The 60,948-nt window shown below is 45.8% G+C and overlaps 2 protein-coding genes across 5 annotated transcripts in view; both read right to left on the bottom strand.

Annotated features, from left to right (window-relative positions):
- Nucleotides 1–728: 728 nt before the first annotated feature.
- On the bottom strand, nucleotides 729–32,770 carry MMEL1 (membrane metalloendopeptidase like 1). The gene is made up of 23 exons (XM_035119077.2): nucleotides 32,297–32,770; nucleotides 31,961–32,124; nucleotides 26,538–26,597; nucleotides 25,066–25,227; nucleotides 23,769–23,849; nucleotides 22,283–22,378; nucleotides 20,768–20,886; nucleotides 19,474–19,539; nucleotides 18,615–18,749; nucleotides 18,085–18,174; nucleotides 16,254–16,390; nucleotides 14,932–15,025; nucleotides 12,193–12,321; nucleotides 11,066–11,164; nucleotides 9,945–10,028; nucleotides 9,304–9,407; nucleotides 7,916–7,974; nucleotides 7,168–7,287; nucleotides 6,307–6,440; nucleotides 5,721–5,786; nucleotides 4,388–4,483; nucleotides 3,813–3,889; nucleotides 729–1,657 (listed from the first exon to the last, which is right to left on the bottom strand). The coding sequence occupies exons 1-23, from the start codon at nucleotides 32,344–32,346 to the stop codon at nucleotides 1,558–1,560; spliced, it is 2,322 nt and encodes a 773-aa protein (XP_034974968.2). The 5' UTR covers nucleotides 32,347–32,770; the 3' UTR covers nucleotides 729–1,557.
- Nucleotides 32,771–51,301: 18,531 nt separating this feature from the next.
- TTC34 (tetratricopeptide repeat domain 34) overlaps nucleotides 51,302–60,948 on the bottom strand; it is a 22,264-nt gene continuing 12,617 nt past the window's right edge. For 3 of the 4 annotated variants that reach the window (XM_060276174.1, XM_060276175.1, XM_035120295.2), the window contains 3 exons: nucleotides 60,472–60,742; nucleotides 59,325–59,539; nucleotides 51,302–52,703 (listed from right to left, as the gene is read on the bottom strand). In XM_060276174.1, the coding sequence (XP_060132157.1) occupies nucleotides 52,182–52,703; nucleotides 59,325–59,539; nucleotides 60,472–60,742 (1,008 nt within the window). In that variant the 3' untranslated portion in view covers nucleotides 51,302–52,181. Of the gene's footprint in view, nucleotides 52,704–55,494; nucleotides 56,128–59,324; nucleotides 59,540–60,471; nucleotides 60,743–60,948 lie in introns of those variants that run through there. The other variant, XM_060276176.1, reaches the window with a different exon arrangement.

The raw sequence follows: 60,948 nt of genomic DNA, 5'->3' as shown, positions 1-60,948 counted from the left end.
CTGTATTCCAATAAGCCAGTGGAAAGCATTTAAAAGAAAAGATGTGCCAGGGAACCAGTGGATTTTAGCATCACTTTACAGCAAAAGCTGACAGGCTGAAGAGACAGTTCACCATATGAAAGCAAAGACATGTTGCTACCTTTCACAAGAGGTCATCACAATGCAAGCTGCGGGGAATTTCATGGCAGCGTACCGAGCCGTTCGATCTACTGTTGGGTAGAGGGTATGGAAGTTCCCTAGCACCTCCCCTTCTGCTGTACAGTCTCTCCCGCTGTTTTTGATGGACTTGCATGGGTAGCATATTCTAACCCCCACCACGCCTCCTGGCTGAAAAAAAAGGCATGTAGAATTGCCAGGCAGGCTTGTGCAAGCACCTCTGGGCTATCCCAGTTCCCCTATCGGCAAACTCCGTTGCTGAGTGCCAGCAGGATTGAAGCTCAAAATGGGGCCACTGAGAAGGAGGCCTTGGCATGCTTGAAACGCATGGTTTGCAGAAATTGTGTGTGTGTGTGTGTGTGTGTGTGTGTGTTAAGGGGAACCTAAGGGAGGCACCCTCCCTCACACACGCTACAAAAAAATCCAGCCCAATGAGGGCTGAGCAGGCTTGGGGATCATGGAGAGAGGGGGGGGGGGGAGAGAGAGAGGAAAATAGCAACTGATAAGGGGGGGGGGAATGGAGTATTTGGAAGAGGACATGACTGGCTAGCACCATGAAGTTAATGAGCACAGTGGTAGAGCATCTGCTTTATAGGCAGATGGTGTCAGGTTTAACAGCCTATCAACAGTGGAACTGACTGCTGCAGAAAATCACAGCATCGTAGAGTTGGAGTGGGCCCTGAGGGTCATCCAGTCCAACCCCCTACAATGCTACGATTATTTTTTACTGGAGGTACTGAAGCAGGGAATCTGTCAGGGATACTGGAATCGCACCCTGCACAGCAGATTCTGTGTTGAGTAAAGAGGTTGGACTTGATGGTCTCAAGGATACATCCCCATAATTCTATGACATATGCATACTTGTCTGATTGAGAGCAAGGCTGCGTGCAAAAAGCAGCATTAATTGGGAATGAAATGAGATTGTGCAGCTAGAAGGGGCTGGTGGATCGATCCCATCCTTAGACAAAGATGAACACAATAGCAGAATGGGGTGAGGGAGCATCAATGATACTTTGCCAAACTTCCAAAAGGCATAAGACATATTAAAAGTAATACTCCTTGCTGAAAAATAGAACTGTCTTTTGTTCTTAAGTAGCTAATCTTTTGAACCCTGATGTATCTTAATAACAGTCAATGTCTTGAGAAAGTCTTTTTCCCCTTTCTTTCCTGAAGCAACACAGGTGGCATGTCAAAACACTAGTGCTTAGTCCACTTTGAATCGCCACACTCACAACTGTAGCTTGACCCACCATTGCTGAGATAGTTGCACCGTAAACCGTGGCTGTGATTGAACTGGAACAGGCAAGGGGAAGAGACAAAATAGACCACCAGGCACGTCATTGGCGAAACCCGAACAAATTCGGACAACGGAGGTCTGACTGTAGAGGCCAAGTCCTTTGGCTACCAGATCCTGCATTTCTCAACGGGGTGCATGACTGTGCCCTTTTTGCAGTGAAAGACTTCAGAGAAGGCTTCAAAGTTTTGCAAGGAGCCCATCACCCTAGGAGGGAAGAACAGAAGAGGGAAAGAAGCTGAGGGTTGGAAAGGAATGTGTGGGATTAGGTGAGAACCACAGGAGGGCCTTTTCTTTTACAAAATGCATAGAACCTGGAATGGTCGAAAGTGATCTTTCCTTATGGCAGCTTCACCACTAATGGACCTGCCACTTATGGCTTTAAGTGCACACAACATTAATTTTAGAAGAACTCGCCACGTAATTAAAGAGTGATTGGGGGCGATTGTCATGTACGCCAGAGTACACATGAGAAGGATCGCAATAGTGACAGAATTCATCCCCCTGCCCCCTTGGGGAAGGTAATAATGTTCCCCTTGGCAAACATTATCAGGATGAAACAAAAATAAAATAAAAAAATCCTTCCAGTAGCACCTTAGAGACCAACTAAGTTTGTCATAGGTATGAGCTTTTGTGTGCATGCACACTTCTTCAGATCTGAAGTGTGCATGCACACGAAAGCTCATACCTATGACAAACTTAGTTGGTCTCTAAGGGACCCAGGTGGCGCTGTGGTTAAACCACTGAGCCTAGGGCTTGCTGATCAGAAGGTCGGCGGTTCAAATCCCCACGATGGGGTGAGCTCCCGTTGCTTGGTCCCAGCTCCTGCCAACCTAGCAGTTCGAAAGCACATCAAAATGCAAGTAGATAAATAGGAACCGCTACAGTGGGAAGGTAAACGGCGTTTCCGTATGCTGCTCTGGTTTGCCAGAAGCGGCTTAGTCATGCTGGCCACATGACCTGGAAGCTATACGCCGGCTCCCTCGGCCAATAATGCGAGATGAGCGCGCAACCCCAGAGTCGGTCACGACTGGACCTAATGGTCCTTTACCTTTAAGGTGCTACTGGAAGGATTTTTTTTATTTTTTGTTTTGACTACATCAGACCAACACGGCTACCTACCTGTAACTATTATCAGGATGCTAATTGCTGCCTGGGGAGGGAGGATTTTCACTAAAACTGCTCCTAGGGGAGGAAGCCTTAAGCTCCCCTTCTCCATACACTGTGTGCCTGAGCACAATCACCCCTCACAAAGTGTCTGGTCATCCACATCAGACATTGAAGGCATTCTTTTCTCACTTCCTACGGTCACGGCTTCCCACAAATAATCCTGTGGGCTGCAGTTTGCTAAGGATCCTGAGAGTTGCTTGGAGATCCCTATTCCCTACCCAGAATTCCCCGGGAAGAGGGATGGATTGCTAAACTACAGTGGTGCCTTGCAAGACGAATTTAATTCGTTCCGTGAGTCAATTCATTTTGTGAAAAATTCGTCTTGCGAATCGCGGTTTCCCATATGAATGCATTGAAATTTCTTTTTTTGCCCATAAAAAGTAAAGGGACCCCTGACCATTAGGTCCAGTCGTGACCGACTCTGGGGTTGCGCGCTCATCTCGCATTATTGGCCGAGGGAGCCGGCGTATAGCTTCCAGGTCATGTGGCCAGCATGACTAAGCCGCTTCTGGCAAACCAGAGCAGCACACGGAAACGCCGTTTACCTTCCCGCTGTAGCGGTTCCCATTTATCTACTTGCATTTTGACGTGCTTTCGAACTGCTAGGTTGGCAGGAGCTGGGACCGAGCAACGGGAGCTCACCCCGTCACAGGGATTCGAACCGCCGACCTTCTGATCGGCAAGCCCTAGGCTCTGTGCTTTAGCCCACAGCGCCACCTGGGTCCCGTCTTTTTTGCCCATAGGAACGCATTAATTAAATTTCAATGCATTCCTATGGGAAACTGCGATTTGCAAGATGAATTTTTCACAAAATGAATTCGTCTTGCGTGTCACCATCAGATCGCAAGATGCATTCGTCTTGTGAAAAATTAGTCTTGCAGGGCATTCGTCTTGCGAGGTACCACTGTACTGTACTCAGAATTGTCACTCTGTGATTGCAATCTGACAAAGTAAACCAGAGTTTTGGCAACCATTCTTGCTTTTTTGGCTGAGTGTGCTCAGCTCCAGAGGAGTGACACTGGTGCAGCTGGCTGAGCTGCTATGGAATGCTTATGAACATTCCAACTGTTCATTTCCCTCGCTGGCAAAGCAGGGAAGGAGAGAGCTGTTGGTGAGAACGGGCGCAGAGAAATGGAAAGTTGGCGGTGTGTGAGCGAGCAGAAGGTGGGAGAAGGCTTCACGGGGGCTTTACCTGTATTTCAGTGGACTGTGGACATCAGTCTTAATAGACTGGCTGGCGTATTCTGGCCTGTAGGAACCGCACCATACCTGGGAGATGGACAATGAATTTGATTGTAACTGAGTCTAGAAAGCCTCGGAATACTCAGATAAAACCATTCAAAATCAGCATTGACCCATAGCTTGAGACAGCTGAACATTGGATATTACAACCCATGGTGTGGGTGCAACTACAGCTCTGGGACTGCAAAGCAGCAGGATAATTGATGCAAATAGGCATGAAGTGAGCACAGTGGCTTCAAATGCCACAATTTTTTTGGGAAGGCATATTTGCTGTGGATTTCGCTCCCACCCCTCGCAGCATATTTAGAGGGATTCCTTGCAGGAAGAAGGGGACAGGCACACCAACCTCAGGGTATTAAATCTCATTCACTTTTTGAGCTTCTGACCGATACCTCTCCCACATTAAGGGAGCCGCTGTGGTTCAGAAGGAGAAAGCATACAAGCCAGACAAATGCGTAACATTACATTAAATAAGCCCTCTCCCTGCTCCCAAATAAATATTCTCCTTTCCCGTGACAAAAACACCTGTGCAAAGTTGAGGAAGAAGAGCTGGTTGTGGGTTAGATCAAGCCCAGGCAATCTTGGCTCCTGTCCTTCTTTTCCCACCCATTTCAAATAGGCCTGTAATAAATAACAACAACAATAACAACAACAACACCCAAATGAGTAGCTTGAAAAACACAATATCCTCCACCATTCCACTTGTTACATCTACGGTATATCCCACTATTACTCCAATGAGTTTATGGTGAGGCACATGGGCCTCTACCCCACTCCTATTTTTATCCTCACAAGAACCTACCCTGCGAGGTAGGTTAGGCTGGATACTGCGACTGGCCCAAGGTCACTCAGAGAGCTTCATGGCCAAGTGGGGATTTGAACCCTGGTCATGTGGGTCCTGGGCCTGATACTCTTACCACTACACCACCTCCGGGTAATAGTAAAAACGAACTCTTATCAGACCCCTGTGATTCTCACAAAACAGATGGCCGCCTCAAGATGCCCTAATTGTTAAATACGAAATCCACCTGCTGTAGGGCTGGCAGAGGAGTTTCTACTAACAATTCTGAAGATCTCAGAAGCCCACTCCATGGTAACTCAGAGCGGGGCTTTCAGTTCTGTCAAATAGCATCCCTGTTAAGATACCACTATCTGCACTTTCCAGAAACAAGTGAGGACATTTTTGTCCCGACAAGTTTTCCCGGCGAGATAAATGGACTTTTGCTATGAGTGGCTATTGTGTATTGTTTTAGTTTTGCTTGACATGAATTAGCTTCCTCCCACCCCCCACCCTTTTGTTTAAATGCTTTTTTGGCTGTTTTTATTGGATGTCATCTTGAGACGATGGTGTAGGTAGAACAACTCCCATCATCCCTAGCTGGCAGGACCACTGGCTAGGGATGATGGGAACTGTAGTCCAAAAACAGCTTGGAGACGCAAGTCTGGGAAATCTTGGTGTAGAAGGCGATTAATAAAATACTACTAATACTACTACTAGGGTTCTACTCTGAGCAAACTCAGTATGTTGGGTGGAAGCCAATGCCACACTCTGACAAAGTTTAATCTGGGCAAGCATTTCAGCCTGTCAGGCAGAACAATCTGCTCTATTCCTCCCTGTGTGCTGTTCTGGGCATTTTCCTGCCCCCCAAGTGGATTTGGGGAGGTGTGTGAAGGGGGAAGAGATGGAGGGAAAGCCCCGTTGCACATGCAGAAATCATTGTGCTGATGGGACATCTTTGGAGAATCTCACCCACTATGCTTATCAACATCTATAATAATATACAACCCAGAAGCAGAAAATTCAGCCCCCAGTTTCCAGCAGTGAATAAGTAACACACACAAGTAAATTTCAAATCACCTTGTAGGCCTGACGGACGCCTCCATTATCGGCAATGTTTTCTCCAAGTGTGTTGATTCCACTGACCTATGACAACAAATGCCCCTCAGTTCCACATATGGTTGTATTATAGCTCAAAATAATTTTGAACTTTTGAAATCATTGCACCACATGACAGCCATTTTGTGATGGGTGACCATGGCACTTCCTCAGAATTCCAGGTGTGCCCACTGGCCCCCAAAGGCAAGCCTCGACTTAGTGGATTTCCCTGTGGAAATGGAGGTACTCCATCAATCTGGTCTTAATGAACAATGAGCTAGGAAGCAGAGCCTTTGGTGGGTGCCCACTGGAACTGGTAGGGCAGAAAGCAGGGAGCCCACCAGCAGGTGGCGCCAGAATCAGAGAGAGGCAGGGCCAGCTAATCCTAGTTTTGCCCCCATCTTCCTCCTCTGCTGAGTTCTGCAAGGGCGACACTGAGACTGAGAAGAAGGAAGGCGACAGGCATGGGCACCCCCTAGACTCATCGTAAGTAAGAAGGCATGAAGGTGGGGGCTGATTGAGAGCATACTGAGGTTGGTGGGGCAATGCCTCTGTGGCCCCAACTCACATTTTGTCCCCCGGCCAGCTCCCAGGTGTAGTTGCCATACTGGTAGATCATGCAGCGCGACTGCTCCTTGAAGTGTGCGGCAGAGAAGTTGCTCCACCAGTCAAACATGTTGCCCTCTTTGTCGAAATTCCTGCCTGGGGAGGAGGAGAAAGAAATGAGCGACCCGGTAGGGACTCGCATTGCAACATAGGGGCCCTAGGCCAGAGGTGGTAGGCAGGGCCACCTCCTTTTTATTTATGTGGAAATATTTGTAGACCACTTACAAAAAATAGTTCCAAGTTCTAAAATTATATATGAAACACAGCTAAAATCCAAAGCATATAAATCAAAACACATATCAAAATCTGCCAAACTTGAGAAAGAGAACTAAGCTATTTGACTGGATAGGCTTGCTATGACACTCCTCTCTCTGACACCCCTATGATTTCCTCTCTCTCTCTCTCTCTCTCTCTCTCTCTCTCTCTCTCTCTCTCTCTCTCTCTCTCTCCAACCCACCATGCTGTTGTTTTCCTCTCTCTTTCTAACACTCACATGTTTCTTCCTCACTCTTTCTAACTCCCAGGGCTTTTTTTTGCAGCTAGAGCTCAGCTCTGGCCCTTCTCAGGTGGGTGCCATTGCCGTTCTAAGAGAACAAGGGTTCGTTGCGAGCTCTGGCCCCTCTTTTTCTAGCAAAATAGCACTGCTAACACCCCTTCTCTCTCTTTCTCCAAACATCCCTACGACTTTCTCCCTCTCTTTCATTGACACCCATTTCTCTCTCTACTTCTGAATCTCCCATTCCCCCCCCCGCCCTTTCTTCCCAACCCAGTGAGCTACCAGGGAAGGGGCAGATCCAGCTGCTCTGCCGCCGACTTGCCTTACCATTGTCATCAAACCCATGCGTGATTTCATGTCCGATTACCATCCCGATACCTCCAAAGTTGAGGGCTTGTGGCTGGTGCTTGCTGAAAAAGGGAGGCTGCAGGATCCCGGCTGGGAATACTACAGAAAATAGATGAAAAAAGGAAATGTGATGGCAATGGAAGATCATTCAGTGTGATAGATTTTGGGGGGTGACTGAGGAACTGCATGGATTTCCTGGATGCTATGCCTCTCTGCTGTGGAAGCTACATTGGCTGCTGGCATGCTACTGGGTGCAGTTCAAGGTGGTTCTTCCAGCATTTAAAGCCTTGAGCAACTTGGCTACCTAAGGGTCTTCCTAGCCCCACATATCCCTGCCCAGCAAGTGTGTTCCATTGCCAAGAGTATCACATGCTCTACAGGTGTGCACCGGGGGGGGGGGAGAGTGAATCTTACTTTCAGCTTCCTATTGTCCTACTTGAAAGTTCAGTTTTCCACATTTCCACACAAGTTTGTGGGTCCCCCCCCCCGAAAAAAGTTCATGAAAATCCAGCACCATTTCAGTGTGATTTTCTTCTTTGCATGCCATTTTGCCTAATATCAACTTTTCTGTAAAGCTATTGCAATGCATTTTCTCTCTCTTTTGATTGGTCACTAAAACACACATTTTTCACTGCTAACTTACCTTGGAGTAAGCCCCACTGGCTTACTTTGAGTAGGCATGTTCAGGGTTGCCACCTAAATCTGTTGGGAGTATTTTGGGACTTACCAATTTGGTTGCGGTTAGGGGAGTAGAAGGCATTGACCACAGCAGCACCAATTAACCATCTGAAAGAGATCAGCAATGAAAGCCGTTGTCAGGATCAGTGCTAACTCGTGTAGCATGACGCAAGAAAACACCCACACAAACAGAGGAGGGGGCCCAGCACAACAATGGGACAGTTGCTAACATAAAGCAGTCGAAATATGTTATTGGAAGGTTGAGCTTCTAAAGCTCTGTGCTGACCCTCATTAGGTAAATGTCATAGAAGCATTTGTAGGAGAGAGTTAGAGGGCAGGGAATACAGTACTTTAATATTTCTTCTCTGCAAGCTTCCCCCATCATTTCATTTTCATCAAGATTCTGAAACAATGTTTGGATTTTAGGCAAAAAGTTTGCCTACCACCCTCTGATTCCCCTCCATGTTAAGCAAATCATGTCCCACCCATAGCAATGGTGCAGTTAGGTTCATAGGAAACTCTCATACTGAGTTAGACTATTTGGTCTATCTAACTCAGCATTGTCTACACTGACTGGCAACAGCTCTCCAGAGTTTTAGACAGGAAGTCTTTCCCATCCCTACGTGGGGATGGTAAGAATGGAACCTTGGACCTTCTGATCACAAAGTTGATGCTCCATGGCAGGCACCCCCAAACTGCAGCCCTCCAGATGTTTTGGCCTACAACTCCCATGATTCCTAGCTAAGAGGACCAGTGGTCAGGGATGATGGGAATTGTAGTCCAAAACATCGGGAGGGCCGAAGTTTGGGGATGTCTGCTCTATGGCCTAGTTTCAGATTTTGTACTTCATGACCTTTCACACACCCTCTCATTTGATGGAAATGTGAATTGCTTCACTCGTTTTGGGGTTCTCTCTTCATTCTGCTAAGGGAGGCCCTGGACATCTGCCCCAAAGTCCTATGCTGATGGAACCACTGGTTTGTAGGGAATAATCAGCAGGCACTGGAGGTTTAAGAGCTGTGGAGCTGCTGAATTTCCCCTACAGAGGCCTTCTGCTCCCTGAATATTCATTATCTTGGCAAAATGAATAAATGTGGCCCTCCAGGCCTTTCTGTCTGGCCCCTTGGACTCTCCCTTTACTATCCCTGATCTTCACCCTCTCTTGAATGTTTTTTGTCTGGCCGGAATGTGACCTGGGTCTCTGAAAATGCTTCTTGCTTGGCTGAATGTAGGGCAGAGAGGGTGTGCAGAACCCAGCCAACTCTACGAAGGTAGAATTTACATTTGTTATTCTGCTCATTTTTGCTTCTCTCGCCATTCACCCATTAGCATGCAGCTCCTGGATAGTTGCCCAGAAGGGTATGTGCCCCCCACCCAGGCTGAAAGTCCTTCCCCTGTCCTGTTGCAAGACATCATGCAATCCATAGAAATACGCACAGGTCTTGGTCAACCTTCTCCCGGAGCTTCCTCAGGCTTTTCTGAGCTCCATGTTGGAGGTTTTGCAGGATGTTTTGAAAGTACTCATGCTCGCTGAAGGTCAGCTGTAATAAATAATAATAATAATAGTAATAATAATAATAATAATAATAATAATAATAATAATAATAATACAAGCATTTGACCTGAAGGCCCTTTTGTTGACCTGAAGGCCCATTACCAAGTAGACATCAATGCCCAGTTACATAGAAAAACCAAAGGGAGTATGATTGTGTAAAAATAATTCTCTTATAAAGCACGTGTACCAGTAATTATAGACAACAGGTTGTATCCAATGAAGAAGGGATAGCTCAGTCAGTGGCACATGAGACTTTTAATCTCAGTGTTGTGGGTTCAAGTCCCATGTTGGGCAAAAGATTGCTGCATTGCAGGGGGTTGGACTAGATGACCCTCGTGATCATTTCCAAGTCTACAATTCAATGATTCTAAGTTCTACTCAGGGAGGACCCAACAAAATTAATAAACCCAAGTTAGTCATATCCTTTAAAGTCATTGTAGTCTACTGTGAGTAGGACTAGCAATTGGCTACAACCCCAAAACTGTCCTTAATGGAAATGTCCAGGTATCGCCTTCACACTTACATTTGTGTATTCCCGATCTAGCTTTTCATTCTGACCTTCGAGAATGTAGTCCGGGTAACCTATCTGCTCTCTAATTGCAGTCACCTAGAAGAAGACAGCAGAAACCCCTCACTTCTTGCCTTTCTCCAGGACCATGAAGTATCACATCCATTTATTATTTATTTTACAGTGTCTGTATACAATTTCCCAACCTTTCTCATTTTTTTAAAAAACACCACAATATTTATTTTACACTACTGATTGTCATGGGCGAGGCAGGTTACAACACTTCAGAAGATCCAAAGCGTAGCAATATTTATTTCTCAGTGAAGCTGCAAACTGGGGGTAGGGGATAACCTCAGGACTGGGGATCCAAATCTGGCCCTCCAGGCCTCTCCATCTGGCCCTTGGACATCACCCTAGGCCATTCCCCCTGTTCAGGACAGGCTTAGCACTGGTCCTGTTCCACATCCTTCTCAAGTGCTTTTGCCTGTCTTTGAACTGAGATAATCCTCTGGAACAAACATGTATAGAAACCTCTGGTCCCTGCATAGCTGAAATACAACTTACTGTATACCCACTTTCCCCTCTTTTTCAGCCAGAGGGGCACATGGCCTTGTGGGGAACCCTTTGGAGACAACATGTCACTGGTGGGCAGGGCCAGAGGCAAAGTGAGCAGAGCAACATGTACAATTCCCCCCCCCTTTGTGCTGTAGGCTAGTTTCTAAGTGGACTCACACCACTCTATCCTCTGTAAAAGCATCATCAGAGTTCGAGGACGTATCCCAGCAAGGCAAAAGCACTCAAGGAGGATGCAATAAGCGATGGTGAGGGGTGTGGCCTGGGAAAGGCGTGTGTGGTTGGGGAGGGGATGCTATCTGTGGAGAGTTTGGGGGGGCCAGATAGAGGTGTATGGAGGGCCAAATTCATCCCCCTGGCCTGGGCTTGCTCACCCCTATTCTGCATCTTGTACAATTCCCCCCCCCCCATTGCTTCATATTTGAGAGAGACAGAGAAATGGTCTTCATAAGATATATGAGCGTCTGATATATTTGTTACCGGTATCTTTTTAAATATATATAAAAACAATCATGTGAAATTTCATTAATGAAAACTATTCTTAGACACACATTTCTTCTGACCTTCTCCCGAGCTTTCCCTTTTGATGCTTCATCCATCCACTGCAATTCATCCAGTGTCTCGATAAACACTTCACGAATTTTCTCAATGAGGTCTCGGACCTGAAGCAAAAATAGATGGAGGTATAATTCTTATGCCGTTTCCAATAACAGAATGTAGAGCTCCAAGTGAGGATCTATCAGGCGTGGGCCAAGGCCCCATCTCCCTGGGGCTCTGGGTGCCTGAGCGCCCACAAAATTACCCATATAGGGGCTGTGCATCTACAAAATGTGGGGGCAGGTGTGCGGGCATCACACCCCGTGCAAAGAGCACAGGTTTCTGGCAGGAGGGGAAGAGAGAGCATGGATTTGGGGAGGTGGAAGAGAACACAGAGTTGGGGGAGAGTGGATGGGAAGGGTGCAATCGCTGCTGTGCCGCTGGAGCTTGCGCCACACCCTATGACATCACGACACTACAGTGTGTGTCATGATGTCACGGCATGTTGTCATGATATCGCGGTGTGGGTGGGGCATGCTGGGCACCTACAGTGTGGGGCCCAAGTCAGTGCCGTTAGTGTGGGCTAAGCTGGGCATATGAAGGTTGTTTCGTTGCTAGCAGAAATGTATCTGTGTCAGTTCCCATCCTATATTGCTGCATGATCGAAAGACAGAACCATGGGCTTGTTCAAACATCACTGAAATTCACACTTTCATATGGCTCTGATGAGGTCAGTCATTTTCACTTCCATTTTCACATTAACCACATTGCCTCCAAACTCTAAACTGAGGTTAAAGCTAGCAATAGTTTCTTGGGAAAAACAACAACTTTATAAACTGTGGTTTGAGGCGGGCTTCCTTCACCAAACAAGTCAGGATCAAGCTTTAGGTTTTGGGGTTTGGATGCCATGAGAAACTGCAGTGAAACCTTCCAAGCTTGAGGCCTATGTGAGGGTCCAAGACTCATCTTCCCTCATTATTGTAATGCTAAACTACAGTTAACATTACACTGGAACCAGCTCTTTGGATAGGGCTGTGCACATAGGTGGATAGGGCTGTGCACATAGGTGGAGGCATGATTCACAGTGCCTGGGACGATGAGGGGGGTAGGAACATGGGGAGGAAAATAAGAAAATCAAGAAACAACAACATACCATACTTTTGCTCTTGCCAGCAAAAGTCTCTCTAACATACAGAGCTCCTACTGCATTCTCCATGTTGGTGTTGACATAGCTCACACATTCCCGCCACCGAGCTTCCTCTAGCATCATGCCATAAAGTGCCTAGGAGAAAAGAAGTCCCAACACTTCTCTTGTCATCCAGACCACATCATGCCTGCTCCCAACATCCCTTCAGCTGGCTTCCGAACCCCTTCTCTGCCCAGCACGATCTCCTTGTTCTTTGCTCTAAGGTTGTCCACAGTCTGGACCAGGGGTAGTCAACCTTTTTATACCTACCACCCACTAATGCATCTTTCTTGATGGTAAAATTTCCTTACCGCCCACCAGTGCTTGATGGAAGGAGGATTCAGCTTGTGCAGTAGAACCCCCTACAGCCCACCTAGAATCCTGAAACGCCCACTATATTGGGTGGTAGGAACCACATTGACAACCCCTGGTCTACACTATCTTAGAATCATAGAATCATAGAGTTGGAAGAGACCACAAGGGCCATCCAGTCCAACCCCCTGCCAAGCAGGAAACACCATCAAAGCATTCCTGACAGATGGCTGTCAAGCCTCTGCTTAAAGACCTCCAAAGAAGGAGACTCCACCACACTCCTTGGCAGCAAATTCCACTGCCGAACAGCTCTCACTGTCAGGAAGTTCTTCCTAATGTTTAGGTGGAATTTTCTTTCTTGTAGTTTGAATCCGTTGCTCCGTGTCCGCTTCTCTGGAGCAGCAGAAAACAACCTTTCTCCCTCCTTTATATGACATCCTTTTATATATTTGAACATGGTTATCATATCACCCCTTAACCTTCTCTTCTCCAGGCTAAACATACCCAGCTCCCTAAGCCGTTCCTCATAAGGCATCGTTTCCAGGCCTTTGACCATTTTGGTTGCCCTCTTCTGGACACGTTCCAGCTTATCAGTATCCTTCTTGAACTGTGGTGCCCAGAACTGGACACAATACTCCAGGTGAGGTCTGACCAGAGCAGAATACAGTGGTACTATTACTTCCCTTGATCTAGATGCTATACTCCTATTGATGCAGCCCAGAATTGCATTGGCTTTTTTAGCTGCTGCATCACACTGCTGACTCATGTCAAGTTTGTGGTCAACCAAAACTCCTAGATCCTTTTCACATGTACTGCTCTCAAGCCAGGTGTCTCCCATCCTGTATTTGTGCCTTTCATTTTTTTTGCCCAAGTGTAGTACTTTACATTTCTCCTTGTTAAAATTCATCTTGTTTGCTTTGGCCCAGTTGTCTAATCTGTTAAGGTCATTCTGAAGTGTGATCCTGTCCTCTGGGGTGTTAGCCACCCCTCCCAATTTGGTGTCATCTGCAAACTTGCTCAGGATTCCCTCAAGCCCATCATCCAAGTCATTGATAAAGATGTTGAACAAGACTGGGCCCAAGACAGAACCCTGTGGCACCCCACTAGTCACTACTCTCCAGGATGAGGAGGAGCCATTGATGAGCACCCTTTGGGTTCGGTCAGTAATCCAGCTACAAATCTACAAATCTTAATGCCCTCCTGCAGCGTAGTGGTGATGGGGAGAATTAGATCTGGCTGGGGAGCCAGAGTGTTGATCTCTCCCACCTGCTATGGGCCAAGTTTGACAGGTCACCTACCCATCAACCACCTGCCATTGCAATGATGTCAGATGACCCATTTCCCCCCCCCCCGCCTGCATAGTTTGAAAGCAAACCATCCTGAAAGCAAACCATCATCAGCATATCCTTGGAACTTGTGGAGTGCTTGGATTAGGGCTGTGCAATACCCGACTATCAGCTGATTGCCAAGTACTGGGCATATCTCAAATCAATGCTATTAGGTAAATAAATGTACACAAGTGAAATAAATACAAGCCACAAAAGGAAATATGTAAGACAGAAAGATACAGAACCAAGAGACTGTAGCTCAGTAGCAGAGCATGTGCCTTGCAAGCAGATGGTTCCCAGTTCAATCCCTGGCATTTGATTTCTGTTTTGTAAATCTGATCTGTTGAGGGCCAATAATTCTATTCATTTTAATCCAACGCAATAGATAGTGCTCTAAAGAGTGGAGTTTACTTATAGTCAGTGTTTCTTTTTTTGGGGGGGGGGAGGAAGAGATGCAGGGTTATGAATACCCCTAAACATTTTGGGAATATTTGTACTTTTGTCCATTTACTGTTTTTATTTTTCCTGATTTGAACTATAAAAATGGTGATTTTCTTGAGTCAAAATGAGAGTACCCCTAAACATTTTTTAAAAGAAAACCCCCCACTGCTTATAGTGGACAGGAGCCTAATAGGGAGATAGTTACATGGCTGCTAGGATAGCCGTGTGTGTGTAAATAAAATTAGGATAATTACAAAAGTTAACCATGATTTTGTTAAAATTCCACTTTGGTCTAAGAGTGAAAAGGTTAGCAGGTGGTGATGCTCACCAATCTGCATATTTTTTTTAGTAGCAGAAATCCCATCAGAGCCTGGGGTCTTACCAGTGCAATAACAAGGAAGTAAATCAATAAAATAATAAAATAGGGCAATAAAACAGTAAAACGGTGAGAGCAGCTGCCTCTCCTTGCCTCAGAGGTTGGCGGCCATCTTGATAATCCAATTGCAACATACATCTAGAAATTCCCCCCTCCCAAAGAAAGTAAAAAGTACCTATAACACTAATAAATGGCTCCGCCCAAAATGATACCAGTAAAACCTGTGAGTAAAAAGTGGGAAAGTGTTACCTTTCGGTAGTTTGCCCTGGCCTCCTTGAAACGCCGGCTCAAACCGCTGACTCTGTCAAGTACCAGGCGCCACACCAGATAGTTCTGGATTGTGCTGGGGGTGTATGCATACATGGGGGTGGGGGTGGGGACAGGAAGAGCAGAAGTTAGGAATTGTTAAATGGGTTGCTTGCTACATCATTTAATTACTAAAACCCTCTTGAAATTTAAAACCCTCAGGGCGATTTTGAACTGATAAACATTTAGGAAGGAAGGGGTTAAATTGTCTCTTTCCTCCCCACTGCTCCCATTACTACATCATTCAATAAAAGACACTCTGAAGCATATGGAATACATAACCTCTGCTATAACTTGCAATGCAGTTCTCAGCAAGTTTACTCAGCCATTAAGTCTTGCTATGTTTAATGGAAATGTGCGCATAGCGCTGCAGCCATCATAAGTCCAGTGTCATCATTTAAAGATTGACATTGAGGTCACTTTCAACCCATACATTGAAAGCACTATGATGCCAATTTAGGCAGTCATGGCTTCCCTCAAAGAATATGGGTCTCCCAACAACTCTCATCACACTTGAACTACAGCTCCCAGAATTCTTTGGGGGAAGCCATGACTGTGAAGCGCTGTGATACTGCTTTAAATGTATAGTGCAGATGGATCTCTCTCTCTCTCATACTCAGTGTCTCTTTCTATTCAGTTTCTCTCCCTCTTTCTGTGTTTCTCTTTTACTCATTCATGCTCTGTCGGTTTTAGCTTCACTCAGTTTCTCTTTTTTCAGCTTTAAGTTCACGTCTTCACATTTCAACATCAGTTTGCAACAACAACAACAAGTTTTTTTGCCTAATATACTGTACACATATTTTATGTAAAGCCATTTAACTTAATAAACACAATGCATTTTTGCCTGCTTGTTCCACCAATAACCACGTTTTTTTGTGTGAGGCGATTTCTCTAAAATAATGCACTTTTGTATGTTAGTTTCACTAATACGTGCATTTATAGGCACACTCTACTCTATCATATGCATTTTTGTTCACATTACCTGGCTGGAAAACTGGAATGAAAAATTCAGAAAAGTGTGAATTTTGAAATATGCCTGTGCCTTGATCTGTGTGTTGCTTGGGGAAATGCGGATTAAGTAAATTCACCTCTAAATGTGGACTGAATTGTATTTCTCCCCAATCCCCCTTTTCTCTGTTTGTTTATCTGTTTTTCTTTCTGCTTGTCTTTTACTGTTTCATTTTCTCTCTCTTTATGTTTTTATGTTTGCTCCCTTCTTCCCCCTCCCCTCCCCCACCTCAGTCCAAGAAATCTGGCATCCCTACCTGGCTGAATAACTGGCAATGACAGCTTTTAGCTCCCGGAGATACGGCTTCCCGTGCACGACCACCTCCTCACTGGAATTGATCTCAATGTTAACCGAAGACATTACATTTTGGATGAAGAGTGTCCAATTGAACCCCTAGATATGAGAGAGAGAGAGAGAGAGAGAGAGAGAGAGAGAGAGAGAAGGGGAGGGGGGAAATGAAAACAAGTCTTTAAAAAAGATATTGGGAAATTCCATTTTCATCCCTCCGTGGTCCTGTTGAAATTGTTTTTCCTTGAAATTGACATAACAAATGGATTTATTTGCTCAATGAATTTAATTTCTGATATATGCACAGTATAAAAGAAGGGGGATTGATCAGGAAGTGCAAAAGCTGGTGGACACACTAGTTCAGAAGATCCACAAATCACAAAGACTGGATTCCTTAAGCATCCCAATATAATAATAATAATAATAATAATAATAATAATAATAATATAATAATAATAATAATAATAATTATTATTATTATTATTATTATTATTATTATTATTTATACCCCGCCCATCTGGCTGGGTTTCCCCAGCCACTCTGGGTGGCTTCCAACACAATATTAAAATACAATAATCTATTAAACATTAAAAGCTTCCCTAAACAGGGCTGCCTTCAGAGGTCTTCTAAAAGTCTGGTAGCTGTTTTTCTCTTTGACACCTGGTGGATAATGCATTCCTCAGCACGTTCCATTCAAAGGTATTTATCATAGTGCAGAAAAGGATTCATAGGGAGAGAGTCCATAGAATGTAGTGCTCTAAGGAACCCTAGTCCAGTGCTCTTCAACCTTGCCCAGATGTTGTTGGAGCACAGCTCACATCTTCCTTGAGCCCTCCACGCTCCTTGCACAACCTGTAATGTAGGATGCAATTGAAGCATCCCTGACAAGTGGCCACTCAGCCCCTGGCTTGAGCATCTCCATGCCATTTCCTGAAGCAATCTGTTCCATCGCTGATCAGCTCTAACCATTCTGAAGTTACTTACTGTCTAGCTGAAATCTGCTTCCCTGTAATGTCCACCCATTGGTGCTAGTCCTGCCCTCTGGGTCCAATCGAGGCACAGGTAAAATGAAGCTTACCAGTAGTAGCTGGTGGGCCAAACGGGGCTGTGTTGCTCTCCTGACTTCCTAATGCTGCACATCACTGTTGCTTACTGGGGGGAAGGGAGCAAGGCAGCAAAGAGCTCAGCAAGGTGCAGGCGAAGTGTTGGAAGGATCAGATCTGCTCCACCATTGCACCCACAGCAAGCTCCCCAATGCCTTGCCCCCCTCTTCTCAGTAAGTGGTAATGATATGTGGCATTCGAAAGCCAGGAGAGAGACACAGCCCCACCTGTCCTGCCAGCCACTGCGGGGTAAGCCTCATATTGCCTGTGTCTCACTTGGACAGAGGGCAGGACTAGCTTCTGAGGCTTCCTTCAGAACATAGTCATGGGCTCCTCTACTGCTAACTAGGGGTGGGGGAGGTTTCAATTCATTTGGCATGTAAAGATGAACAGACCTAATTAGTACCGGTACTTTCCTAAACAAATCGCAGACAGAAGCACAATCACCCTTTGAAATTTGCACTTCTCTGAATTTTGCAGAGCAGATCTCCAAGCCAGTATGGTGCACAAAAAAATTGCAAACTGGCGTAGAAATGTGGAGAACCGAACTTAAGTGCGTGAAACCCAAAAACTGACAGAAACCAACATTGTCAGATTCACCCATCCCAACTGCTATTACTAAACAACATTTTATGTTTGGGAATCTGAGAATGTCATTCCAATAGCACATTAGGGAACAGGTCTTCAAACACCTACATTTAGTTCAAACTTGTCCTGGAGTTCAGCAACAGTCATTTTGTTGTATAGCAAAGTCACATCATGCCTTTCCTCTGCCGGCACTGTCGCCTAGAAAGCAAAGATCGGAGTTGCCCTCTTGTTGTGCCAAAACGGAAATTTCAAGGACAATTTGGAAGTTACTCCTTGGATGAGACACCCAGGAAGTTCTCTGTCCACTGGCTCAAGGGCTCTTTGTGAGTTGTCACATTGCGCAGTGGAGGAATCCAGTGGAACAGTAATGCTGACAGAAACTCATTGCTCCGGCTATTGCACAACAAAGTCACCAGCAATGTGCTTATGCATTCTCATGCACCACAATGTTCCACTGGCACAAAGCATTTCAGCACTGGAACAAGTACAACACTATGTGAGTTTAAATTAGTGCTACATTTGATACAACCCAATGGGTCTACATATGAGCATACTAACATTGGCTATAACCCTATATATACTGCTGTCCTCACTCCCCTTTGGATTTACTCTTCAGCTTTCCAAAATGCTGTACTCACGTTTGCTACATCTGTTTCAAATTCCATAACCTTTCTCATTTCTTCCTGGACAAAGTTGTCATCTTTGGATACATTCATATCTTCTCTAATCATCTTGGCAATGAGGACCATGTACTGGAAGTAAGCTTCCCTCACCTAAACAGAGGAGGACAAAAAGAAGATGTTAGAAAATTGCATTTAAGCACAGTCCAGAGGCAATAAATTCAACAGGCAAAGTTGTTAAGAGTCAGAAACACTGAAGGTAGAGACTACCACTGGATAGTTCAGTGGCTTCCAATTTGTTTGATAGTCTACATTTGAAGTATAAATCTCTAAACCAGAGACGGGGAGCCTATGGTCCTTCAGTTGATGTTGGACTACAACTCCCACCATGCCTGACCATCAACAGTGCTGGCTGCAACTGATGGGAGTCGATGGCCAACAATATCTGAAAGAACATAGGTCGCCCAAACATGTTCTAAATTATCTGTGACTGTTGTCTCTGAAGGACCACCTTCGAGCTGAGCTTGGCTGTTGATACAGAGATGCAAGAAAAGCTTAATAGGCTCAGACCAGAAAATGAGCTTTGGGGTCTTGTAACTAAGAAGAAGAGATGACCTCCCGTGAGCACTCAAACTCTTCTCTGTCTCAGATTGAGACAGTAAAAGTTAGTAAGAAGTAAAGATAGTGAAAGTTCTGGGGTGTGTAGAGATTGTCATAATCCCCATCAGTGTTTTAGGAGATCTCCCTCAGACCAGCACATAAACCATGAATGGAGCAGAGAATAGAATAGCAGCTATTTTAGTAGATTGAAGGAATCCTTCAATATTGTGATGTTTAATAGATGAAAGGGAAGTTTGGAAACTGTTAAAATACTTACTCTTTGGTAGTTGCCGTCACTAAAGTAGTAATCTCTTGAGGGCATTCCCAACCCAGGCTGGTCAATCTGAAAGAAAAGAATTTCTCTTATTATGTAGGAAAGGATTCAACAGAAGATCTCAGTATCAAAAACCCGTTGCTTAGAAGACGACCAAATGATTTGCATATGGAAGGCCCCAGATTCAATTCCTGATATTTCTAATTCAAAGAATGTCCAGCTCTGGGACATTTCTTATTAAGATGCAGAGGAGCTGTTACCAATTGGAAGATACAAGACCGAACTAATGGACCAATCGTGTGACTCAGCATACAATAGCTTTAGGGAACCAAGTGAAGGTTCAATCCACAGCAACCTTAGGATCTCAAGTGGCACATCACATATAGCAGAGATAGGCAATATGGCACCCTCCAGATATTGTTGGACTACAACTCCCATCAGCCCCAGACAAGCATGGTCAAATGTCTGAGATGATGGGAGCTTTAGTTCAACAACATCAGGAAGGCACCATGATCTGTCTTCCACTTGCACAAAAAGATTATCTGTCTTTTGCCTAGAGCTGATGGTTGACTTGTCCTTCAATACTGAGCAGAAACAGCTTGCAATACAGTGGGTTATATCTAAGTTAGCCAGGTCAATTAATTTCAATGGGTATACTTGGGAGTATAAGGAGCATTGGGTACAACCCAGTCCTTTCTGTTTGGAGAAATAGCAAACTTAAAGCACAGCATACCAGCTTCCTTCTGACTGTCCCAGTTCTTTATTTGGAGATGCTGTTTATTTCAAGTACTCCATGCAATTTCCACCTGCCTAGAAGGACTGTGCCACATGCTATACTTGTATATCTGTGTTTCAATGAAATTGAAATAGTTTAGAAATTATTTATTGTAATTGTTATGAGTGGATTTCTGTTTAATTTTTATATGCTGATATTTAATATTATTCTGCACTATTCTAATGATTGCTGAATGTTACTTTATTTAATGTAGGTTGCTTATTTTAAAGTTATGTTTTATTATCACATTCTTTTATTGCATTAGATTGTTATAAGGTGTACGTTCTTTGTTTCTTCAGCTTGTAAACCACCTTGGGTATTGTAAGATAGAAAGACAGTATACAAATTAAAAATGATGATGATGATGATGAAATCTTAAACAGATGGAAGAAGAACAGTAGAAGACAATATCCATAAAATATTGGGTATGGGGGAGTGAAATGTACAAATGCATATAATGGGCAAAGAAGAGCAGCCCGCCAACCTAAAGTACCACAATTCCCTGATTCGATGCTTTCTTACATAAATTATATTTCTGCTTGAATCCCGGTCGTCATGCCAAACAAACATGTCAATGAGGACCCGTGCGTTATATTGGAAATTCAGTAAGGCAAGCTTGTCTTCAATTTTCCAGTTTGGCTCTGTGGCAAAAGGATTAAAAAGAAGAAAATGAATTTTTTTAAAATAATAATAATAATGATGATGATGATGATGTTATGTATCACAATTATGTATGTATCACAATTATCTCTAAGCCATAACTTATGCCTAAACCCAATTGAAATCAAATGTACAAGTTGCCACCAACGTAAATTCCTATAGCCTTTCCAAGGTCACAGGAAATAAATGAGTAACATATGTTTGCTGTGTAGTATAATACTTTGAGTTCTTCCACCCAATGAGGAAGATGGATATGTTGATTAGGACCCCTGAATTCTTTCAGGTGTTAATCCAAGCTAATGCCAGTGTTGGAGGCAGCAGGGTGGGTGAGGTGCTGCCTCGGGGGCTTCCGCCACCTGAGGTGGCTGCTTTACCCTACCTCATGGGCCCCAACTAACCTGGCATGGAAGCTTCAATGCCCTAGACCCAATGTTGGATGGCAGCTTCAGCTGCATAGGCTCCATAGACCTATCACCAGTCAACAGACACATTGGGAATTCGGGTCCACCGCTCTGCCACCAAAAGCCAGCTGGCATTGGAGTCAATGCCCAGGGAGATCTTGTGGAAATCTCATGAGATCTCAGGGAGCATGAAAGATCCCATGAGATCTTGGCGAGATCTCACTGAAAACTGCTGGTGCTGCTGCTTCTCTTCCAGGAGCAGAGGTGGTATGGTGCCAATGGAGGTGGGTGACGTGGCAGTGGTGCAGGTGATGGTGGGGTTGCAGTGGGTGGCACAGCAGTGTGGGGCAGCACTTCCCTATTTCATCTCAAGTGGAGAAATGGGGCATGCTGCCCATACCTGCCAAGTCCCGGACTGCAGAATCCGGGACCGGCAGCCGCGTGACACTGGAAGTTGCGTAGACGCAACTTCCGATGTCGCTTTGCCCATCTACGTCTACGCATGCATAGAAGTGACTTTCGAAGCTGGCGCCGGCCATTTTTGGTGCCCATAGATGGGCAAATCAGAAAAAAATGGCCGCCGGCAGGAGAATATAAGGGAGAATAAAGGGAGACGAAGTGATACGGGGCACTGCCGGGAAAAGGTAAGAAAAAACAGGGGTTTCCCGGGGAAAACGGGGTACTTGGCAGCTATGATGCTGCCCCTGCAGGTTGAATCTGCTGTCCCCAACTGGCCACCCATACAATCCACAAAGAATGATAAGAATTGGAAGGGTAGGGCTTCACCCCATAGGGCACCTCCCTCAGTCCTCACCCAAGTGCCAGAGTTTGTGATTTGAAGTGTTATAGCATCCCTGCTCAAAGATGGGCACCCTCCTTTATTTACTATTATTTATTTATTTCATAAAATGTATAACTGCTTGGTTGTAAACAACAAGAACAACAACCTCAAAGTCCCCCCTGGCCTCCTTGTTACCGTTTGTAATATTCCAGTCTGCAGAAGCCACTGGCCAGCCTCCGACTGTGTGCAAGACCTCGAGCAGAGGCATTGAGTCGCGTTGCTCTATGACGCCTACAAATGGTAAAGGAAAGGAAAGCAGCAGGAAAGAAGAAAAGAAATAAATGAGAAGAGGAAACCTAGCACACTGGTGCAGGATCCTGCCTTATACCAAGGAATTGGAAGATCAAGCTCAGTGTTACCTACACTGACTGGCAGAGGCACTACAGGATTTTGGACAAGGGAGATTCCCAGCTGCAGATGGAGATGCTGCTCTCTGAGCCTGGGAGCTCAGAGCCACTGAGCTACAGCAGATCCGTGAAGATAAAGGAATCTAAGTCATACAGAGTCAGAGCTCAGCATTATCTCCTGTCCAGGACCTCAGACAACTCCCTCCCAAACCTGTCTGAATATGCCTGGAGGTTCCTCTCCTCTTTCCCATGCTGGCACATCAATCTCCAGCGCAAGCTGCATCCCAACACTTGCAACATGTAGCATGTCACCAGTCAACATTGGAGACAATAGAAATAAGTGCATCTGAAACAGGTACAGTGGTACCTCGGCTTACAAACACAATTAGTTCCGGAAGTCTGTACTTAACCTGAAGCAAACTTTCCCATTGAAAGTAATGGAAAGTGGATTAATCTGTTCCAGACGGTCCGTGGAGTACTTAACCTGAAGTGTACTTAACCTGAAGCAAACTTTCCCATTGAAAGTAATGGAAAGTGGATTAGTCTGTTCCACACGGGTCCGCCGAGTACTCAACCTGAAGCGTACTTAACCTGAGGTATGAGTGTAATTGGTTCCGGAAGTTTGTACTTAACCTGAAGCGTACTTAACCTGAAGCGAACTTTCCCATTGAAAGTAATGGAAAGTGGATTCATCCGTTCCAGACGGTCCGTGGAGTACTTAAACCAGGCATCCCCAAACTGTGGCCCTCCAGATGTTTTGGCCTACAACTCCCATGAACCCTAGCTAAGAGGACCAGTGGTCAGGGATGATGGGAATTATAGTCCAAAACATCTGGAGGGCCGAAGTTTGGGGATGCCTGACTTAAACTGAAGCGTACTTAACCTGAAGCGAACTTTCCCATTGAAAGCAATGCAAAGTGGATTAGTCTGTTCCAGACGGGTCCGCGGAGTACTTAAACTGAAAATACTCAAACCGAGGTGTACTTAAACTGAGGTATGACTGTATCTGAAAGAAGAAATGACCATAGGAAGCTGTCATACACTGTCCGACTATTGGGTCCAAACCTGGGACCTTGGGCATGCAAAGCAGATGCTCTGTCACTGAGCTTCCCTACCCCTAACCAATAAAATATGCAATGCATTATTTCTTTAGCTACATTGTAAACCAAGCATAAAACCCTACTCCCTTCACTAAAAGTGGCCTCTAGGGAAAACAGCTTGATAAATAGAGCAAATGGGTGAATAAAGAGGAGGAGGAGGAGGAAGAGACTCACTTTCATTCATACAGGATCTATAAAGCATTTTTGCCTTCTGGAAGGCTTCCCGATCTTCCTGCTCTGGTGTCTCTAGCACACCTGGAGGAAGAAAAAGGGTCATGATAGTATAATGACCTGCAATGCCAGCAGCTTCCCAGAAAGTTAACGTGGCTTCTTTGTTCTCTCTGTTTGGGTGCAGGTGAGGTCATGGCTGCAATAGCTAATAAAGTACTTGTGGTTTCTGCCTTCACTGTCTCTGAATAGCAATTGCTGGTTGGGCCACCATGAGAACAGAATGTTGGATTAGAACCGTGGTTCCCAGCGTGGGGCAATTCGAGAATGAGTTATTAACAGTGAATGGCCTTTTAGGCTTCCTCCACGTGAATAGAAGTTCACTTTTTGAATAATAAGAATTATATGTCACGGGGGGGGGGTGTCAGGATTTTAGAGATGCTTAGGTGGGGCATGGTCAAAAAAAAAGGTTGGGAACCACTGGATTAGAAGGACCTTTGGCCTGATCCAGAAAGTTCTTCTTATGCAATTCTTATGCTGAAAACAGGGATTTGCTAACCTGTTGGCTGAAATCACTGATAATTGGGCTTATTCTTCGTGGCTGAAATCACCAGTGGCTGGGTTTTTGCTTGCACTTTCTATGGCAGGCATCCCCAAACTTCGGCCCTCCAGATGTTTTGGACTACAATTCCCATCATCCCTGACTACTGGTCCTCTTAGCTAGGGATCATGGGAGTTGGAGCCAAAACATCTGGAGGGCCGCAGTTTGGAGATGCCTGTTCTATGGGCTGAAGTTGCAGAGAGTGAAACAAGCTATACTGGAAGCTGTTTACAGCCACCTGTTGGTTGAAATACAACTTAATAGTGAGCAAGGCACTCAAGTTCTTTACCGCCATCTGCCGGAGGATTTTCTGTTGTGACGCTCTCCAAGGTTTTGCATCTTTGTGCAAAATGCAGAGGACACCACCTCTTTGACAGTATTGTTGAGTTAACCATGAGTAATGCCAATGAACAGAGACTTTCCCTTGGCATATCTAGACCTTGGATGGAGGTGGCTAACAATTTAACTGGTTTTTTTTTTTTTGGGGGGTGTATTTAGAACATCATAATCTGAGTCCATAAACTGCAGCATACTTGTGCACAAATCTAGCACTGAGCATAGCTGCCAAGTTTTCCCTTTTCTCGCGAGGAAGCCTATTCAGCATAAGGGAATTTCCCTTTAAAAAAAGGGAGAACTTGGCAGCTATGGCACTGAGTGGGGAAGTAGGCAGGTAATGGGAAAGTACAGAAAACAGACCCTCACCTTTGAGAATAATCTCCAGTTCATCCCTCAGTGTGTCAAAGATGTTGTATCTGGAACTGGTCTCTGGGATGACATGACGACTGAGCCATCCTCCACAGGCATACTGGTAAAAATTCTGGCAAGGTTCTGCCGTGGGGTCCATGTTCTGAATTATTCTGGCAGCTGCATGTCATGAAAACATAAAAGTGTCCATTACTGGGGAAGCAGAATGCATGCAAGTACCCTCACGGTGTCCAATAACTGAGCGCATTCCCAGCTGTTGTGTGCCAGTTTGTACCTAGAGGCAGCACATCCCCCTAGAGCAGTGATGGCCAAACTTGGCCCTCCAACGGTTTTGGAACTACAACTCCCATCATGCCTAGCTAACAGGACCAGTGGTCAGGGATGATGGGAATTGTAGTCCCAAAACAGCTGGAGGGCCAAGTTTGGCCATCACTGCCCTAGAGCTTGAATTTCCCCTAGAGCTTTTTTTGTATTTGTGGTTTGCTCATTTTAAAATTAAGGATGCATGTGGGCTGACAAAATGAGGAGCAATTCTTCTCGACATTTGCGAATATGTTATAGCTAAGTAAAAGTCTGGCAGGAATCAAAGAAGAGCAGCTGATGGGAAGTAAAGAAGAAAATAGAAAAAAATTAAGGCTAAAAGGCTAAAATATTTTGAAACAAAATTTGGAAATGTATGTAATATTGAGCAGCAATTAAGGGTGGGAAGTGAAACATCAAGGGAGCAGGATGGGAAGTCAACTTTTAAATTTGTATTAAATTGGAATTAATTTGTTAAAAAAATTGAAAAGCAATAAAAATTAATTGGCAAAAAAAATCCCCTAGAGCTGGAATTGTTCTGGCAGACAACACTATATGCTTGGTAATTGTTTGGTAATTTCAATAAAGCTTGTAATTAAATAGCTCCCCCCATGCTAATGCAAGCACCTTGAACTGGGACTGGAAACAAGATGGCAACCAGTTTGTTTTACAACATGGGATATAGAGGGGTGTGCTTATACTAGCCTACTGTATAAACATTAGTTGCCTTACGTTAGTGGTTCTTCCCAGTTTGGCCTCTGGCCCTACCCACCTTTAGCAAGTGGCCCCCTGAAGGTTGCCCGGAAAAGTCCACCACTCCTATTCTGATAATCAAACATCAAAATGAGGACAGAGCCAAAATTTATTCGGAAGTATATTCTGATTAAGTTACCTGATCATTTGCCTTTTCTGGGCTCCCCCTAAGCCAGGGTTATGGGGAACACTTTTGGCCCAGGGGGACAGATAATGATCTCTCCCACCACAACTTTGGCACAACTTTGACAAGTGGGTGGAGTCAGCCTTGTTGGCATCTGTCTGTTTTGAGATACAATAAAGTGCACCTCTGGGAGTGAAGACAGACTACTCCATTAGCAGCACTGAAGTCACCTCCCCAGGGCACAAACCTTGGCAATGTGTAAGAATGATTCAGGAAAGAATATCATTTTTACCTGCTGTTACACACCCACGGGTGGTGCATATGTTCTGTGGACCAGCACCATACTGTAAATCTGTGGATATAATAAAGGCATAAAAAACACAGACCATTCACAAGGATTGTACAAAAAAAAAAAAACCCCAAATGCCCTACCTGCAATTTCCAGCAACTGGTATTCAGAGACATATTGCCTCTGACAGTGGAGGCAAGGCATAGCCATTGTGGCTAGCTACCATTGACAGAAATTCATGGAGGAAGAGGCTAGTTCTCCAGGTTAGTGGTCATCACTACATCCCATGGGATCGAATATGTGCTGCATGAAGAAGTATTTTCTTTCATCCTGAATCTTTGAACATTCAGCTTCATTACATGGCCCTGAGTTCTAGTGTTAGGAGAAAAACTATCCTCTGTCCACCTGCTCAAAGCCATACGTAATTATGTACACCTCTATCATGTCCCCTTCTGGATCAGGCACACCATCCTGTTCTCACAGTGGCCAACCAGTTGGCCACGATGGGAAGCCCACAAGCAGGACCTGAGCACAACACCACTCTCCCCACTTGTGATTCCCAGCAGCTGCTCTTCAGAATTCCACCAAAAGGTTATTGACATCTCCATAGATTATTCTGGCATTGTGTCAATGGTGTATTCCAGGAGCTTCATCACTGACGGCTCCAGGGTTTGGAGGGGATCTTAGACAGGACATTGTCAGTGGGACCTCTTAACCTAGTAAGGATGAATAGATATTCAGCCTTTAGCTTCAGAGACAGTGTGCTCATGATATTGCCAATGGACCAAGATGTTCAGAGTCCCATTCATCTCTGCTCTTTGTTCTTTTGTGGGTGCCCCTCCAGATGCCACATATAGCTGCTGGGGGAGGCCAGATCAGGGTGCCAACTTGAATAAAACGTTGGGGGAGGTTTTATCAACCACAAGATGAGACGCACACACACCATTTGAATGGCAATGCCCATCAACTTTGGGGGTAGCAGCCTCCTCAAATATTTTATGGGGTGGTGGCAAAGGGACTTCAGTCCCTAGGAGTTGGTGCCTATGGGCCACATACAAACATGTGCAACGGATGTGATTTCTTACCTATGTGGAGTAAGACACCCATCCCTACCCCCAATCTCTCCATCTTCCTTGCAGGCAACCATGAGGCATCGTCACAGATTTGGGACACATTCCAACCATGAAAAAGGACCCAAGGATGATGTTGCCTCTGAGAGGGAATGAGGCCCGGGGAAATGCCCTGAAGTTCAAATAGAGGAGTTGGAGGGCAGCATTTGGGCCACAGGCCTGAGGTTCCCCTCCTTTAGAGCCAAGTATGTGGGCAGTTTTGTATCTTCAGACTCAGACCTTGATAAATGTGCGGCACCCCTGGCCATCTTCCAATGCCTCTTGTCAAACCAGCTCAACCACGTTCTTTTCCCACCAAACAGAACACAATCCTTAGGATTCCCACCCTCCTGCTCTCCTCACCCAGAATTCCTGCAGTCCAATCCATCTTGATGGGCATCTTTGGTTTCAGTAGCCCTTGTGTTTTTTTATGTAGGTGTGAAAATCACCGAGACCTAGAACCAGCAGGATATTTTTATTTGCATCACCATGGGGAATGGATATAAATGTGTAAACTTTCTGCAGTGTTCCTGAACTTGGAGGATTTGGGTGACACCGATAAAACAAACGCCAATGTGTGAAGTTTGTTTTTTTCTTATAGTTAGAATATATATATTGAGTTGACTTGGAGAAGGCTCAGAAAAGGACCACCAAAATGCCGAAAGGGATGGAGAGACTTCCCTATGAGAAAAGACCGCAGCATTTGATTTAGAGCAGTGTTCCCCAAACTTGGCTCTCCAGCTGTTTTCGGACTACAGTTTCCATCATTCCTGACCACTGGGAGAGATGGGAGTTGTAGTCCAAAAAACAGCTGGAGAGCCAAGTTTGGGAAACACTAGCTTAGAGAAAAGAGTAAAAACTGACACTATAGAAGTTTATTAAAAAATTATGCCTGGCATGGAGAAAGCGGATAGAGGAAAGGTTTTCTCCCTCCCTCATGACCCTAGAACGCATGGGTATCCAAGGAAGCTGAATGTTTGAGGATTCGGGACAGATTAAAAGAAAGCTCTTCTTCACACAGTTAAAGTATGGAACTCACTCCCCCCCAGGAGGCGGAGATGGCCACCAACTTGGATGGCTTTACAAGAAGATTAGACAAATTGGTGGAGGAGGACAGGGCTATCAATAACTAAATACCAGTTTCTGGAGCCACAGAAGAGGAGAGGGGGCTTCTGTGCTTGAATCCTGCATGCAGGTTTCCCACAGGCATGTGACTGGGCACTGTGAGAACAGGATACTAGACTAGATAGGTCATTTGCCTGACCCAGCAGGGCTCTTCTTCTGTGAGTGTGTCTATATGTATGTGTGCACTTATGTGTGTATGTGTGCTACTACTTTTACTGAATGGGTCAAAAGAGCACCCCTTCTCAGAGCCTATTTCACAGTGATTTATCCTAACCTAACCCTCCCTGTCACCCTGAATACCTTTCTAGGACAGAGACAAAGCCAATATTTATTTGACATAAGAGGTGGCAATGGCCACCTACTTGGACGGCTGTAAAAACATAGGTGCTATCTCGCGCCGAAGATTGTGGGCGCCTGCAACGAAGGGCTTCAACTTTGCCTGTTGACATTCTGGGGACCCAGCCCCACAAATACATTATTGTGGGTGCCGAAGCACCCATAGCCATGGGTGGAGGAAGGTGTCACCACTTGAGGGGGGTGACAAAATGCCGGGCGGCACTCACTGTGGGGCCAACCTGGGAGAGGCGCAGTGGCTTGGGCATGGGCAGGCTCCATGATGCCCAAACGGTCCGCCCGCTGCCTCCCCCCCAGCTGTAGGGCGGCTGAGTGGGAGGAGGCGGGCAGACTCCGAAGGCCCATGATGCGCCCAGCCCCTATGGGTGGCTTACCCCTAAGTAGCTTCTTCCACCACTCCAGTTGGCTCCAGTGGCTATAAAAGAGGATTGGACAAATTCCTGGAAGAAAAGCCCATGGCGGCTGGGCTCTGCCTCCACTGTCATAGGCCATATGGCTCTGAATAACCATTGCTCGAAATCACTGGACAGTGGGTTGTTGGACTCAGGTCCTGCTTGCAGGCATCTGTTTGCAGTGGCATAGCATGGGGGGCAGAGGGGTAGTGGCCCCAGCCCCCAAAATTCTGGGAGGGGCACAACCAGGCACCCCTACAATAGGTTCCCTCACTGAGGCCATATGGGTGTGCTCCTGCTGCCTTCCACAGCCATGGAGAGGCAAGCCACACTCAAGCTGAACCTTTGGAGCTCAGGTGCACACCTCCACCCCAGCTGCCCAGCCCACTGGGGGGGGGGGACACAAAACACTGGTTCTGCCCTGGGCACCGGCAACCCATGCTACATCACTGTCTGGTTGGCCACTGTGAGAACAGGGTGCTGGAGCAAATGGGCCTTTTGCCTGATTCCAGCAGAGCTTTTCTTACACCCCATGACCAGCTCATCTTTGCACCCTTCCCGAGTGTTTCAATCTGGCTGGAATATTTCCTTGAACCTACTTCTCTCCCCCCCCCCACCCCCAACCTCAGAATGCACAGGACAGCAATGTCTCACATTGAATGTAATGGACATACAGAAAAGAAACTTCGAACTGAAAGCAGAGACGTTATATGTACCTTCTTGGTAGTGGCGCCCGCCCTATGGAACGCCCTCCCATCCGATGTCAAAGAAATAAAAAACTATCTGACGTTTAGAAGACATCTGAAGGCAGCCCAGTTTAGGGAAGTTCTTAATGGCTGATGTTTTAATGTATTTTTAATATTTTGTTGGAAGCTGCCCAGGGTGGCTGGGGAAACCCAGACAGATGGGTGGGGTATAAATATTAAATTATTGTTATTTATTTATTTAATTTATTTATTTATTATTTTATCCATGAAAATCTTTTAATAAAAACAGGTTTTTTTTTAAAAAAAAAACCTCTGATAATGCCCTTTGTTTGCCTGGTTGGAGGATAAGGCTGTTTGCGTATGTTCAGAAACCCACCTACTATACAAAGGCATTCATTTCTCTGCTTACTTTTGCCTCTTGCCCTGCCTACCAGTGACATGCACCCCCCTGAATGCTGCCCAGAAGAGAAGAATGTGTCCCCCATGGGCTTCTTAGGGACTACTTCTAAAGATTCTTAGGCTAAAAATGAGATATCGATGAAACACAACCCTTTCCTCTTCCCTGAATCTACTGGGAGCTGGTTTTGCTGAACGATTGATTTCTAGTTCTATGAATGGAGGTGGGGAAGCTTCTCTGTATCCACTCTATCCTCCACAACAACATGCATATTTTTATGAACCCGGGGACAAAATATTCAGGCAACACTTTAGTGGCAAGAAAGTCAATGAGGAGGAAATCAGTGCAGCCACCAGAACCTCCCCCCCCCCCAAATCTTTTAAAGGCAGAATAAATACAGCATGTCGTTCTCCCCCTCCTTCCCAGTTCTGTGTGGGAGTTCTTTTAAAACTCGCTCTTCCAGCGACAGACTGCATTTGGGCTTCTGCAGAAAATTATTCAGTTCTTACAAGCTTACTGCATCTCCTGCTCTAGCTTGATAAGATTAGCAGATCCCAATCCACACTGCACAAGGAGAATCCCTCAATAGAGACAGATGCAAACACACATTCTTATGTCTACCAGCTGAATGTTGAGAATCTGGGCTCTTGTTAACTCAACCAAGCTTTTCAATATTGTTATGATGATATTTCAAACCAATTTCCCCCTCTATTTCACTTATACAGCTTTTTCTCTATCTCCACCTAAATTGGCTCTCCTCTCTCTCTCTCTCTCTCTCTCTCTCTCTCTCTCTCTCTCTCTCTCTCTCTCTCTGTGTGTGTGTGTGTACAAACAAAAACTCTGTATATTCTGATTTGCTCGTATCCCAGAGCTTCCCAGTTAGTAGACTCTGTGGAGCAGTGAGTATTTAAATATTGGTGTTGAGTGTCAAAACAACATTTAATCTGCAATACTATGGTGGGCAATGACAGCTATCCTTTTTGCCTGGGATCTGGCATTATTCACCCCTTGTAAGGTATGGTGGAGAATTCTTGATTATACAGGGACTCCTTTCTTGATTTTCATTCTTGTCAAGTTGAGATTTACCTTGAAAACTGCAGGTGGGATTGTGGTGAGTTTATTCATATTTACACACACACACACACACACACACACACACACACACACCACATTAGGAGAAGAGATCTCACAAATTATCCCCAATTATCCCCCCCAATCCCTCCCCCCAAGCAATGGTAGCAAATTCTTTCCTATATAGCTTTTTTTAAGCACTGTATACAATTTACCCAAATTTGCAGTTAAGGAGAGAAGGAAACCACATAAGTAACTGTTGCTCTCTTACCTCTGCTTCTTGAGTAGAGGATTACTAAGGAAACCACAGCACAGGTCATGAGGACTAGCAGCACAGACAAGCTGAGAGCAACAAAGCTCCAGGACTTCTGCCCAGATCTGGTCGTTTTCTCCACAATATCCATTTGGCTTTCTGATTTCCCCATTATGGTCACTCTATGGAGGAAGGGCACAAAATGATTAACCACACTTACCTCTGACTTTCTAAAGGGACACCCACCCCCCCAGAAGAACGGAAGATGGGTGAATGGAGAGGGCAATGGTGCAAAAGCAGAACAAAACAGAGAAAGAAAGTGAGCTTTAAAAAAAAAAAGACCGGAATAATTACATGTATTTATCCATTTGCTTATCCACAGATTTCCCAACCTCATTCTCCATCTCCAGTTCCTGCAGAACGAGCTTTGATCAGCAGGGATGTCTTGGTGATCTTGCTCACACCCAGAGACCTCTTTGGTACTTTGGAAGGAGAACCTCCTTGGCCCCACCAAAAGGGGTGGGTTCAAAGACACCCCCACTTTCCCACTGACACTTCTTGGGATCTTCTCACCACAAGGAGGAGGGAGGGAAAAAACACAACCTCAAATAGTCCCATCAACTTTGGCTAAAATGCTGTGATCCCAAACCAAGTCCCAGAAACACGTCTGTGCTTGGTTTCTCCCTAGCAGAAAACAGAGCAGGTTGGAAGCCTGTCCAGGCTATGGATGAGCAGTCTGGCTGCTGGGGTGCTGGAGCTTGTGAGCTTAAGTCCCTCTGCCTTCTCAAGTCCATGCCAAAAACTTCTCAGCTCAGACCTGCTGTTGCTGCTTTCTTCCAGCAAATGAGCCGGAGGAGGAGGAGGAGGAGGAGGAGGAGGAGGAGAGAAGGGAGGAGGAGGCTTGCCTTTTTGCAACCACACAGCTCATAAACAGCCAGAAGCAGAAGATAAGATTCTACCTAGCCCTTTCTCGCTAGCTAATGGATGCACTTTTGCTCCTCTCCTGGTGACCAGACTGTTCTGTCAATCAGACAGCTGATGGCAGGAGTGTGCTACAATGCTACAGAGATCTTGGGGGGGGGGGCAAGCCAGCAAGCTGGGGAACATCGTTTCCCTCGGTCTTGTCAGCTGCAAAAGGAGAGAGCAGCAGCAAATACTCCTTGGATTGAAAAACACCACCACCACACACACGCACACACAAACCCTCTTTACCTTCCCTTCCCTTTCAAGTGCTGAAATTACCAGCCATGTTTATTCCTCCTCCTGTGGAACATCATTCTAGGAGGAACGCTCAGGACTTGTGTGGACAGCAATGAGGAACTGGCTGGAATGGCATTTGGAATGGAGGATAAGAGCAGGGATGGGGGAACCTCACACCTGGTGGCCATGAGGCTAGCAGGGAGGAAGCCACTCGGGCACCTGGAGTGGCACACCCAGGGGTGGGGCGCTCCGTGGGGCCTCTGGAGTCTGCCTGCCTCCTCCCACTCAGCTGCCCTACAGCTGGGGGGAGGCAATGGGCAGACCGTTTGGGCAGCGTGGAGCCTTCGCACACTCAAGCCACCGTGTATCTCCCAGGAGAGACGCATGGCTCAGGCGCACTGCAGGCCCCGTGGTGAGTGCCGCCCAGCATTTTGTCAGCCCCCTCAGTGGTGACACCTGGGGTTGCCCACACCCCCTTCCTCCGCCCCTGCACTAGGCCCTTCTGTCTGGCCCTTGGAACTCTCTGCAGGCCATACCCCTCACTGGGCCTGATTCACACCCTCCTTGGCTGCCTGGGATGTGTCCCTGAACTCTGGTCTTCATGAAGGATAGAGGTGGGTGTGGGAGTGTGTGTATGAAAGGTAAAATTTACATTCCTTGCTCAGCCCACCTTTGCCCCACCCTCAACTGGTATGTGGCTGCAGGAGGTTTTCTCTAGCCAGCATGGTGTACTGCAGGCATGTCTAACCTGCGGCCCTCCAGATGTTTTGGCCTACAACTCCCATGATCCCTAGCTAGCAGGACCAGTGGTTGGGGAAGATGGGAATTGTAGTCCAAAACATCTGGAGGGCCGCAGGTTTGACATGCCTGGTGTAGTGGTTAAGAGCGGTGAACACGTAATCTGGTGAACCGGGTTTGCTTCCCCGCTCCTCCACATGCTGCTGCTGGGTGACCTTGGGCCAGTCACACTTCTCTGAAGTCTCTCAGCCTCACTTACCTCACAGAGTGTTTGTTGTGGGGGAGGAAGGGAAAGGAGATTGTTCGCTACTTTGAGACTCCTTAAGGGGAGTGAAAGGCGAGATATCAAGTCCAAACTCTTCTTCTTCTTAGGTAATATGTGGCCTTTGGGGTGAAACAAAAGGTTCCTGTTCCTGAATTAGAGTGAATTTCTGAGGGGATATATACCTTTTGTGGGTGTCGTAGGAAGTACTGGCAGGTACACTGGTGCTCCTGCTCTTATGGGTGCCAGGAGGCTCCTGGAGTATTTGCTCACAAATACTCAGGGTGGTGATAAGAGCAACCAGTGAAGCAGCAGAAAAGGGACCTCAGGGCAGCGGTGCCAGCTGAGACTAGGCCTGCCTATCTCCCACAAGTAATCCCTAGTATCCTGCCTCTGCCCTCATGAAGGCTATCAGTGGTTACTAGCCACAGCACCTATGTCTCCCTCCACTGTCAGATGGTATGGCTTTGAATCCCAGTTGCTGGAAATCATGTGCGAGAAGCATAATAGGCAACCAGTTGAGGGTTTCCAATAATGGGCACCTCGTTGGTCATGATGAGAATATGTTGCTGGAGTAGATGGGCCTCTGGCTGGAAGTGCCCTGTGTCCCCCCAGACCTACAGTCTACAGCGATCTCTGAGAAGGAACATTTCCTTGAAGCCAGTCCAAGTCTGTGGTGTTGATCCCCACTCCTGCACATGGTCTTCTTGACATCTGGCCAACATGAAAGAGGAAAACTGCCTCAGGTTCTCTTAAAGACATTTTCTGCTCTCCACCCTGGTCCCTGATCATCAGACAAATGCTAACCACAGCACCAAATGTTCCTGGATCAATGAGACGGTTTTCGCTACAGACTTCAGGAACAGGGAGCCTAAGGCCAGTCTGCCTTTCAAATGGACCGAGATGAGCATCAGCTATAAAGACAGATCCGTCCTTCTCCAGGCTTCATGTGATGCCCTCAGACTCAGGAGATGTCCAGGACGCCACTTTCTCACCAGCTTTCTGGTTAATAGGGAGTCCACATGACTCGGGAGCAAATGCAGTTTACTGCCACAGATATTTCATTCTGAGGAACACTTGGAAATGGAAAAAAATGGTTTGCACAATGCTTGCAAATGAAGACCCAAGGGTTTCAGGGGGAGCAAATTTGCTGTTGGTTGGAAATGGGTTCCCTAGAAATGCAGAACAAATGTGAACAAATGAAATGGGCTCCTCAACTGGCAGGCATGAGGAGCCTCAAGCCCGAGGGCAAAATGCAGTTCGCTAGGCCTCTCTGGTTCAGCTCCTTGAACTCTCCCTCACTAGTCCTACGACTGTATACCCTCCTTCAGTGATTTTGCCTGGTTGTAATGTGTCCTGCAACTTTGCCAGAAGCCAAGGGACAAGCCAACATTGTTCCCTGAACCCCTGGACTACCTGGCAGCAAGTCCGTTGGTCAAGTCCCCAGTCCAGGGTCTGTCCACGTGTCCAAAGTGAAGCGAAGCCTCGCATCCAAGTTGAGGCACATCAACATGGGCAGTTCAGCAGACCCAGCACCTCAGCAGACCCGACCCTCACCTGTTCCCAGCACACTCCATCTGAGGAATCACATACTACCTCCCAGAGCTAGTGAGCCCCACCTGGCCAGCTAGGGAGCTGGGCTGTGGGCCCTTGCCTGCCTCAGCCTCCTGGAGCACCCCTCCCACTGCTCCCTACGCCTCAGAGCCTGCCGTGTCCATGGGGACAGGTGCCCCTCTGGCTCTGGTGATGAGTCCTGCTGCTCTGGTTCCTATGCACTGACACCCATCCTCTTGCCACCCCCCATCACCCCATGAGTACGTCCTACACCAACCTCTCCTTCTCCTTCCCCAGCTTGCCCTGGTGTGTCCCAGTCCCAGCCACACCCCTCGCTGGGATCCTCTTCCTCCTCTCCATTGCCCCGCCGGTTCATGACACATTGACAGGTTCATCCTTCCTGGTGCTCCAGTTCAGGCTTCCAGTCAGCCATGGCCTTTCCCTAGGCCACTCCATTCTGTAACCTGTCACTCTTTCTTTCTGTCCTCATCACCCACAAAAACAGGCAGGCAGCTTCTGTGTCTTAATAGGAGGCACTTAATAGGGTGTTCAGTTTTAATTGAGTGATTTTGTGGTCCTGCCTTTTTAAGTCCCCCCCCCCCAAGATAGATAGATCTAGATATCTGTATATTTACTTCTGCAGACTTTGGTTTTTCTCTAAGCCTGTAGCGATCTCCCTCTTGTGTGTGATGCATAAGGAACCACACTCCCAACCTGTATATCAGATAGGGATATGCAATCCTCAAAGGTAAAAATTTCCAATGAAGCAGAAAAAAAGGAAGAAAAAGAGGAAGAAATCTCAAAAGGTTTTTAAGAACACAGTGCAGAATTTAACATGGCACTAAGTGGATAGATGTGCAGGGAATAAGGACCACTTGTACAATGGGACTTATTCCCACTCTCCTTCCTCTCCATGACCCCCTAAGGCAGTGCTGGATTTTACTCCAACACTCCAGAGCAGATATAGAGGGGTGCAGGAAGAGGGGAGGGGTGTAGAGTTTAGTTTCAGAAGCAGCCCTTCTTCTACACATACAAAAACTTAGTGGAATGCTGCCGAACATGTTGTAGGGAGTCCTAGTCCTTCTCAGAGCAGACCCATTGAAATTAATGGGCAGGACTAATTTATGTCCACTTATTCCAGCGGGGTTACTCTCAGTAGGACTTAACTGGATGCAACCGATTGAAAAAAAATCCTGCATCTAGTCGAGCATCCCATCTTCATAGTGGCTAATCAGATACACCTGTGGGAAGTTCTGAAGCAGAACCTGGGCGAAACAGCAATCACAATCCCCACTTGTGATTCCCAGCAACTGGCATTTAGGAGCAGACTGCATGATTTTTCAAAGCGCTCTCTCCTTAACTTTCCAAATTCTAGGTGGACAGCTGTCCACGCGCAAGGATTCATGCAAGCACAAGCATTTTTAAAACGTGGAACATTTTTACCTGATTTCCTTTTCTTTTCAGGAACGATAACGAGCAACATCACTGGGATATCGGTTTGCTGCTAATGTCCTCTGGTAGGAAGTGTATTTATTTTGTAGATTTGCCCGTTGGGTGACGAAAGCATGCATGCAGGCTACATCTGGCTTGTGGTGTTCTTCCACGTCTGCTCACAGGTGCCCTGGGATGTCCAGAGAATGAAAGTCCGCTGCAAAGAGATGGTCCAGGATTGATGGAATAAAAAGCTGACTGCTTCCCACCACAGACCACCCAATCAGATGTAGTAGGAGGTGTGGCCATTTGCATTGCTAGCACAATTTCTCAGCAGGTTTGTTCATTTATTTAGTACAAAAAGAACCAAAGTGTTATTTAAATTAGGTAACATTCCCTGGCACTCTCTTTCTCCCCCCCAAAAAAAATATTTATTATTTTGTAAACAAACAAAGACACAATAGCAGAAACATACAAAATACAAAAAATACGAAATACAAAAAATACAACCCCCCCCCCAAAAACCCCAAAAGATGAGAAACAAAAATTTCAAAACTTCAACTTCAATTCTAATATCGGTGACTTTCTCATGTCCCTTCCAACTGCGTTACATTGCAAATCCTCTTTAGTAATTTCTACGTCTTACTCTTATACCTTGTTTACCATATAACTATTCTTTTTCTAATTTTATCTTATTTCATAACACAAAATCTCACACTTACTACTTATTTATAACTACACCTCAATATCCATATGTATCTAAACATTTTTTATTTCTACAACCTCCCTGTACCTCCTAAACCTCTATTAATTCTTTCCAATAATATGTTTATTTCTTAAATACACTTTAAATTTTTTCCAATCTTCTTCCACTGCATCTTCCCTCTGATCTCGGAGTCTCCCGGTTAGCTCTGCCAGTTCCATAAATTCTATCATATTCTTCTGCCATTCGTCTATCGTTGTTAATTCTTCATTCTTCCAGTTCTTCACTAATAATATTCTTGCTGCTGTTGCGGCATACAGAAAAAATGTAACATCTTTCTTGGGTATTTCCTTTCTAACTATCCCAAGTAAGAAGGCTTCTGGTTTCTTAACAAAAGTGTTTTTCAACGCTTTTTTTCAATTCATTATGACTCTTTTTCCAGAAGTCTCTTACTTGGGGGCAAGTCCACCACATATGGCAAAAGGTTCCTTCTTGTTTTTTACATTTCCAACATTTATTATCATGTTTATCATTTCCCTGGCACTCTCTCTTGACTTCTCTTGCATTTCTTACAGGAAAGCGGTACATGGATGTTTCCTGGCCAACCTAAACACTAAACTAACCGTCTATGCCTCAAATGTTTCCATATGAAGATCACCCCCCCAATAGAATAGCTCAGTGTCATAGCATCTGCTTTGCATGCAAAGAGTCCCAGGTTCAATCCCCAGCATCTGCAGGTTGGTCTGGGAGAGACTCCTTGTCGGAAACCCTGGGGAGCTGCTGTCAGTAGACAATACTGAGTCACATGGACCAATGATCTGGATCAACATAAGACAGCTTCCTAGGTCTTCAGGGAAGAACTATAGTGTAGCTGTTTTGCATTGTGGGAAGTCCCAGGTTCAATCCCCATCATTCCACTGCTGGTCAGTGAGTTTGATGGGCCACTTGTCTGACTTGGTATAAAGTAGCTTCTGATTATGAGCTGCTGAAGATCAGTAGGGTTTACAACAAAATGCCTATTCCATCGCCCATTAGAATTCCTGGCATGTAGGACTTCAGATGTAGAATTGTATCCGGAAAGGAAAGCAAGGCTTAATTTTGAAGTGCAAAGGCTCATAGAATCGTAGAGTTGGAAGGACCCAAAGAGTCACTCTGCCCAATCTCCTGCAATGCCCACAATGCCCAGAGCTACACCCCTAAGGAGAGTAAAAAAAATAAAAAAATGGCTGCAATGGGAAGACCATGATGGGCCACCAAAGGTCAAGCTTTCCTATCTGTTCTGCCCTACCCACCTCTAGCCTGGGGTCTTTATAAGGAAGAGCTACTGCATGGGAGGTGGTTTCTCCCAGGCCATTTTTTGGAGTGGTGGTTCTAGCATTTATGCAGGTGAGTGGCTGACTGTATGTATGTTAGGGAAGGTGGAGAAATTTGATTCAGATTGCATTGAAAGGCGGACCTCCCTAAGTTGAACTTACTGAAACAATATATGAACCACAACACTGCTGTCTTTTGAAATTCACACTTCTCTGGATTTTGTAGTGTGGTTCTCCTTTCAAGTTATTATTAAGTTATGGGCATAGAAATGCATGTGATGGGGTCAGAAGTGTCCATATAAACTCACATATTGGTGAAAGTAACATTAAAAAATGCACCATCTAAGGGGAAATTGCTTTGCAATAATGTTAACATTGAGCAAAAATGCTGGTGGGTTTTTAAGAGGACTAGCGTTGTGGTCTAAACCACTGAGCCTAGGGCTTGCCGATCAGAAGGTTGGCGCTTCAAATCCCCGCAATGAGGTGAGCTCCCGTTGCTTGGTCCCAGCTCCTGCTAACCCAGCAGTTCGAAAGCACGTCAAAGCGCAAGTAGATAAATAGGTACCACTGCGACAGGAAGGTAAGTGGTGTTTCTTTGGACTGCTGTGGTTCACCAGAAGCAGCTTAGTCATGCTAGGGCAATAAAGCAAGATGAGCGCCGCAACCCCAGAGTCGTCCGTGACTGGACCTAACAGTCAGGGGTCCCTTTATCTTTAAACCTAATGAAAGTGATTCAGAAATGCGGAGATCCAAACTTCAGGCAGGAGAAAAGGAGAAACTGAAATTGATAGATTTGCCTGTCCCTAATTTGGGTATTAGGTTCTGTTGTTGGGATTATTTTGCCTTCCTGTATTTTATTTATTGAAACTTCTTTATTTGTTAACCTTTGTGAGAAACATTAGGAGGATCATTTGGCCAAAAGGCAGTGCAGAAATTAAAATACAAGTATAGGCAGCTGTGGGTTGAACATATAAAGAGATCAGCTGGATCTGGCCAGTGGCCCATCTAGTCCAGCTTCCACTTTCTCCTCCTACCACTTCCAGCATCTGGTATTCAGGGACATGCTCCCTTCAGCAATGGAGGTAGAACATAGCCTTCAGGGTTGGTAGTTACTGATAGCTTTATCCTCCACCAGTGTTCTGATTCCCCTTTACAGCTACCCAAATTGGTGGCCATCACTGGCTCTTGTGGGAGCAAATTCCATAGTTTAAGAATGCACTTTGTGAAGAAGTACTTTTTTTTGTCTCTACTGAGTCTTCCAATATTTAGAGCCTTTAGGTGTCCACGAGTTCTCATGTTATGAGAGAGGGAGAATAACTTTTCTATATCCACAAATATTGCCTGAAACGGCAAAGCTCATTGGTGACCGTGGGTCAGTCACTGCCTGACCCTCACTACGCTTGCAGTCCTGTCAAACACCATTCTGGCAGGTTTAATTTTCTTTTTGTACGCTGCTTCCCCCACCAACTGAGTTCAAAGTAGTTCGCAACAATGGCACATCATTAACAGATAAAAATACTTCCTGATTCAAAAGTAATATAGCTTCAAAGTTCAAGAAGTGAAACACAACAAAGGAAAATAGCAAAAACACAACGTATCAGTCACAGAACCATAGAACTGTAGAGTCAGACGGGACTACAAGTGTCCACTCCTTTGCAATGCAGGAATCACAGCTGAATAATCTCTGACAGATGGCCATCCAACCTCTGTCTACAAACCAGCGCCGTCTTAAGCACACCTTCGGCGCCCTCCCACCCTGTTCCAGCACCCTCCCACCCCGTTTCCCAGCGCGGTGGGCGGGTGGGCGCCATGGTGCCCTGCGCCACCCAGCCTGCACGTAGGGCCGGGCCTGCTACAAACCCCCAATGAAGGAGAAAAAAACCTTCAATTATCCAATCAATCACACTGATTTGGTATGCGGGTTAACCATGGAGCAAGAAACAGACAGTTGTCTCCACTAAGTTCGACCAGAGTAAGACCATTAAAATAAAATGCATTTAACTTAGTTATATCCATTCATGGAACCCAAGAAAGTGAAATCTCTCACTGCCTCCATTTCTTCCCCTTCTATTTGCCAGGAGGTGATGGGACCAGTGGCCGTGATCTTAGTTTTCTTGAGGCTGAGCTTCAGACCATATTTTGCGCTCTCCTCTTTCACCCTCATGAAAAAGGTTCTTTAATTCCTCCTCACTTTCCTGGCAAATAGAAGGGGAAGAAATGGAGGCAGTGGGAGATTTTACTTTCTTGGGTTCCATGATCACTGCAGATGGTGACAGCAGTCACGAAATTAAAAGATGCCTGCTTCTTGGGAGAAAAGCAATGACAAACCTAGATAGCATCTTAAAAAGCAGAGATATCACCTTGCTGACAAAGGTCCATATAGTTAAAGCTATGGTTTTCCCAGTAGTGATGTATGGAAGTGAGAGCTGGACCATAAAGAAGGCTGATCGCCGAAGAATGGATGCTTTTGAATTATGGTGCTGGAGGAGACTCTTGAGAGTCCCATGGACTGCAAGAAGATCAAACCTATCCATTCTTAAGGAAATCAGCCCTGCGTGCTCACTGGAAGGACAGATCCTGAAGCTGAGGCTCCAATACTTTGGCCACCTCATGAGAAGAGAAGACTCCCTGGAAAAGACCCTGATGCTGGGAAAGATGGAGGGCACTAGGAGAAGGGGACGACAGAGGACGAGATGGTTGGACAGTGTTCTTGAAGCTATGAACATGAGTCTGACCAAACTGCGGGAGGCAGTGCAAGACAGGAGTGCCTGGCGTGCTCTGGTCCATGGGGTCACGAAGAGTCGGACACGACTAAACGACAACATATCCATTCATATCAATGAGTCTACTCTGAGAAGGAGTAACACTGAATACAACCCATGGTTTGGGTACATGTCCCAAACCCTGGTCCCTTGACTGATGGGAGGTGGAAGGTGACACTAAACCTTATGCTGGCCACACCATTTCAGCCTTCCAAGCAAGGCTGGGGAGCTGTCCAGCAGGAGGGGAGCTGTCCATAAGGTAACTAGACTGGGAGCTTGCAAGCAGCAACTGAGAGTTTACATCTGGGACACCTACCAGGGGTCAGCAAACTTTTTCAGCAGGGGGCCGGTCCACTGTCCCTCAGACCTTGTGGGGGGCGGGCGGGCGGACTATATTTTGAAGAAAAAAAAGGAACGAATTCCTATGCCCCACAAATAACCCAGAGGTGCATTTTAAATAAAAGGACACATTCTACTCATGTAAAAACATGCTGATTCCTGGATTGTCCGCAGGCCGGATTTAGAAGGCGATTGGGCCGCATCCGGCCCCCGGGCCTTAGTTTGGAGTCCCTGCTCTAGCCCTCCAGATAATTGGGTTTCAACTTCTGTTATTGACTATGCTGGCTTGGGCTGGTGGGAACTGGAGTTAAACCCTTGCTGTATACATTTTGGATGGGATTCCACTAGGACTGCTTGTGTGCAGGTAAGTCTCAGTTTCTGGACTCTCTGAGAGATTCCCAATGAGCACTGCGCAAACCCATAGCTGGGCATTTTAGCTTAGAGAATCACAGCATTGCCCCTCCTTCACCACTGGGGGGCAGCACACCAGCTGCATACCTCCATAGTAACTGTTGCTTTATATTGCAGTTTGCCAGAAAAGCTTGATTAAGAGGAACTTAATTGGATTGCATTAGCAGGCATTTAGGTCAGTCTCAGGCAGTCGAGGAGGCGGTCAATTAAGACAACAATAATAATCATACTCCAAGTCCATTAAAGGCCCAGGCTGTGTGTGCAACATTTGCAAAAGCCTAATTACCCATTCCGTCCTTCTGCTGAAATTGCCCAGGAAAAATCAATCACATTTCAGTGCAAGCATTTAGCACCTGTGGAAAGCTGCAGAAGAGCATTTCTCAAAGAATGGTCTGAGACCCACCAGCGAGCTTCTCTCAGCTTTGCTCAGCAGCTTGACCAGTGCCTCCTCACTTGTAGGGTCTACCCCCTAGCTATGCTTTTTGACTGAACCAATGGTAGCACCAGAAAGGACACAAGAAGAGCCTGCTGGATCAGGTCCGTGGCCCATCTAGTCCAACATCTTATCTCCACTGTGGACAACCAGATGCCCCAATTGGGAACCCACAAGCAGCACATGAGCACAAGTGTGCACTCCATCCCCAAGTTCCACAGTCACCATTTTGCCTCACTGCCACAACTTTCTACATAGCTCCTGTTGGTAGACATCAAGGGTTACATCTAATGCTAATTCTACTCAAAGCAGTAACACGTTAGCCATGTTAATGGACATGGCTAACTTGAGTCCATTCATTTCAATGGGTCTATTCTGATTAGAACTTCATTGGATACGACCCCGTGATTTTAATAACACTTACCACTGAGCTATGGCCTTTTTCTAAGATCAAGGGTGGTGATCCACAGGCTTGGGGGAACAAATGTGGCCCTCCAAGCTTCTCCATCTGGTCTTTGGAGCTCTACCCAGACCACACACCTCTTGGGTTCTGCTTTATATCCTGATTATTTTTGCCTGGTTGTAATGTGTCTTTGAACTCTGATAATGGCCCTTGCTTACTGAATTATATGCTTATACCTGGCCTTTCCTCCAATGAGCTCTAGGTGCTCATCCATTTACATTCCTCACAATGCCCTAAATTAACACTACCCTGGGGCACCATGGAGAATTATGACAAGGAAGCAGATCAAAAACCCACTGACAAAAGAGGGCATGGATCAGGATGTGCTCTGCTAAATTCCCCCTCAAGCAGCCCTTGGTTATTGAATGTATTCTGGCTGGGGCTTCCTTTTATAACACAGCGCAGAAGCTCCCACTGGCACAAAACACTGCCAACTCACCTTTTGGCTGGGTCAGGATTTAAAGAGCATCCTTTTATGATGCAATCACTGACCTCATGCAAGGCAAGTGGTCAGGCTGCCTGTATAGAGGGCAAAACTCTCATGTTGCTTCAGCAGTCAGCCTGAGACTGAGCCTCATATAGGAGCAGCCATTCTGGTCTTAGCTGCAAGCTTTGCCTTACGTGGCAGATGTCTCTTCGGTTAAAACAGCCCAACTTATTCCAATGGGGCAGGACAGACTCTGACAAGAACTTAAGAACTGGAACACCGGATTGCCCTGCCCACCCACCTCTTTTCATGCTTTGCTCAGATATGACCTTGCTATGGACAATTGTCTGTCGCCATATTGTTGGGGGCGGGTAGTAATTTCCCCCCCCGCAAATTGGCACTGGCTATTTCGCTTTAGCCTACTAGTAGCAATCATCACAACTTTTGTGAGGGTCAGGCATTGGGTAAGCCTTTGTTTGGTTGGAGGGGAAGTTGTTGCTTTCACCTGCCCCTCCTCAGTACAAGTATCCTGTTAAAGGGATCCTGTCTGAAGCCTGGATGTGGGCTAGGGCCATGTCACAACTCCTACGGTGACTGCTCGGGGTGCCCTTATTTGATGTAAGTCATAGGGCACCCCCTATCGGGGGTTTACTCTTAAGTGGACTCCCTGCAGACAGGCAGGAGTCGAGATATAGCCAGCTTCACCCCATTGCCCATGCCAAACCGCTCACATCTGTAACCAATAAAGTTGTGGCCTTTTTGAACCCATAAACCAAAATACTTCGTGTCTGTGTGTTTTATTGTTATCCTGGGAACTTTGTAGACTTGACTACAAGAGGGCTCTCCCCTCCAGCTTCCAGCAACTGGCATTCAGATGTGTTTCTGCCTCTGACTGTGTGGGCAAAGAATAGCCATCAGGGCTAATAGCCCTTTTCCTCCATGAATTTGTCTAATACTCTTTTAAAGCCATCCATAGTTTAACCCAGGCATAGGCAACCTTGGCTCTCCAGATGTTTTGGAACTACAACTCCCATGATCCCTAGCTAACAGGGCCAATGGTCAGGGATCATGGGAGTTGTAGTTCCAAAACATCTGGAGAGCCAAGGTTGCCTATGCCTGGTTTAACTATATGCTGCGTGAGGAAATAATTTTCTTTCATCTGTCTTGAATCTTGCAACATCCAGCTTCATTTGTCCATAAGTTCTAGTACTATGAGAGGTGCAAAGTTTACCTTTGTACTGTAGGCTTGTTTCTATGCTCACCCGTCCCCTGATCTCTAAACTCCATCCAGGCAACTAAGGGGCATGATCAGAGTTCATTGATGCGTTCCCAGCTAGGCAAAAAACACTGAAGGAGGATGTGAAGCAGGGCCAGTGAGGGGTGTGGGGAACAGATGAAGCTTGGGAGAATCCCAAGGGCCAGATTGGTGAGGCCCTGGGCCGGAGGTTCAGCCTGGATAGCTCAGTTGGTTAGAGCTTGGTGCTGATAATGCCAAGGTTGCAGGTTCAATCCCCATGTGAGACAGCTGCATAGTCCTGCATTGCAGGGGATTGGACTAGATCAGGCATCCCCAAACTGCGGCCCTCCAGATGTTCTGGCCTACAACTCCCATGATCCCTAGCTAACAGGACCAGTGGTCGGGGAAGATGGGAATTGTAGTCCAAAACATCTGGAGGGCCGAAGTTTGGGGATGCCTGGTCTAGATGGTTTTCAGTGTCCCTTCCAACTCTATAATTCTATAATTCCCCACTCCCGGGACTCTGCTTGTTTCTTTGTGTGAGTGTGCATGCACATTTGTTTGGGAATCGTAGATCTCTAGAGCTGGAAGGGACCCAAAGGGTCATTCGAGTTCAACCTGCTGCATTGCCGGAATCACAGCTAATGAGAGACAAAGCAAAAAATGGTGGCAAATGTTCAGAGAAAATGGTGCAAATTTATTCTTCTTCTAGGAGATGTCTTGTTTGATGGCATTTTAGGGGGTGGTTCTTTTTGTATGCAGAAGCTTTGCTGTAAGCTTAGGATGCAACGAGGGTCACCTCTCTTTATGGTGCTCGTGGGCCGATGAGGTTTCTTTAGACCCCTGGGAGGTGAGCCTCCCGAAAACAACAAGCTGCTTTATTTGAGATGGCATTGACAAATGGCTTTGCGGGCCGGCAGGTTCTGATGCAGACCGGTTGAGTCAAAATGTGATTAAGGAACCATGTCTCCAAAGGCAGGGCTGGGATGCCAACGGTAATTTTGCATAGCACATTAAATTAATGAGGATGCCGGCTCCCCAGAACCTCGGCAAATTGGAAATTGCTCAAGGCTCAGACAATGCAAGCGATAACGCGGCTTCCAATCTTGCCTGGGGAGATGGTAGTAAAACAAAATGGCTTTTAGATGAGCTGTCATTAAAACAGAAACATCTGCCTCCCGGCTTTTGAGCGGTGTCCTTATATACTCCTAGGGAAATAAAAAAAAGAGAGGAAGGTATAGGTGGCTGTGGGGCAAAGCAAGAGCCCTGGACATCTTTGCCCTGCAAGGGAAAGGCTGAGTTTGGAAGTCATTCTTACAGCTAAGTCCGGCAAGGCAAAATAGACACAGTGGTGGCTTGCACCCTTTGGGACTAGTGGGGCAGAAGACAGAAGGCCAATGGGAGGTGGTGCCAGAGTCAATGACAAGCAGAGTGTCACAGAGCATACAGTTCAAGTCAACTCTTTATTAGCAAAAACACGATCTCCAAAGACTTGGCTGAGTGTCAGGCCTGTTGAGCACAGCGGCTCATTCCCTGTGGGTCTTACTCCATGAAACCAGTTGCCAAGACTAAAGGTTTCTGCCTTCGCACAGCTGCCTATGTCCTCCTTTCCAGTGCTCCCCCCTCCATGCAATTGGAGACTGCACTTTCGTGCAGTCAATCTCTTCTCTGCCCGTTTCATGCCTCCCCTGGTTCTGGGAGACATGGGGGAGGGGAGCTTGTCACAGCAGGAGGTCATGACACTCATGACTCTTCACCAGCTCATCTCTGCCTCTTGAGCTCATACTCTCCAACATTTCTCTGATGAAAATAGGGACGTCCCATTCCATAACGATAATTTTACTATTTATACCCCACACGTTTTACTGGGGTGCCCCAGCCACTCTGGGCAGCTTCCAACATTTATATAAAAGATAATAATTTTTTTATAAAACAACAACAACAACCAAACAACAGCAAAACCTCTACAGGATTGCCTTCAGATAGCTCAGGGGTCAGGTAACTCCATACTGACCAATGTTTCTTCATTGAAAATAGGGACATCTTAAGGAAAAGTGGGACATTTCGGGGTCAAATCAGAAACTGGGACAGCTTCTCTAAATCAGGGATGTCCCTGGAAAATAGGGACACCTGGAGGGACTGTGATCTCCCTCCTCTTACTTACTACTTACCACTTACTACCACTTAGTTCCCATTGAAATGAATGGAGCTTAAGTTAACCATGCTTAGCTTACCCCCATTGACTTCTGTGGGACTCAGGTTTGGTTAATTTAGCCTGGAGATGGTCTGCAGATACTTCTGCAGGGATCCATGATCATCCTACCGGTACCTGGGATGTTTTCATTCACTCTTTATGACTAATTGAATTTTGTTAGTTTGTATTTAATTATGCAAATCTTTGATGGCACAAGTAGTTTTAACTCTGGAAAGGCAGCATGCACATAAATGATGACAATCATTCCTGTGATTAGCTGTGATTCATGCACTGCAGGGGGTTGGACTAGATGACCCTTGGTATCCCTTCCAATTCTGCAATTCTACGATTTGCCTTCTTTTATATGAAGGCTCTTCACACCTTTTGAAGAGTGCTCTCCTGTTCTTACTCAGTTCCTTCAACCTTTCCCACAGATTACTTTCTTTCCTCCTGTGGAATGCCTCCTCTGAACCTGTTTTATTGTATAAATTACATTTATATCCCACCTTTCTCTTCTGAGAAACTTGAGGTGGCATTCCCTTCCCCATGTTATCTTTACAATGACTCTGTGACAGTGGCGTAGCATGGATTACCAGTGCCCAGGGCTGCACAGAGCAGAGGTAGGAGGGAGGAAACACAGACAGAGTACACATGTACATTCGAATACCTAATGGATTCTGTATCACCCAAGAGATCGCAGCCACAGAGATAAGAAAAGAAGGGTTGCTCAAAGCCTCTTTAGAAAAAAAGCAGAGGCATACTTATTAGGCATTTTAGGAAAGGACATTCTACAGGATAAGAAAAGGCTATTTTTATATGCCACAGCCACAACCACAGCCAGATTATTACTTGCTAAAAACTGGAAAGGGGACATCATCCCCACCAAAGGAGATTGGTTAGGTAAACTATGTGAATTTATAGAATTGGCTAAATTAATGGCAGCCATAAGACACCAGTCAAACCAGAAATTAAGGAAGGAATGGAAATGTTTTGAGGATTATATGAAATAACACCGTTCCAAAGAAAATCTGTTGATATGTATAAATTAAGTATGTAAAACTGAACTGGATCATGACAAAATTAATAATAGGTGAATATCGAATAATATAAAAAACACAATGTAAATAAGAGCATAGAATATCAAAATATGTCAAGTTGAGGTAGAGGGAAGTCACAGCGGTGGAAATTTTATTTTATGTTTTTGTAAAGGATGGTATATTGATTGTGCATATATTTTCTAGAATAAACTTTATTTAAAGAAAGAAAAGAAGGGTTGTTCCGTTTTCTAGAGAGGTCACTTCCTGGTTTGCAGGGAGAAGCCAATTTCAACAGAGACCAGTGACAGAAGTGTTCAGTGGCGGCAGCTCCGGGTTTTGAAATTTTGTGCCACCTAACAATTTTGTGCCAAGGGCAACCCCCCATGCTATGCCACTGCCCTGTGAGAGGCAGGTTAAGCTGAGAGATGGTGCCTGGGCCCAAGGTCATGCAGCAAGCTTCCTGGCTGAGTGGGGATTTGAACCCTGGCCTGCCAGGTCTCAATCTTGTACTCTAGCCACTACACCACACTGACTCTTGTCCCAGTTTCTCTCTATCCCTCCTTAAAGCGTGACATCCCAGAAATAGACACGGTTCTCTAGAAGAGGTTAAACCAGCGCAGAATGAAGCAGAACCATTATATCCCATTGCTTGGCAACAAGAGCTCTTTTAACACGGCTGAAAAATCACATTAGTGATTACAAACATGGGTTCTTGCAGAAACTTGGAAAGTAACCTAATTATGATCATTTGCTTCAGCTGCAGAAATCCGAGGGCTTCTGTTTTCCAAATTAAAGGCCTGTCAATTGCGGCAACCCCAGGCCACAGTAAGCTGGAGACTACTTGCAAAATACCTGGGAAGACTTGATTGCAACCAGACGCCCTCCAATTTGTCTGTCAGAGCGCAGAAGTGGCTCTGTACAACAACAAAAGCGCCGGCAAAGTGGGAATGAGGGTATCATATCCAACTTCCGGTGGATAAAAAGGGAGGCGCGTTTGCTAAGGAGAAAAAGGCTGTCAGCTGTTACTTTTGACACCAATTGTTCAGAACAGAAGAAGCAATTAAAAAGGAGGCGATGATATGGTGGAATCACTGACATTTTAGGGGGGGAGGGGGGATATGATGGGTCTCATTACACGAGTCAATCACACTTCCTTCCCCAAAACTTCAACAGTAAAGCTCTTTCTCTGAATGTCTGCCACTTGAAGCGTGTGGGCGTGGTGGAATGGAAGTCAGAACATGTGCCTGGTAAGAAAGTGTTCTGCAGATTTCTGCCCTCCCTCTTTTTGACGCCAATCAGAAGAAACAATTATGCACCGGTAACCACACACACACACACACACACACCCACCACCATGAGGTCTTTGCACAAATGTTGCTTGGGTTTGGAAGGAGAATTTGGTACAATCAGCCATGGAACCTGGTGACTGGGGTGATGTGGGGACGTGGTGAAGTGATACTCAAGTTATACAGCTCATTCCTACACAGAGGCAATCCCTACCAGGTTGAGTATGGCTTACGCCTATACACAGTGCAAGACAGTTGCATGAAACACGAAAGGGATGAGGATTGTGATCCCTGCATTGCAGGAGGTTGGGCTAGAGCAGTGTTTCCCAACCTTGTGCCTCCAGGTGTTTGGGGACTACAACTCCCATCATCCCTAGCTAGCAAGACCAATGGTCAGGAATGATGGGAATTGTAGTCCGAAAACAGCTGGAGGCACAAGGTTGGGAAATACTGAGCTAGAGGACCCTTTGGGTCTCTTCCAACTCTACAACCCTGTGATTCTATAAGGGGACCTTTTTCAATATGAGGGCCACATTCCCACCTGGACAACCTTCCAGGTGCCACATGCAAGTAGCAGATGAGGACGGGGCAAAGGTGGTCAGAGCAACGAATATTAACTTCATCTTTCACATAGTTTACAAACACACCTCTTCCATTTGGGCAAGCAAGAGGCATTACCAGAATTCAATGGCACATTCGAGCCAGGCAAAAACCACTGAGGGGGGTGGTCTGGGGAAGAAGAAGAAGAAGAAGAAGAAGAAGAAGAAGAAGAAGAAGAAGAAGAAGAAGAAGAAGAAGAAGAAGAAGAAGAAGAAGAAGAAGAAGAAGAAGAAGAAGAGCTTGGATTTGATATCCCACTTTATCACTACCCTAAGGAGTCTCAAAGCGGCTAACATTCTCCTTTCCCTTCCTCCCCCACAACAAACACTCTGTGAGGTGAGTGGGGCTGAGAAACTTCAGAAAAGTGTGACTAGCCCAAGGTCACCCAGCAGCTGCATGTGGAGGAGCGGAGATGCGAACCCGGTTCTCCAGATTACGAGTCTAGCACTCTTAACCACTACACCACACTGGCTCTCAACTGGGGAGAGTTCCAGAGACCATATAGAGAAGCCACAGGCCACATTTTGACCTCTGGACCTGAGGTTCTCTATAGCTGATACATGCTAACATGAAAGCTGCCTTGTACTAGGACATGGCCTCTTGAAATCCTGCACTCTATGTGCAGGCAGAGAAATTGGAGAGACCATTTCACTGAGATTCTACATTTTGCTAAATGCCCACCCTCCTGCCACCCGCAAGGTCGTATGGAGCAGCTTTATCTATGAGAAGATCTTCTATGAACTGGGACCAGCAAAAATCCTTGGCTGAGAAAAGCAAGGATGATAAATAATGATGTCAACTGATCCTATTGCTCAAAAGTAAGCCCCATTGAGTTAGATCAGTCTTACTCCCCAATAAACATGTATAGGAACAGCAGCTGTAAATAATTCTAAAAAATACTGTGTTCACTAGCTGGTTGAAAAACCATACCTTCTTCTTGCCTTTCAAATATTCGTTTGATTTTTTTTTATTTTAAAAAAATCACAACTTGGACAGAATGATTTTGTTATATGGAGGGCATTCAAGAAACAGGATGCTGTACAATAGGAGGCATCTCCATATATGTTCTCTGGTCTTTACAAGCAAAAGAAAGAGAAAAGAAAGAAGAAAGTGTGTCCTTGTCTAGGTTTATAAAACACTGGATAATAAGGAAGGATGGATCCATTCATTTGTCTATCTGTGCCAGCTTTGAACGTGCTCATTCCTAAGTCGATTTCTGCACTACTCTACAATTATTATTGGTTTTTTTTTAAGGCGCCAAAAATTGCATTGATTTTCAACACACAGTTTCATAAAATACACACTTTTGTATGTCCTGACTCTAAAATATGCAGTCTGGTACATTTTGGGTGAACTATAGTATCACAACATTGGGTGATGTGCAAAAACTGAAGAGTAACTAAAGGTAAAGGTAAAGGGACCCCTGACCATTAGGTCCAGTCGTGACTGACTCTGTGGTTGTGCGCTCATCTCGCATTATTGGCCGAGGGAGCCGGCGTATAGCTTCCAGGTCATGTGGCCAGCATGACAAAGCCGCTTCTGGCGAACCAGAGCAGCACACGGAAACGCCGTTTACCTTCCCGCTGTAGCGGTTCCTATTTATCTACTTGCATTTTGACGTGCTTTCGAACTGCTAGGTTAGCAGGAGCTGGGACAGAGCAATGGGAGCTCACCCCGTCACAGGGATTCGAATCGCTGACCTTCTGATCAGCAAGCCCTAGGCTCAGTGGTTTAACCCACAGCACCACCTAGGTTCTAGTAAATATGTTACTTCGGGAAATGCAAATCGAGATGGTTGATTTAAAAATGCAGGTCATGAGAAAGCCCCCTGTGACCCAAACTGAATAAATTATTGTACTCTGCATCCAGAAGCCTCCCGTTTAAGTCTTATTTTAAGTCTCTTAAGCTCAGTGTTGTTCTGGTTGATCATCAGGCCATACTCTGCATTCTTCCAGGATTCTTCATAACGCCTTGCTGCAAAGGAGGACTGAGCACTTTGCAGGAATGCTTTGGACAGTGCATCCCCATCGTGATTGGCAGCAATGATGGTCAGAGCCAAAGACTGTCCCAGCTGAAGAGCTTGGATGTACTGCTTGACTGCCAGTTCCTCCTCTGAGGTGGACAAGAGCAGATGTCCCTGCAAGCAGTAGTCCTCAATCTGAGTCTTCAGGCTGTTCTTCCCATGGTTGGAGATCACCTTGTCCATGTCCGTCAAAGCCTTATTGTAGTCCTTCAGGTGGGCTAGGCAAGCAGCACGTTGGCGGAGGTATCGCGGATTGCCATTACTTGCCAAGACGGCCAGTGAGTAGTAGCCAACAGCCTTTGTGTAGAATTGCTCTTTCACCAGTGCATTTCCTTCTTTGGAAGCAACCTAGAGACAGGAAGAATATTGGTTACCCCCAGTCCTAAAGTAGGTTCTTCTCTCAGAAGTACGTCTGACTAAAGAGCTGTAGCTCAGCAGTGGAGTATTTGCTTTGCATGCTGAAAGTCCCGAGAAGTTGGTTATGAAGGGTTTGGGTATGTTTAGGCTGGAGACTGTGATATGAGAACCATCTCCAAATATACAAAGGGCTGTCACATGGAGGATGGAGCAAGTTTGTACTCTGCTGCTTCAGAGGGTAGGAGCGGAACCCATGGATTCAAATGGCAAGGAAGGAGACTGTGACTAACCATTAGGAAGAACTTTCTCACAGTAGGAGCTGTTTGATAGTGATGGACTCACTTGGAAGATGGTGGACTTTTCTTCATTGGAAGTTTGTAACCAGAGGTTGGATGGCCACCTGTCAGGGATTCTTTCACTGTGAATCCTGCATTGCGTGGGGTTGGTATAGAATGACTTGGACATCCATTCCCATTCTACAATTCTATGATTCTATAATTTTAAAGTCTTGAATTTCTGGATAACGCTGGGAATTCCCCCTGTCTGTTATGCATGGATGTTGCCTCAGGATCAGTCCCTGGCATTTTCAAGTGGGACTGGGAACGCCCCCTATCTGAAACCTTGGAGAGGCACTGATAGTCGGGGTAGACAATACTGAGCCAGATGAACCAATGGTTTGTCTTGACCTAAGATAGCATCCTTAGGATCCAGTAACTCATGATGCTTTCATTTGAAGAAAAATAAATAAACGAGGACCGTATGCTTTCAAAGTTGCTTGCATGACACCACTGTTGCTCTCAGATAATATGCTCTATCTCATTGGGAACACAGAACTCAGCCTGAAGTGTCAGTTTGAAACCAATCTGGATTTTCCACGCCAAACACTTGTGAGTTATGCAAGAAGGGGTTTAAGTAGCCGTAGCGACATTTCTGCCAGGGGTGGTGGGTGGGAAGGTCACCATGTACCAGTGCCGATTAAAGCAGTCATTTGGTTGTTTCCCCCCTCCTTCTCACCAGTTTTGGATGTCCTTTTAGGAATCCTGGGGCTGATGAATTAAGCTGTCCATGAAGTGGGTGAAGCTAAAATAATAAGTGCCTACTGGATCTGGCCAAAGGCGCATCTGATCTAACATCCTGCTCTCACAGTGCAAACTAGAAGCTCCAAGTAATATTCTGAGGAAATGGAGGAAGGATCACATTGTAGCTGATCAATCACAACATGCAAAAGATACAGTACAGAAAATCCAGTTGCACCATACTAAGACCACAACTGCACTATGCATTTAAAAGCAGTATCATACCACTTTAACACTCAACACATGTTGAGAGTTGCTAGAAGACCCCTATTTTTTGCCCGCAGCTACAATTCCCAGAGTGGTTTGACAGACAAGCCTTCTTGTCAGGGAGCTCTGGGAATTGTAGTTCTTGGGGGGGGCGGTAGAGAGTCTCCTAACAACTCTCATCATCCTTAAGACTCATTGTAGAGCCATAGAAACACAAGAAGTTGTCTTCTATCATGTGAGAACATTGGTCCATCTAACTCTGTAATGTCTAGACCAGTGTTTCCCAAATTTGGGTCTCCGGTTATTTGGGGACTACAATTACCATCATCCCTGACCACTGGTCCTGCTAGCTAGGGATGATGTGAGTTGTAGTCCAAATACATCTGGGGACCCAAGCTTGGGAAACACTGGTCTAGACTGACTCCGGGGTTTCAGATGGATTTTTTCAGCTCTATTTGTAGATGCTGGGGACTGAACACAGACCTTCTCCATGCAAGACAGATGCTCTACCACTGAGTGTTGGACATCTCTAGGATTCCAGACAGGGGACTGGAAGCTGGACAGGAAGAGGAAGGTACAACAGAGATGGAGGTGAAAGAGAAATAAATATGGAACAAGAGGGATTTGAAAATTCTAACTTGGAATGTAAACAGACTGAATAATAAGACTAAAAGGAATACAATTGAACATGTTGCAAAGAAGCTAAATTTGGATGTGATATGCCTCCAAGAAACACACATTGCAAAGAAAAATAGAAGAATTTTATAAATCAAAGTCTGGGAAAGGACTTTGCAACCTCTGATTTAACTAAAAAAAGAGGTGTTGTAATGTCTATAAAGCCAGAGTTGGACCCCCCAAAAACTATTTAAAGATGAACAAGGAAGAATATTGATAACCCAGATAACATCACATGGAGAAAAAGTATCTCAAATATTTTATTATGGGGGCCGAAGCCCCCACAGCCCCTAGGAGTTGGCACTTTCCTTCCATTTCAATTCATGAAGGGCAATCAGGAGACCTTCATTAGGGCACTGTGGCTCTAATGGATTTCTCATTACTGCTCCTTTAGTGCTCATAAACGAAAACAGCGCTTTCACCACACTGCTGCACAGCAAATGTTTAAGTAATAAACAATGCCATCAGTAAGTTGTGCAGAGGGCTGCTTTATCAGGGCAAATAGGGCACTGTCCCACCATCCTGAATCTTCCCTCAGCTGGTCCTTTTTAGTTACAACCAGTCTAGTGGGTGGCATTGCCCATCCTCTTCCTTCTCTGTCTCAGTAGAACTCAGCAGGGAGAAGGATGGGGATGCAACTAGAATGGTTTGGCTCTGCCTCTGGCTTAAGACCATTAATTCCAATGGGTCTACTCTGAATTAATGCATCCATCCTGAAGTAAATAACGGGCCCTTTGAAATTAATGGACACGACTTAGATTAGATCTATTAATTTCAGTGGGTCTCCTCTGAGTAAAAAAAGAAAGGGGGTGCTTAGTTCAGTTGACAATCCTTGTTTACTACAACTTTATTCTACTCTTTACCAAAAGGAGCTCATCCATGCCTTGTGTTCTTGAAGGAGTGTGGCATTGTGGTTAAAGTGACTATATCACTGGCTATATTAATAGAATCATAGAACTGTAGAGTTGGAAAGGACCCTGATGCAGGAATCACAGCTAAGGAGTCCCTTACAGGTGGCCATCCAACATCTGTTAAAAACAAACCTCCAATGAAGGAGTCCACCACCTTCAGAGGGATTCTATTCCTCTGTCGAACAGCTCTTACCGTCAGAAAGTTCTTCCTAATGTTTAGATGGAATCTCCTTTCATGTCCTTTGAATCCACAGGTTCAGGTCCTCCCCTCCGGAGCAAGGAGAACACAAGATTGCTCCATCTTCCATGTGGCAGCCGTTCAGATATTTGAAGACAGCTATTATCTCACCTCTCAGTCTTCTCTTTTCCAGACTAAACAAACCCACCTGCCTCATTCTTTTCATTCCGCACTGGAACAGCAACTCTGAATTTTGAAAAGAGCTATCGCTGAAGACTTTGACCAAGGCCAGGGAAATGCTTCACGTTTAAACCATCTGCCAGTAAGTTCCTTTATCGCATCTCACATCTTACAGCTGGCAATGCGAGCTGGAAAGAAAATTGCTTCTATTAAAATTACTGCTAATGCACACGGCAGCCTAATTTAGCTCCCAAAATATCAGGGCAACTGGAGGGATGCCAAAAAAACTTGTATAGTTATACTGATTTTTTTTGTTTTTGGTTGCTTATTGATGACTGTAGGGGATCAAGGCAGGGGGCTCTGGGGTTGAAGGTCTCACACGTTTTTCCATGGGGCAACGGCTGGGACTGGGAAACAGACCCACTGTTCAAATTTCCCATAATGTCCCAGACCAGGGGTGGGGAACTGCAGGCCTGAAAACTGAAGGCGCCCCTCCGGTCCTCTCTCTCTGCTCCCCAGGGCACACCTCCTCACTCGCTGCGCTTCACCCCTTCCTTCCCCAATAGTTTTTGCCTGGCTGGAATGTGTCTTTGAGCCTGGCTCATGCCTCCTGGCATGACCTGAGAGTCATTGAGAGAGACAGTGCTTAGAACAGTCCTGTGTGACCTGGGAGAATCAGGGTTGGCACCACCACTAGACAAAACAGGGCAGCTGTTGGTGGACAGAGGTGTGCAGGGCTTGCCAGTAAAATAGACTTCTGCACAAGTGTCAGGGCTGGAGTCAGATCAGGTCACCACAAAAGAGGCAGAGTGCCATGTCAGTGAAGTTAACACTTCCCAGTAGGTCTTGCCCCTATGGAACCGTTTCCAGGACTGAAGGTCCCTCCCTTCCACCCTTTCTAAGGCTCCTCCTATCCCAGCTGTTTCCCAAGTAGTCTCAAACTGCATCTGCCCACCTCTGGCCTCTTTTCTGCTCTCCTCATTATTCTGTGTGTTCTTGCAGACCAGGGTGGAGGGGGAGCTTGTCACAGCAGGAGAGGGATTCTCAGCCATCTCTTGACCCCCCCCCCTCCTCTGCTGCAGCCTCAGAGTCTGAACTGCTCCCTGTCACAGTTTCCTACTGCTCACTAACCCCTGTTGCCCCTTCAGCGCCCAGCCTCTCCTCCCAATCTTCTCCTTTTGACCTTTCCTCAGTGTCTTATCACCAATCTCCAGGCTTCGAGCCTTCCTCCTCCGGAGTTTCCCTTGGGTTTCCGGCTGGTGCCTGCCACCACTCCACTTCGTCCAGCCAATATCTGACATCAGGCAAGAAAATATCTTGGGGTGTCCCTGAATTTACTGTCATGGACTCTCTCAAATCCATACATGTCTCTGAGCCACTCGTCTCACCAACCCTGCTTTGAATCCTCCTTGAGTGTTCTTGCCCAACTGGAATGTGTCCTTGAATTCTGAGAAGGCTGCCTGCCTGCCTTGGAGGAGGACAGAGAAGGGTGGGTGGGTGTGTTTAGAAACTCGCCTACTGTCCCAAAAGTTTTTTTAAAAAAATCATTCCTTGCTCCTCCCATGTTTTTCTCCGGCCCCACCCACCACTGGCATGTGGCCCCCAAGAAGGGAGCATTGCCCTGAGTGTAACTGATGCTGAAGCTGCTGATGTATCTCAAAATGGAAGGAATGTATGGGACAACTGCATTTTTCTGTATTGCAGGGGGTTGGACTAGAAGATCCTCAGGGTCCCTTCCATCTCTACAATTCTATGATTCTATGAATATATACAAGTCCACTTACGCATGTCAATTTGGAAGTGTCCCTCATTTGTGTGCCCCCTCCCCCCGGTGCATTTGTTTATTTGGAACAAGCAAAAAGTGGCTTATTTGGAATAGGCTAGGGTTGCTGCCTAACACCTTGGGACGGCGAAGGCTTGCATATCTAGTTTGCTACAAATGGAAACCTCTTAGGGAAAAGGCAGCTAAATGCATGTAGCTAAGAAACATTTCGCTTCTAAGTAAGGAGTCACTTTGCCCCCCTGGAGTAATGTTCTTGGTCGTCCTTTTAACTCCCACATTAAGTCGGTGATTGGCAATTAGTTCTTAAAATCTCCCAGCTTCTTTCTCCCAGAAGAGATATGCCCCCTCCAACTGCCTGCCTGATTTAGAGTAGAGAGGCTCTTTGCCGCAGGGATTGATAAATTAATACTTGCTTACTTAACACCCTCCTGCTGGCTTGCGAGGGGTGCATACAAAACAGTCCTCTCCAGGCCCTTTATTTATTAAGCGTATCAGCACACAACACAGGGTGGTGTGTGTGTGTGTGTGGTTGTTGTTGTTTTTTAAGGGAGGAGCTGTTTTGTGTTTGTTCAGGCCAGCCTGATCCAAAGAATCCACAAACAGCTTGTTTGTTTTTGAAAAAAGATGGGTGTCACTTGCAATTGGAGAGAACAGGATCAGGGGGACAAAGCCAACATCCTGGGTAACCTGAACAGGTATCATCTGGGAGAACCAGGATGCAGGATCTCTCTTTCACCTCCAAACTGATATTGGTGCAATCCTGAGCAGAGTGAGTGAGTGAGTGAGTGAGTGAGTGAGTGAGAGAATGAATGAATGCAGATGAGGTCTCAACTCCCTTCTACCCCAGCCAGCATGGTGAACAGCATGGTGAATACAGAACGTAGGAACAGACATGATAGAAGTTGTAGTCCAAAAATATGGTGATGAGGAATCTGTGGCCGCTCTATATTTTGGTTGGGACTTTTCCATTGGCCCCAGCTGCTCTGGGCAATGGTCAAGGACAGCGTTTCCCAAACTTGGGTCTCCATCTGTTTTTGGACTACAATGCCTGTCATCCCTGACCACTGATTCTGCTAGCTAGGGATGATGGGAGTTGTAGTCCAAAACAGCTGGGAAGCCATGGTCAAGGATGATGGGAACTGCAGTCCAGCACTATATTGAGGTCCACAGGTTCTCCAGCTTGCATCGTAGAAGAGATTGTGGATCTGTGACCCTCCAGGTGTTTCTGGGCTCCAACTCCCATCAACTCTACTGAGGAACACAGAATGTAGGAACAGAGTCAGACACGATGGGAATTGGAGTCCAGCAACATCTGGAGATAAGGAACTTGTGGTCCTCCATGCATGATAGGAACTCCAAGTCCCATCAGCCCCAGCCAGCTTGGACAATGGTCAAGGATGATGGGAGCTGCAGCCCAACAACACCTGGAAGGCCACAGGCTCTCCATCTCAGATCTATCTGTTTAACTGCTCTCTTGTTCCTCCAACGTATCTCCCAATGTGATAGTGTTCAACTAGACGAGTTGGTATGTTCACTGGTGGAGAAGCGGGGATAACTTCAGCTGAAAAACAGACCTCATTTGCACCAAGCAGGCAGCTTTACCTGAGCAAGGCTTTGCCGTTGCTTGGTGTCCAGGAAGCTCATCAGGTACCCTATGTCTTTGTAGTCATTTGTGGCCAAACTGGCCAAAATATGGGCTGCGACATTCATGTGGCTCTTCTTGGCCTGGAGCATTCCAAAGCGAGCATTGATGGAATCACTGGGTGCAGAGTGACCAAACTCTCCCTGGAGGTGCACCAGAGCCTCATTGTCTCTCCCTGCCAATGAACATCAATAAACTGGTTACCGGGATAGGCTAATACAGTTCTTGCTTCTCTCAGTTTCTCATTTTTCCTCTTAGATTTCCACATCAGTTTGAACTTAAAAGGAAGAAGATGACATTCTCATGAAAATTCATCAGAATCTTAGCATGACTTTCTCCTAATATGGACAGTTTTGTACAACCAAAGCAGATTAGAGTGGTGCTATTACTTTCCTCTGGTCATCTGGTCACTATACTTCTGTTGATGTAGTAAATGGCAGCTCCCTGCCCAATGGATCTCTGAAGGGCTCCATGGGAATATTGTCATCAGCCTACCTTACAAAACTGTTGTAAAGGTGACTGACACGAGACATGCACATGAAACATACTCTGAACATAGTAAATTGAAATGTGTGCCCACATTTCAAGCTGTGCACTTTGTCCTGGATCGTAGGCAAGTCAATCGAAAAATCACAATTGTTTTGCGTTTTTGTTAAAACATTTGGGGTGTCCTTCCTGGTTTTTACTTTTTGAAATATGGCAACCCTAGATCATCACCATCATTCTGCTTAATGTCAGAATAGACTTCTAAGCTATTTACAAAGTATAACAACAAGCTGCAGAAACATTACAACCTAAACACCCACAATTAAAATGCACAATAATGACACAGCAGTTCAAACAGGAGACTCAGGTGAAGAGATCAAGGGAACACCTGGGTTAACAGCTGCATTATCAAAAGCCGGCAGAATGCCAATGCTGATGGGGCCTCTTCCATGTTTCAGCAGGGAGTGCATTCTGCAACACTGGGGCTTCTGCCATACCATGAGCTGATAATCATCACACCTTGGCAAGACTAACCAGGTTCCATTTGTTGCTAAGAAACAGTGGGTGACAGTAATGCCAAATAATGAGATGGTACTCCAAGATATTTGAAAGATCTCTTACCATCCGCGGCTAAAAGGTCCACATAAAGGATGTGACTCTCTGTGTCCTTGCTCTTTATTTTCACAAGCAATGCCCCAGCTACAGCGAGGTCCTTCAGTGTCTCTCCAATGGGCGGCTCTCTGGTAGCAATGAACTCTGACAGCCTAGCCCTGCAGTGGTCATACAGCCACTGATGGATCAACATCTGGGCCTCCTCCTTTAATGAAAGAATTTCTGAAACTGCTATGGCTGGGTTGGCTCTTAGGGCCGAGGTTAAATTGTGCACAGCCTCCTATGTGGATAAAACAAGAGTAGTTTTTTTTAAAGCCTGCTAATTGTTTGCACATCATTTGTTGTCATTATTATCAGTTGTCTCCTATCCACAGGCTTGTGGTCATCTCTGGGGACCTGGGCCAGGATAATGGGGAGGTTGCCTCTTCTTCTTCTTCCTCCTCCTCCTTGCAGTGATCCGCTCACACCACAGCCTGGCTTCCCCTC

The sequence above is a fragment of the Zootoca vivipara genome, chromosome 6, assembly GCF_963506605.1.
Source record: "Zootoca vivipara chromosome 6, rZooViv1.1, whole genome shotgun sequence".
NCBI lineage: Eukaryota > Metazoa > Chordata > Lepidosauria > Squamata > Lacertidae > Zootoca > Zootoca vivipara.
This window is presented reverse-complemented; position numbering and strand designations above follow the sequence as displayed.

Bases quoted from the DNA above. Each gene is read 5' to 3' on its own strand.
- MMEL1 (XM_035119077.2), bottom strand. From the start codon at position 32,346: ATGGAGAATGAGGTTGGGAAATCTGTGGATAAGCAAATGGATAAATAC. The intron at 12,322-14,931 runs GTAACACTTTCC...CTTTTCTCCTAG, and splicing joins CCAGGGCAAACTACCGAAAG to GCACTTTATGGCATGATGCT. The intron at 6,441-7,167 runs GTAAGGCAAGTC...CCTCCTCCCCAG, and splicing joins GCATGGGTTTGATGACAATG to GCAGGAATTTCGACAAAGAG.